The sequence below is a fragment of the Eulemur rufifrons genome, chromosome 2 (genome assembly GCF_041146395.1).
Source record: "Eulemur rufifrons isolate Redbay chromosome 2, OSU_ERuf_1, whole genome shotgun sequence".
NCBI lineage: Eukaryota > Metazoa > Chordata > Mammalia > Primates > Lemuridae > Eulemur > Eulemur rufifrons.
Genome location: NC_090984.1, coordinates 47,155,982 through 47,228,070, shown reverse-complemented (window position 1 = coordinate 47,228,070; position 72,089 = coordinate 47,155,982). Strand labels below are relative to the sequence as shown.

The 72,089-nt window shown below is 38.2% G+C and overlaps 2 protein-coding genes, 1 non-coding gene and 3 pseudogenes across 4 annotated transcripts; 5 read left to right on the top strand and 1 right to left on the bottom strand.

Annotated features, from left to right (window-relative positions):
• The first annotated feature begins 14,279 nt into the window (after positions 1-14,279).
• Positions 14,280-40,657, top strand: TRIM69 (tripartite motif containing 69). 2 transcript variants are annotated; one of them, XM_069460639.1, is made up of 7 exons: positions 14,280-14,468; positions 32,796-33,272; positions 34,472-34,567; positions 37,636-37,869; positions 38,653-38,675; positions 38,761-38,885; positions 40,061-40,657. In XM_069460639.1, the coding sequence occupies exons 2-7, from the start codon at positions 32,844-32,846 to the stop codon at positions 40,600-40,602; spliced, it is 1,449 nt and encodes a 482-aa protein (XP_069316740.1). In that variant the 5' UTR covers positions 14,280-14,468; positions 32,796-32,843; the 3' UTR covers positions 40,603-40,657. The 2 variants fall into 2 exon arrangements, with proteins under 2 accessions (XP_069316740.1, XP_069316748.1); XM_069460647.1 differs by lacking the exon at positions 32,796-33,272.
• On the top strand, positions 27,532-31,366 carry LOC138376351 (E3 ubiquitin-protein ligase makorin-1 pseudogene; annotated as a pseudogene).
• A 2,082-nt stretch (positions 40,658-42,739) lies between the features above and the next one.
• On the top strand, positions 42,740-42,860 carry LOC138381193 (small nucleolar RNA SNORA25). The gene has a single exon (XR_011233105.1). It is a non-coding gene; the product is annotated as a small nucleolar RNA SNORA25 (small nucleolar RNA).
• Positions 42,861-45,566: 2,706 nt separating this feature from the next.
• Positions 45,567-45,628, top strand: LOC138381084 (U6 spliceosomal RNA; annotated as a pseudogene).
• Positions 45,629-46,134: 506 nt separating this feature from the next.
• Positions 46,135-65,714, top strand: TERB2 (telomere repeat binding bouquet formation protein 2). The gene is made up of 7 exons (XM_069460667.1): positions 46,135-46,477; positions 46,592-46,673; positions 47,590-47,729; positions 50,465-50,526; positions 53,365-53,450; positions 63,044-63,132; positions 64,989-65,714. Exons 1-7 carry the CDS (start codon positions 46,414-46,416, stop codon positions 65,129-65,131), a joined length of 666 nt encoding a protein of 221 aa, XP_069316768.1. The 5' UTR covers positions 46,135-46,413; the 3' UTR covers positions 65,132-65,714.
• LOC138376374 (5-azacytidine-induced protein 2-like) lies at positions 56,774-57,478 on the bottom strand (annotated as a pseudogene).
• Positions 65,715-72,089: the final 6,375 nt, after the last annotated feature.

Below are 72,089 nucleotides of genomic sequence, written 5' to 3'. Positions count from 1 at the left end.
TAACTGTTGGACGGCCTGTACCTCGCCATCAACTTCCTTCAAGGCAGGGGAGATATCTCCCTGGTGATCAGGTATACATACACAGCATTCAGTATGTATGACTACACATGTACCCCCTTGGGTTGCAGTAAGAAGATCACGGGCCATGCAGTTTCAAAAAACCACTTTTCTCATCTGGGTGACATCACCCACTGGGAGGGTCAAGGCCTGCCTGGTTTGATTCAGGGCCCGAGCAGTATGCTCCACTACGGCATTCACTTCTATTTCTACCTTAATGTCTCCACCTACCCCCAGGAAAAAGGATGGCTACCGGGTAAAACCACCATGGAGTCCACTTCACCAGATGCCAATGGGAGAACACAGCATCCCAGTTATGTAGCTTCTTGGTAAAGGTGGGGAGGACCTTACCCGGGATGTATAGCCGCCCCCATGTGCATCTTCCTGTCCAACGAGCAGGAAGATAAAGCCACCCATGTCTTCCACATACCCACAAAAATCCTGGGGACAGTCCCCACCAAAGGTTTTCCACTCCACCAGTGGGAGGCGTTATTATTTCAAGTAATGTTTGCACAAAACTCTTTTGGGATCCATCCCATAGTGTGGTTTCTCAATCCCATTCTCTGTTCTATACATAGGGGCGTCACTTGGCGTAGTTCTACTTGTTTCCCTAATAGCCAACCCCAACTGTCCCAAATGGCATATCGCCAAATGGGATGTGGGTGCAACCCTGTGAACGGGGTTGTAGTCAGTGTCCTGGGGCCTTCATGTGGTCCAGAAAGTCTAGTTCTGCAGAGAAGCAGGGGTGATACTCTAGGGCAGGCTGCTGGAAGTTTCCACCAGGAACTCCATGCAGACCCAGCACTGAGAAATGTTTGTGACTTGAACATAAGTGTGAGCCCAGGAGGCGATGCTGTTAGCCTGGATTACCCTGGTTGGTGAGAAAGAGCAGACGGGACCACTAAGTGTAACTCACATGCTTCAGGCAGCAACAGGCTACCTGTCCATCCTGGGACAAGATTGTGGCTGGAATTGCCTTTTGTACTGGGCGATGGTATTACACAGTCTCACCTATAATAGGTTTGGCAGTTTCAGGTGCCAAGAAAAGGGGAAGCCGAGGAATTACTCAAAGGGCAAGAACTAAAGTGCCCATGAGGAGGGTGCCCTTTCCATGGTGGCCCGCCATGACTGTCACCGATTGCTGCTCAGGGGTGAGCATGGCAGGAGACACACTGGAAAGGTACCATAACCGATCCCCCCATGGGGCTAACAGACCAATCTGCTGGGGTTTGGGGCCTGTTAAACTCCATGACCATGTCCAGGTTTTTGTCTCTCCTTCCTTGAAGGGAGTTGGGGCTGGAAGCAGAACAGTTCCATCCTGAGTTACCTGGGGTCGCATCAACAGGTCTTTAAGCGACATCTGTCAATCAGATGGGGGTGGTCTGCTTGTAGGTTAAATAATGCAAGGGGGCAGGCCCACCGTCTCAGGCTGCTCATTTAGCGCCATACGGCCTAATCCAACCTCCCTGTCCAATGTCAGAGAGATGGGGGAAAAGTTCCACTTTTTAGCTTCCCCTTCAACAAACCACTGTATCACTCTATCACGCCAGTGGCCTGAGGTCGGTAGTGCACGTGAGCTATCCATTCAATGTCCATTTGGCATGCCCACTGTTGGACTTCATGTCCCATAAAATGACTACCCCAATCACTTTCTATAGTGAGGGGTTGCCCATATAGAGCAGTTAAATGTTCCAACGCCTTAATGGTAGATGTTTGGTCAGCCCGGGCCACTGGGTAGGCAAAAAGGAGGCCGGTAGCAGCATCAACCGCTGTGAAGGCATACACCACCATGTTAGACTGAGGCAGAGGACCAGCACAGTCAACTTGCCATCTCTCCAAAGGATGGTCTCCCCATTGGACATGTCCAGGAATGGTGGGGAGATGCCTATGATGTGGATACTGTTGGACTCATAGCTCACATTGGTGACAAGCTGTTCAAAAATCTGCCATAGGTATGTGTAGATTCCACCTCTGGTTCACTTGAACCATAGTCTTTACACTGGCATGGCCCAGACAATGGTGTAACCACAGGGCTTTGTCAGCCGGCAAGGGTGACTTGATCCATTGCACCCTTGCTGGGGTGTAGACCTCATCATTGCTGGGGCTGACTAGAGGTCTATGTCCTGCCTCAGCCTTCCAAGTAGCTAGGACTATAGCCACGCACCATCATGCCTAGCTAATTTTTTTTTTTTTTTTGTAGTTTTTGTAGAGATAGGGGTCTTGCTATGTTGTTCAGGATGGTCTCAAACTCCTGGCCTCAAGTGATCCTTCCACTTTGGCCTCCCAAAGTGCTGGGATTACAGGTGTGAGCCACCATGCTAGGCATAGCTTTTATTATTTGAGTACATGTTCGTTATTTTAAAAATATAATGTTTGTATAGGCAGAAAAAAACACTTGTTAATCCTTCCACCCAGACATAAATACTTATCAGTGTTCATTTTACTGTGGCTAGCTTTTCAGGAGATTTTTGGTGTATTATCTTTTCAACAGTAGTTATTGTTAAACAATAATTTATATTTCTTAATTTTGTCACTATCCCTAAGGAAAACATGTCACAAATGGAAACAATACAGAGAATTGGCAAATGTCTTTTCTAGTTTTTGTCAACAACCCCTTTCACAATATTTTTGAGCTGTTGCTTTTCACTTGTCTGTCTTATATTGTAAATCCTTGAAGTAAAATTCAAGATCTTTTTTTAATAAAATAAATATTTTGTTTGTGATGTAGCCATCAAGGTTTTAGGGGCAAAAATTAGCCTTATCTTTCTCTGGAGACTGAAAAAAATTGAAGACTAATGTTTGCGTCCTAGATATCTTAAAAAAAAATCAGAAAGTATCTGTGAGTACCTTCACTGGAAACCTTATACATAAAAGCTATTCTGATACTTGAGAGAGCTACAAGAAGGGCTGACAGGAAAAAAACCTAAATACAATAAAAAATAACAGGTGAGTATGTACCAAGCACTTCCTATGCACTAAACTTTACACATCTGCTCTCATTAGTTGGATGCAGTTATTCATCTTCTTCAGTCCTCCACAACACAGATGATTAAAAAGTCTAAGAAATTGAGAAGATATCTATATATCTTTGGTAAAATACACAGGCCCAAGTGAAACCCACTGTGTTGTATAGGCTTCCCCTCCCCCTTGGACCACTTCCTCTGTTTACTGTTTTCACTCAGAAAAGACAGAGAGGACTTTTGCTGCTTCACAAGGACACAGTGTCTTTTGAAATGATTTTCTAGTTATCTGTTATGGTTTGAATGTTTGTCCCCTCTGAATCTCATGTTGAAATTTAATCGTCAATGTAACAGTATTAAGAGGTAGGGCTTTTAAGGGTGACTGTCATGAGGGCTCTGGGTTAGTGGATTAATGGGTTATCACAGGAGTGCTTGGGTTATCATGAGAGCGCTTTAGTTATCACAAGAGTAGGCCTGTTATAAATGCCAGTTTGGCTTTCTCTCTGAGCCCCTCTTGCCTTGTGATGACTTTAGCCATGTTATGATGCAGCATGAGGCCCTCAAGAGAAGTTGACCAGATGTGGCTCCTCAACCTTTAACTTTCGAGCCTTCAGAACTGTAAAAAATAAATTTCTTTTCTTTATAAATTACCCAGTCTTTGATATTCTATTATAGCAACAGAAAACAGACTAAGACAGTATCCTTAGCTATCTGCAAGTCTGCATACCATTTTCATTATCTGAAGAGACAGTGAGTATCTCTGGAGTTCTTGCAGAAGCAAGCACTGAGCCAAGGATTTGGATGCAAGTGAGTTATTAAGAAAGGGCTCCCAGGAAAAAACAGTAAGGGAATGAGGGGCTGAAGGACAGGGAATGGGAAGAAGCCAGGTGAGAGTGTGATTTCAGAAGTTTCACACTCAGCCTACTTACACAGAGAGCTCTAGAACAAAGAACACACCTCAGAGTTTGTCCTGCCTTAACGCAAAGGAACCGGGCTTTGTTACTCCACATTGGTCTGTCTTTGGCTATACCGGGTTGTGGAATGGGGTGAAACATAAAACTCCCAGATACTTCCAGTGTCTGAGGGTAATTTGCAGGTTGAGGGTGGCCTGCAGGTGCTAGCTGTTAGCAGCAAAATATGAAAAACCTGAGGACTGGCTCACAGAATCAGATCCGGGTGAAGCATCAGTTCTACTGTGAGTTTCCTGTTAACGTTCTCTCCCGGGCCCATAACACATGCAATCCCAAACTCCTATTACAAGTTCAAAGCTTCTAAGGGGCTAGCATTAAAGTGTGAATGCCATTGGACTCAGACCTGAGTTTGAATCCTAATTCCACAAAAGGAATTGAAAAAGTCACATTACTGACTTGACTCTTTGTCACCAAAGCCACAAAATGGGATAATTATTCCTATATCATAAAATGTACTCACTGCACCATTTATTTACTCAATCATGTGTTCAATAAATATGGTGTGTTTACTCTATGCCAGGCATTATTCCATGGTTGTTCTGAGAAGCAGATGCAATGAGAAGGGCTATCTAGATGTAAGGCTCTAGGCAACTGCTTTTCCTTCCAGTAGTTCTTCATTTTCATAGCTCATTAGAGCAAATTACCACAGCAGGGAGATACAGGATGGGTATCTCTTATCTGAAAAGCCTGGGACCAGAAGTGTTTCAGATTTCTGATTTCTTCTGGATTTTGGAATTATTTGCATTATACTTACCAGTTGAACATCCCTAATCTGAAAATCCAAAATGCTTCAGTGAGCATTTTATTTATTTTTTCTTTCTTTCTTTATTTTATTTTTGAGACGGAGTCTCGCTCTTTTGCCCTGGCTAGAGTGCCGTGGCGTCAGCCTATCTCACAGCAACCTCAAACTCCTGGGCTTAAGCAATCCTTCTGTCTCAGCCTCCCGAGTAGCTGGGACTACAGGTATGTACCACCATGCCCGGCTAATTTTTTTCTATATATAGTTTTAGCTGTCCAAATAATTTCTTTCTATTTTTAGTAGAGACGGGGTCTGGCTCTTGCTCAGGCTGGTCTAGAATTACTGAGCTTAAACGATCTGCCCGCCTCAGCCTCCCAGAGTGCTAGGATTACAGGCGTGAGCCACCGCGCCCGGCGTCAATGAGCATTTTTTTTGAGCATCATGTTGACACTCGAAAAGTTTGAGATTTTGGAGCATTTTTATTTCAGCTTTTCAGATTAGGGATACTCAACCTGTACAAGGGAGAATTTGTCACTGAAGGGAGGAATCCCTTCCCTAAAGGGCTTTGGGTAAAAAGGTGGTCCTCACTCACTCTAAACAGTTCCTCCAAGGGCAGGCCTGCAGGCACAGCTCTTTTCCAGCAGCCTCAGGATTTCTGAGAATGACCTTCATTTTCAGAGAATTCAGGATATCTAATTGCATTCTCAGGAGCTTCTAGTCCTGCCTCTGCCAAAGTTCATCCTTATTAATCTCTCTTAACCTGTCCTGGTCTCAGTTTTCTTACCTCTAAAATGAAGGTTTTTCAGCCACTAACTAGTGATGGCACAGTAAGCAAGTCACCTGTGTAATTGAGACTTATCTGCCAGATTTCGAGGACAGGGACTCAGCATCCAAGCTCAGGATTGGCAGACTGAGGAGGGCACAGTCCCCAAGACTCCTGTGTAGATTAGACTTTTCAACTCCAATCATATCCAATATCCTCCTTTTTTCCAACACCCCCTTTTTATAAGAAATGTTTTGTGGTGTCTCTTTTACTAATACAGTTATGAAAGTCAAGTAATTTAGTATGTAAATGCTCTAGCTTGGTTTCACTGGCTGGTGTGAAGAAGTGCCAGGCATTTGCAACTGACCCGAGATCTCTGTGAACCAGTGACATTAAAGACAAAGGTACTCTATAGTGATAGCTTAGATTCAGATATGGTATTGGGGGCTCTGATGTGATTCTCTGAAATGGTGAAAATCTCTAGGTTAAATTCCAAAAACAAACAAAATCCAACATACATCTTCCTTTGAGTTGCCTGGTAGTTACATTCCTGGAAAATTCAGTGTATATGAGCCTGGGGTAGTAGATAGTCACTAAATATTCAAGAAATAAAATAGTTGAAAAATAAAACACGTTTTTACATGTGATTGTAAACCCAGATTATAAGCAGGTTTTTCATATATTAAATGTGTTTGTATGTAGGCCAGGACCTCTGGCCCTAAGCCTCTAGAAAAATACTCCAAGTGACCTCATCATTGGAACAACTAAAAATAACCCTGTTAATTTCCAAAGCACCCCATGGAGGGGCTACTGCCTCCACTGAGAATCACTTGTTTATAAAGAGTGGGAAGTTGCTGAGCTCATTACCGAGGGGGGTTGGGTAGGTGGTAAAAGCAACCCCGCCCTTCCCCTTTCTTGGAAATCACCAGGCTTCCCAGAAAGAGGAAACGTTGCACTGGGAAGTCCCCTCTTCTAACCTGAAACAGCGCTTTTCGCCCAGAGACCGGTGACGAGCTACCCTCGGCTCGGGTTTTGATTGGGCAGTTAAAAAGCTGTAAAAGCGAATTAAAACTGGCGGTGGGGTGGGGAAAGAACCCAGTGCTTTACGCAGTTCAGCTGGAGTTTGCACCGTGACGCGCCACTTCGAGACCTTGGCTCTGCTGGCTAGGTGCCGTGCGCAGCCTGGGCACGTCCGCTGTGAGTAGTACCCTCTCCCGCGCCGCCCCCTCCCTTTGCTTCTCTCTCCATTCAACTGCTCTCCCTGGCCTGTGGCCGCCCGTCCTACTTCCAGGTCTGGTGGAGCCGGGCACCCAGGTTCGGCTTGCCTGGGCCTCTGTCCGGGACCGAGAAGCCGCCGAGGGCCGGGAAAGTGGCGCTTCTCTCTTATCGCTGAATAACTGCCCCGGCAGGACTGGGCGGGACAGGACAAAATATCTAGGTCATTAATGGGCTGCTGGGTGCATGGGTGGAGCCGAGAGGTGTTGGGCACTGCTTTCCAGGGTTGCCCAGCTTCGAGGGCTCTCTTTCCCTGGACAGAGCGACAGTGATGGGGAGATGCAAGTGTGCATGGAGTTCAAGAGAAGTATTGCCTATTTAAGTAGGGCTGTGCGTGCGGTGGTGGAGCGCTGAGTACTGCGCCCTCCTTTGGGCTCCGCCCATTTTTCTCCCTAAATTCTAGAGCTTATGTCTAAATCCAGATCGAGTCACACTGTGTTTTGTAACACTTCTGTCAACTTATGTGTTTTATTGAGATATAATTCACAAACCATACAGTTAACACATCTAAAAGTATACGATCGAATGGGTATTAGTGTATTCACAGGGTTATGAAACCATCACCTCAATTTTAGAACAGTTTCATCACCCCAAAAGAAAACCTGTACCCATTAGTAGTCACTCCCCATTTCTCCCAAACCCGTTAGCCCTAGGAAACCACTAATTTGTCTCCATGGATTTGCCTGTTCTTGACATTTCAGATAAACAGAAACATACAATATGTGGTCTTTTGTGACTGACTTCTGTTTTCCAAGGTTATCCATATTATAGCAAGTATCGGCACTTCATTCCTTTTAATTACTGAATAATTCTTTACTGTATATATAAAGTTTTTATCCATTCATCACTTAATGGGCATTTGGGTTGTTTCCACTTTTTGGCTATTATGAATAATGTCATCAATATTCATAAGTTTTTGGTGTGGACATAAGTTTCCAATTCTCTTGTGTATATATCTAGGAGTGGGATTACTGGGTGTTATGGAAACTATATTTAACCTTTGAAGAATTGCCAGACTGTTTTCCAAAGCTGAATGTACCATTTTACATTCCCACAGGCAGTGCATGAGAGTTCCAATTTTTCTTCAACTTCACTAACACTTATATCTGTCTTTTTGATTATAGTGGGTGTGAAATGGTATCTCTTTATGGTTTTGATTTGTATTTCCCTAATGATTAATGATGCATTACTTTTAAATTACAAACTAATTTTTCAAGGGATTTATATGCTTTGATTTTGAAAACTTAAATAACTTCTAGATCATGTGCCCAAAGGTCTTAGAACCTAGACTAAACCAAGTCTCTCTATAGCTAATGCTCACACTTCATCCCCTCTTTCCTAGAACAGAATCTGGGCTAAAGTTCTTGAAAATGCCACTTGTTGCGTCTGTTAGAAAGAGAATCCTGAGCAAGATAAACCTGCAAGTAGGCTACATGGTTTATTTCTTACTTGCTATTAGAAACTCAAATGTGTAAGGAGCTTTTTGGTCTCTCCATTTTTACTTTGTAAAAAAAATTAGTGCAGCTTTGAGGTGCTCATAATGGCTCTTGGATGAAGTAGTGACCCTTCCTGGTGTTTAATGATGTTGTACTATTCTTCACTTAAGTGCCCCTTGGGTTCTTACTACCTCCTTCTCACTACTATCAGGGCATGGAATGGGGAGGGGCACTCAGTTTCAAGAGGAGCAGTTTTCTCCAAACTTTGTTAAAATGCATAGCTATCAAAAATTTTTGGTATGCATTTTCTATACATATCTCTATATATTTTATACACACATAGTACTATTATATATGCTACCATACAATCTTATTTTAAACATTACTAAAGCTTAATTTTTCTCTCATTTTTTTCCAGTTAAAAATTCAGATTAAGCTGTCTTAGAAGTGGTTCCCAGAAGATTCACCTCCTGTGTCAGCACAGCAGTTACGGAAGTGAAGACAGGACTGGAACCAGAATAAGAGCTCAAATATACTGGAAAATCTGATCTCTAAATTCTTATGTAAGTCAGAGAGTGACCAACAGTGGTGAGACATTGAGGACCTCAACATTTGCTATAAACTTTGCCACAGATCACTTCTCTGAAGACTGAATTCAAAAAAGCACAATGAATACTAGAATATGCTGTGGTAGCAAGGTCAATTCCAGACAAGGTTGAGAATTCCTTACAGCTGTGGAAAGAGGCCCACCTCCTGACATGGCCCTGCATACAGAAGTGATAGAACTTGGGGAAAGTGATGAAGTAATTGACCTCACCTGTGAATCTCAGGAACCTGTAGTGATTGACCTAACTTGTCATGACTCTGTTGTGATTACTGAACAAAGCGGCAGGCCAAGGGGAAACACAAGGTCACTCCAAGGCCAAACTGGTAGTTGTGTGGTAAACAGTGATGAGGAGGAGTTGGTGAGGGACAGAGATGTATATGTGACCAACAGTTCCCACCATAATGCCCTGGAAGAAGAAACTCTAAGTCACACACTACCTGGTTATATCTGGTGTCGAATTTGCATGGATGGGTACACAGAGATTGAAGTTACTAGGAGACACGTCTACTCTACAGAATGTGGCCACATCTTCTGTAGTCGGTGCCTCTGCACTTCTTTTAAATATACTAAAACTTGCCCAGTTTGTTTGAAAAAAATCAACTGTCGTCAGTACCATCGCATTTATATATGATATATGCCTTTTTGCTTAGGACAGACAGACTCTGTGGCTGGATTTTTTCATGTCCTTGTGCAGGAACTATGGGTTTTTGGGATCAAATGCTCTGAGCTTTAATAGCCTGATTTTTATGATTGTTATCTGGAGTATATAAAACTCTTTTATTTCTCCTATACTCTGAGATTGCTTTTTGTTTCTTTTGGTTTTATAATTCAGGGCTGGACTTTGGTAGCCATAGTGTGCCAGAGACGTGGTTGTCTCAAAGCAGTTTTCCCTTTCTTTCTCATAGTCATCAATTTTTAGTTGGCCACATGTGGGCATTTTAGACCATGTAAATAAGGGCAACAACCTAGAGATGGTGGAGCAAGTAGACAGAAAGAACTTGGGAGACTGACAACTTTGTAAACCAGAGCCACTATACATGTTTGGACTTTTAGAGAGAAATAAATTTTATTCTTGCTTAACCAACCATTATACTGAGTGTGTTGGGTTGACACGTAAAATTAGCCATCACACTGGGTCTTGTTTAGAGCATGGAACCATTATTTTAATAGTGGACCAGGAAGGGTGTTGTCTCTGGGTTTCTCTGGATTGCCTGATTCCACTGAGTGGAAGGAAGGTAGTCCTTTCTGAGTACTTCTTCAACCAGCAGGGTGAATTGGAATATACGGGCAGTTACCATGCCCTGTGAGGACTTGTAGCGGCCTGTGAGGCCAAAGCACGGAGTTGCCTGGGTACAGTAGCACCTAGAGTTGTGGTCCTGTGCTCTCTGACCTGCCAGGCAGACACTGAAGGGGTTGCCTTCACCCTGGCTTTACAGGTGTGCTTGCCGTCTACCACACTTGTAAGCTAATCAATAAGTTGGTATGCTTCTCTGTGAACAAACAACAGCCTTGCTAGGTCACAGGCCTTGAAAGTATGTTCCACTCCCCCACCATGCCAGCTCTTCTTTCTTTTGCAGAGAATCACATGACACAATTCAGCCTGCACTTTAGAATGGGATGGGGAGTAATTTCTGCAGTGCTCTCTCCCTTTCCCTAAAAATGAAACGTGCAGTAAAACTTGTTCCTTACTTACAGTGGTTGTAGCAGCATTATCTCCCCCATGTAGTCTCAGTTACGCCAGTGGTGCAGCACCTATCCTTGAGTCATGTCTGTGTACTCGCTGCATTCCTTGGAATGTTGCCCACACCCTAGACCTCAGTTGCTTGATTTGGTACAGGGTATGCAAGATAAATCTCGTATACACCCTTCAGTGGGTTCCTTTTTATGCTCTAAAATGAAATAAGGAAGAAGAAGAACATGAAAAAATTTCTAAATATTTATCTTCTTACATTTCAATAGATCATCTTGTGTATCCCAGTTTGGAGACTATTAATTGCTCTGTGACATAGCACAGTGTGTCACAAACTTGACTACTGACCAAAACACCTGAGGTGCCTAGTAAATATAAATTCTGCTTTTGCATGTATTGTCCATGTGATCATGATAAAGAACATACTCTCTCCAGTTTGCTGGCAGCCTTTGACCCTCCTATTATATTCTATGCAGTCCAATTACACGTTTAACTTAGCTTCCAAGCTCCTATGGATATTTGTGTTTTTAGTCTCTGTTTTAGGGGGAAAAAGGAGGGGGGATTCTGACTTTTTAAAAGGGTGATGTAAATTTCAAAGACAGCAAAATGCACTAATCTTGAATGTATAACTAGATGAATTTGGGCAAATATATATTAATACATTCATATGACCAACATCCCAATCAAAATATACAACAATTCCATCACCCTAGAAAGTTCCCTTATGCCTTCTTCTATTAGACAATTCTTATATCCCACAGACAATCACTATTCTGATTACTATCACCATAGATTTGTTTGGGGACACTGACTTTTGTTACTTCATTGTCTTACCCAACCATCAGAAAGGAAAGTTTGATAGGGATTTGGAGTATAAGCACAAAGAAGAGTTTATTTTAGTGGGAGTAGGACTATATTGTCTCTCTTAAGAATCGAGGCAAGAAGGTATTATAAAATCACACCTGCTATTTATTTAGCAATAGCTATGTTCCAGACACAGTACTAGGCACTTCATACATTATAGGCAGAAGAAAACATCTAGGCAAGAACAAGAACCCAACATCTAGGCAAGAATTGCTTCACAGGAAGCAATTATAAAATTGCTTTTTATGGATGAGCAACTAAAGTGATTTCTTGAGATGGAATCTACTCCTGGTAAAGGTGCTGCGAACAGGCTGAGTATGGTGGCTCACACCCGTAATCCTAGCACTCTGGGAGGATTGTTTCAGTTCAGGAGTTGGAGACCAGCCTAAGCAAGAGCAAGACCCTGTCTCTACTAAAAATAGAAAAATTAGCTGGGCGTCATGGCGCGTGCCTGTAGTCCTGACTACTCGAGAGGCTGAGGCAGGATGATCAGCTGAGCCCAGGAATTTGAGGTTGCAGTGAGCTATGATGATGCCACTGCACTCTATCCGGGGCAACAGAGTGAGACTCTGTCTCAAAAAAAAAAAAATGCTGTGAACATTATTGAAGTGACAACAAAGGATTTAGAATATTACAATATCAATCTAGTTGATAAAGCAGCAGCAGAGTTTGAGAGGATTGATTCCAATTTTGAAAGAAGTTCTACTATGGGCAAAATGCTAACAAACAGCATTGCATGCTATAGAGAAATCTTTTGTGAAAGGAAGAGTCAATTGACGTTGCAAACTCCATTGTCTTACTTTAAGAAATAGTCACAGCCACTCAACTTTTAGCAACCACCACCCTGATCAGTCAGCAGAAGTCAACGTTGAGGCAAGATCCTCCACCAGCAAAAAGATTATGACTTGCTGAAGGCTCAGATGATTGTTAGGATTTTTCAGCAATAAATTATTTTTTCATTAAGGTATGTACATTTTTTAGACACAATGCTATTGCACACTTAGTAGACTGCAGTATGGTGGAAACAATTTATATGCACTGGGAAACCAAAATGTGTAATTTTTTTTATTGTGACATTTGCTTTATTGCAGCAGTCTGGAACTGAACCCACAATAATCTTTGAGGTATGCCTGTATGTCTCTTTACGTATTTCAAGACAAAAAGTTGATTTGCCATACCAATGTTAGTTGCAATAACAATAACAACAGCTATTACCATTTTGGGGGTATTCACTATGTGCTCACTTTACATATATCATCTCCTTTAATCCTCACAACAATCTTATAAGGTAGATATCATCCCTATTTTGCACATGATAAAATTGAGATTTGGAAGATAAAAATAACTTTATGACTTTTTTCCTACTAATTATATTGTAAAACTTGATGTCTGTGCTTTCTTAGATATCACATCTACTCTGCCCCTCACTTTGTTTTTAAATGGTGAAATAAACGCCTGAAGTACCCCTTTGTGAAGCTTGGGATTTGGAATCAGAGGCTTCTAGAGGTAGAAGGGAGTCTTAGGAATTCACATTTTTAAAGGAGGATGTAATACGCAGAGGAGTTAAATGTCTTAGCTATGGTCACTCAGTGCTCTGGTGGGAGACAAGGCTTCCATCTTCTAGGCTAGTATTCTCAGTCTTTAACCTGGGCTAAGGTTCAAGAATGTGCAGATGCCAGGCTTTCGTATAATCATTTATACTAAGCATCATTAAGTATTTTAGCCAACAACAAAAATGAGATAAAACAAAATTAATTATTTTGGCTTCTAGTTTCTAAGTGATCAACAGCATCTCATAGCCATTTATTAGACAAAGAATTTGATCCAACAAATGCCATGTATGGTCAAGGTGAGCAAGACAGAGTAGTGTAGACATGTACAAAGACCTAGGGTGCTATAGAAATGTGTAAAACAGTGGTTCTCAGCTGAGGGGGTAATTCCAACCCCCAACCCCAGAAGATGTTGGCAATGTCTGGAGACATTTTTTTTCATGACTAGGGTGGCGGGTGCTACTGACATCTAGTGTGTAGAGGCCAGGGATGCTGCTAAACAACCTAAAATTCACAGGGCAGCCCCCCACAATAAAGACTTAGCTGATAGAAAATATCAGTAGTGTTAAGGTTGGAAACTCTGGTATAGAGCCAGAAATATTTTCTGGTCAAGGGAGTGGGTAAAGGAGGGGTGGTTACATAAGAGTTTGGTAAGGAGGTAATGAATGACTGGGGCGTGTGGGAAGAGAGACCCTCAGCAGAAGGGATAGCATGTGCAAAGCTGCAGAAGCATGACATATTTGGGCAATTCCAGACACTGGGGAAAGAGTTGTGGGTATTAAGGCTGAACAGCTAGGCAAAAACTAGACATTCAAGAAAATATATTGAGTTAGAGGAATCACTGTAGGAAAAAGTGGTTCTACGATGGCTGTTTATAGGTCACTCAGGAGCGCAGTGCTGGTATGTATCTCTGCAAGCTAAAACTGCAGAAGAAAGCTGTATGAAATAAGGCTTTTCTCATCCTGCTTCCTTAGAACCTGGGATTTTTCCAGGCCTGTGTCTCTTTCTCAGAAATAGAGTTGGGGCTATTTCAATGGAATGTGAGAGGTATACTAGCTCTCTATTAAAGCCACGCAGCTGGTGTCTTGATGCTGTAGATGGGGTCATAAGCAGGGGTGAGGTAGTGATTTCTCATGCGTTAGGCTTATAGGCTGATGATGGTGTTTATTTCCTCTCTCGTAGAGCAGCCTAGTCCAGAAATGAGGATCTGTGAACCTTAAGATTAGACTACCACCTCGAATCTAAATAAGCTGCCCTCTTCCCCTCCAAATAAAAAGTGTAGGCAGGTAAGTTATTCCAATCAGGGTTTCTCTTTTTCTTAAGCAAATAATGATCAAAGCAACTGACAAACTGTCACGGAATCTGCCAGATCTCAGTCTAGCCTTGCCCCTTCTCTCCAGTTCCTGAACTTTTCTTCCTTCCGTCATGCTCTGAGCCCATTTCTAGCAAACTAACCAGTCCCTGACTCCTGGTCTGCAGCCATCCTGGGCCTGCTGAGCTCTGATCCAAGTGTCCACTTCTGCCCTCTCATGGTCTGATGACTGAGCTTCACGGAGGTTAGTTACTTTTTTCTAACTTAGTAGGTTTTCTAGGCATAGTGTGAAAAACAGGATCAACGGGTATGGATTTGGGAGCACGAAAGGAAATTCATAAAGGGAAGTATTTAACTTTTGACAGCTTGTATCTGCTATACTCTCTCCAGACCTTGAAATAACTGAGAATTTAGATTAGAGAAGCTGGTAGGGAAGTAATGAAATCCACCAAAACATTTTGAGAAAAATTAAACTACATGCTATACAAAAATTCACCTTCCTTGTTAATTTAATCGTTTGATTAGTTTTAGATTAAAAAATTACTATGTGTAACTTGGTTTGCTCACATTTTATATTTAAAGCAGAGTTGATTCTCACAGGAGTTAAACATTTTTAATTAAATTCCTTCCCTTAAGAACTCTTCAGAGCTAAAATAAAGTTATATTCTTCTGAACTTAGTGTTTTCTTGATTGTCAGACAGACAAAAGAAAATGTTTATGTGCTACAAGAACACTGAAAAACTCACTAAAATTCATCAATAAGAAATTTTGACACATTGGCCTTTATATTCTGAGTTATCATCATTTCTGCCAGTTTCCACTTCTTATAAAATTTAATTTCATTATATGTATATTAATCATTAAGATCAGATTCTAATTTCTTCTATCATTCCTTTAGTTTTACTCTTACTCATTTCTGTTCTTAGCAGTTGAAGCAAACAGGGCTATCAGTATTTTGCTTATAATTTCTAGAGGAAAAAATAAACACTACTGCCTATACCAATTATATTCTTATTCCTTTAAGGCCAAATCAGTAAAAATAGACACTTTTCTATAATAGTAAAAAAAGTTATTTTTGTGATAGTGAGCTTCCCATTATTTTAAATATTCAGGCATGTGCCAGAAAGGAGTGAATTAAGTGACTTAAAATCTCTTTTAACTCTGAGAAGCTCTGAGAAGTCTGAAAGTTCAGAATCTTTCCTTCTTATGTGAAAATGGCATAACTTGTGAAGCAGAAATGTATCTTGCTCTTGTGTTTGATCTGGCTGTGCCATATGGTTTGTCTCTAGATGAATTGTATTTCTCTGCTCTTAAAGTTAATCCTTCAGAAAATCTGCCCATCAAAGTTTAAGAATTACTTTGGAACAATAAAGGCTGAAAAGCAATAAATAAACTTTCCTTAAATATTTTATTAACTATTATTTCGAAAATTTACAACCCAAAACTTCTCAGGAAAAAAAAATCTCTGGTAAAAATGAAATATTTCTTCTGCACATTTCCAAGGACTTCATAGCTCTAATCCTTGCCTTTTCTTTGCTCTTTGAGAATGTGCACAGTAAGTGGAAAGAGGAGACATGCTTTCTTAGAAAGTGATTCCTGCCAGTCAGGGCTTTACAAGGATGAGCATTGATTCCTGACTTCAGTTTCTCTCCTTCTGCCTTAAGGTCAGATTTTCCCTAAAAGGGCTGGCAGTGGATGTGATTTCCTAAGAGATTTCCAGGTACAAGAATTTCAGAATCTCCTTTGGTTTCCAATTGTATATGTCCCTCTAGAGCAGTGGGAAGTTATTCCAGATATTTTGCCTCACAAATTTGATCCATTTAATAATTTAATTACACAAAACATATTAATTGGCTCTCCGTTGACTCAGTGGTTAAGATAATAGGCTTTGGGGTCAGATAAGGAGTTCAAATATGTGACCCTGGCAAGATACTTAAACTCTTTAAGCTTCAGTTTCCTTAAAAATAGGGTAATAATACCTATTCTTGTAGAGTTCTCATGAAGATTAAATAAAATACTAAATATGAAGCCATTTGCACAGTGAATGCTCAGTGAATATTAGCTAATGTAATTAATCCCTTATTTAATAGCAGAGGATAAATTCTTGAAAATCAGGGTAATTGGCAAAACCTTAGCTGGCAAAATGAATTAGCCATAAAAAACCAATCAATAATATCATTTTTTATGAATTAACAATAAACAAACCAATCATATAATATAAACAATAACACTAAATATATTTTTCATATCATAAAGTTCACCCTTTTAAAGTGTACAATTCAGTGGTTTTTAGCATATTCACCAAGTTGTACAACCATCACCACTATCTAATTCCAGAACATTTTTATTAGCCCTAAGAGAAATCCCATAATTATCAGTTACTCCCCATTCCCCCTTGTCCCAGCACTGGCAACCACTGTATACTTTAAATATGTATTTAAAATACATGGAATAAAATTCCTAAATGATATCCACCTTCAAAAGACACTGCATTCACCAGGATTACAAACTGACTCTGGTAGGTATCCTTTTTCCTAGAACATCTTCAAGTGTCCAGGTTCTCCTACAATTTTATCTTATTCTATTTTTAAAGTTTTCAAGACATTGCATTTTAAGCCCTGATTGGCTTAAAATGCAATCTTTTTCTGTACTTTCATATTTCCTGATGGGTATATTTTTCTGGGTTTGGTCTTCTATGCACATATTGAGAGGGTGGAGAAGATACATATTTTTCTTTTCATTTCCACAGAATTGCCCACTCAGCCTAGTACAAAAAGTAAATTAATCTTATTTTTATCTTTTGGTTAAAATGAAACTTAAATGAATTATTAATATGCAAAAGGATGGTGAATTAAAAATTTTTAGTGTACAACATAGCCATAGGAAATAATACTAGAAATATGAATTTTCAATATGTTGCAGAAAATTCTGAATTCTGGGGCCCTTTTTTAAAAAAAAAAAAACTTTGATAAGCTATGAAGAACAACAGAAGATTTTGGAGGCAGAGAAGCATTAACAATTATTAATATTATTAACTAGACTTTGCAACTGATTAGATGATGAGGAAGGAAGAATAGAATAAAATAAAACTCACAGATGGGTGTCAAACCTGAAAGAGGGAGTGGTGGCTACATGATATGTGTAGGCCTGACCTTCAGCATGGACTATGGGAGTGACAGTTACTGCAAATAACTCAGATTTCAAAACTGGAAGATTGGTGGTGCAATCAATACAAATAGAGAAGTCAAGAGAGGCAACTGGCCGGGCGTGGTGGCTCACGCCTGTAATCCTAGCTCTCTGGGAGGCCGAGGTGGGCGGATCGTTTGAGCTCAGGAGTTCGAGACCAGCCTGAGCAAGAGCGAGACCTCATCTCTACTAAAGATAGAAAGAATTATATGGACAGCTAAAAATATATATAGAAAAAATTAGCCGGGCATGGTGGCGCATGCCTGTAGTCCCAGCTACTCGGGAGGCTGAGGCAGTAGGATCGTTTAAGCCCGGGAGTTTGAGGTTGCTGTGAGCTAGGCTGACGCCACGGCACTCACTCTAGCCTGGGCAACAAAGCGAGACTCTGTCTCAAAAAAAAAAAAAAAAAAAAGAGAGGCAACTGATTTAGGGAGAAATATAAACTCCGTTGCAGTCATGTTGATTTTCAAGGACCCAGTCTTGGGCTCAGAGATACAGATTTGGGAGATACCTTTATAGAGGTTGTATAAGAAGTCACAGAAATGAATGGCTCATTTGATAAGAAGAGATTATAGCTCTAGAAGACAGCTGAAGACAGACCACGGTGGTGATTTACACTTAAGAGAATGAGAAGAGGAATAGAAACCGGCCAAGGCATAGGAGTGATCAGATACAGGAAAACTAGGACAATATTGCATCACAAGGGTCAAAGGATAGATTAAATAAGTCAAGGAAGTTGGAGAGTATCATTAAATGAGTGTTTAGCAAACTCTGCCCCAGCGCTCTAAGAAAAAATTTCAACAGAGTGCTGGGGTAGAGGGTCCATTACAAGAACAGAGATTCAGAGAAGTTACCTTAAGCAAAGAGGTAACCTCACTTACTGTGAGGATAAACACTCATTCCTCTACCACATTTGTTGATCAAGGCATTATTATAGGTATAAGAATCCAGGAAGAGCCAAACGACAGTGCTGTGGTTAATATAAACAGCCATTTTCCATATTTGTTTCTCTCTATAAGTCTATAAGTCTTGTCCCTACCAACTAAGTGACTCCCTCGATCCTACATCTCTACATTTCCTCTGTCTTCTATTCAAAATTCATCTCCTTTACTCCATTTCCTTATGACTTTCCATGCCACGACCTTTCATGTCCCAAACACTACCTCATGGCAATCTTTAAGCTTTTGCTGCTGCTTTCAATTTCTGGATTCTCCCTTTGTTTCCAGATTCAAATTCACGAGAGGTTTTGCTTTGCCAGATCATCTTTTTGTATTAAGTTACATCTTGGATTGCTGGACAGTCTATGGAATGGGTTTGAAGCCCATCGGTGACCTGGGAGAGGGAGTGGAGGCCACATGATATGTGTAGGCCTGACCTTTAGCATGGACTGTGAGAGTGACAGTTACTGCAATTAAGATATCTAGTGGGTATTAGGAATTAGTCTTAGTTTAAAATTCAAGTGTGCAAAGAATAGCACATAATATCTTTTATAACACTGCTAAATATTGGCTTTGAGTCCTCATTCCTGTTGGCTGGAGAGAAATTCAATTTGTAATCTGTGAGGAAAGGCATCCATACTGATTACTGCTGAAAGTCCATTACCCAATCTTGCTAAGATGGTATATTGACACCCTTCTCTAAATATATAGATGTTGGATAAAGTGTCAAAAATAATTTAAGCTTTGGTTTTTAAGTGGTAGAATAAAAACAGTGATTTTCTTAGAAACTCATCCATCGTTAAGTCAAAACTATAAGGAAAATGAAAAATAGACTAACCATGGCAATGAAACTAGAGGCAACAAATAGCTTGGACTATAATCTATGAGAAAGTACTGTCAAATGTAGTGAAAGTCAAGCAGGAATGTGAAAGAGGATGCCTAGGGATGCAGATCTTACACAAAAGGAGAGTGACATAGTTCTCCAAAAAAATACCCCATCCTATGGGCCAAGACCCACAAGCTGTTGTACAGAACAATGAAAACAGGCAAGCAGACTTAAGCTGGAGCTTCCTTACACCCATTTGTCACAAAAATTTGAGAAATAGGGAAGGTGAAGTTGAACAAAGACAAATAAGCCATATTTGCAGCAAGCAGTCTGTTGGTGAGGTACAGTGAGGAGATAGACTCTTCGTTGTAAGAAACCCTGCAATGCTGATCATGAGGAAAAAAGAACTTATGCACACATTGTTTCATAAAGAAAATAGCCTCAAATATGATTCCACCTACGCCCTCATACAAGTCTCGTGCAAATAGCTGGTTCAGGAAGAACTCACCTCATTCAAAGATGTTTTCAAAAACATAGCTGAATGCGCTGGGTGCGGTGGTTCGAGCCCATAATCCCATAATCCCACTATTCTGGAGGCTGAGGGAGGAAGCCTTGAGCCCAGGAGTCTGTGGCTAGTCTGGGCAACATAGCAAGACCTTGTCTCCTAAAACAAAAACAAACAAAAAAAGACGTTTAAAGAAACAAGAAATAAATAGCACCTATAAAACAAGAATGGGAGAAATGTCCAGAGCAAAGCACAGAGAGCTATGAAAATATAAAAAAATTAAGAATAATGGAGACTAGAGTGAGAAGCTCTGAATGTCTGTCTGATAGTTTCAGAAAAGGAGGCTGCAGAGAATGGTGGAGAGGTAATATTAAAAGAGAAAATGGCTATATTAGGTCCAGACATGCAAGACCCAGGTTTTGCCTGGGTTTGGGGAGATAGGTATCAGGGATAAGGAACACAGGCTGTGTGGGAAACTATGAAGCAAATGGCTAGGGACTTAAGCAAAGTATTTGGGTATATAAAGGGTGATAATCCAGGGATGGGATGAGGACAACATAAATAGTTATCAGTGAGAATGGAATCTGATGATGAGGCAAAAGATTTTTAGCCATGCTTCCCTGGCTAGAATAAATCTGAATAAGAGAGAAACTAAGCCCATAAGTACAGGTAAATACAAACTTCTAATTGGGAATGGAGGGTTAAGAATGAGGAACAGAGCAGTTCTGGGTACTCAGATTCTCAAGATGACACACAGGAGATGGAGATAGCTCTGGCCTTTGGGATAGAATTCTTTGAATTCCCTGATCCTACCACTGACTTGAGTGTCAGAGCAAGTTCATATTCCTCTGAGCTCCAGTTTCCCCTCTCAGGAGCAGGAGAATAACCTCTGGACCAACCCTCCGGAATTTTGCCTCAGAATAAATCTTCTGTCAATATTTAAGTTTTTTGTCCTTCAGGGGGAGATGATATGCAAATTGAAAAATAGAAGCCAGGGGCTTCTAGTTGCACTTTGCCCTGGCCACAAATGTAGTGAAGGTCCAGATGTGGGCAGCTCATGGACAAAGCTTCTATGTTACTTATTTCTATGCCCTGGGAAGTATGGGCATAGATACAAAGCTGGCATCATTGAACGTTTACTTATACCATCACACCCTTAGGTATTGACATTGAAGCCACTTCTGGTGGCTAGTCATCAAGTAGTAGCACATCCTGAAGGCACTATAATATAACTTTCTGCAAAGCAGGATATTGTTGAGTCTAAAAATTCTGGCTCTGGAGTCAAATGGTTTCACTTTTTTAAACATTGAGGTATAATTAAAATAACATAAAATTAACCATTTTAAAATGTAGCATTTAGTACATCTACAATGTTGTGCAACCATCACGTCTGTCTAGTTCCAAAGCACTTTTGTCATTCCAAAAGGAAACCTTATATCATTGAGCAGTCACTCCCCATTTCTCCTTCCTCCCAGCCCTTGGTAACCCCTAATCTGCTTTCTGTCTCTGTGCATTCACCTATACCATATATTTCATATAAATGGCATCGTGTAATATGTGATCTTTTGTGTCTGGCTTCTTTCACTTAGCACAATGTTTTTGAGGTTCTTCCATGTTGTATCATGTATCAGAACTTCATTCTTTTTTATGGCTGAATAATCTTCCATTGTATGGATATGCCAAATTTTGTTTATCCATTCATCAGTTGATGGACATTTGGATTGTTTCCACCTGTGGCTACGGTGAATAGTGCTGCTTTTAACATTTGTGTACAAGTTTTTTTTTAAATACCTGTTTTCAATTTCACCTGGCAGTGGAATTATTAGGTCAAAAGGTAATTCTTTTTAACTTTTTGAGGAGCTGCTCAACTGTTTCCCACAGTGGCTGCACCATTTTACATGCTCATCAGCAATGAGTACAAGTGTCCTAATTTCTCCATATCCTCAGCAATACTTGTCATTTTCCATTTTGTAAAAATTATAGAAATACTAGTGGGTTTAAAGTGATATCTCATTGTGGTTTTGATTTGAATTTTCCTAATGACTAATGATATTGAATATGTTTTCATGTACTTGTTGGTCATTTGTCTACTTTCTGTGGGTAAATGTCTATTCAAGTCCTTTGTCCATTTTTAAATTGGGTTGTTTGTCCTTTTGTTGTTGAGTTGTAAGAGTTCTTTATATATTCTATATATAAAATATCTATCTCTAATTAAGATATATACTTGACGTTAATCAAGTATAGGATTTGCAAATATCTTCTTACATTCTGTGAGTTATCTTTTCATTCTCTTGTGAAAAGAAAACTAAAAATAGTTTGTTTTCTTATGATGTCTTTATCTGGCTTTAGGATTAGGATAAGCTATCCTCATAGCATGAGTTAGGAAGTGTTCCCTCCTATTTTTTGGAAGAGTTTGAGAAGGATTGGTATTAATTCTTTAAAATGTTGGGTAGAATTTATCAGTGAAGCCATCTGGTCCTGGGCTTTTTGTTGTTGTTGTTCTTGTTGGGAGGATTTTGATTACTACCTAATCTCTTTACTTGTTATAGGTCTGTTCACATTTTCTATTTCTTCTTGAGTCAGTTGTGGTAGTTGGTGTGTTTCTAGGAATTTTTTCATTTCATCTAGGTTACCCAATTTGTTGGCATAGAATAGTAGTTTCTTATAATGCTTTTTTATTTCTACAAGGCCTGTATTAATGCTCCCACTTTCATTTTTGATTTTAGTAATTTGAATCGTCCCTCTTTGGGTTTGTCAATTTTGTGGATTTTTTCCCCAAGAATCAACTTATTATTTCAATGATTCTATTGTTTTTCTATTCTCTATTTTGTTTATCTCCACTCTAATGTTTATTTCCTTCTTTTTACTAGCTTGGAATTTAGCTTGTACTTTTCTTTCTAGCTCTAGGGGAAATTTAGGTTATTGATTTGTGGTCTTTCTTCTTTTTAAATGTAGGTGTTTACAGCTATAACTTACCCTGTTAGCACTGTTTTCACTGCATCCCATAAATTTTGATGTGTTGTGTTTTTGCTTTTCTATTAGCATCTTCTAATTTCATTTGTAATTTCTTCTTGGATCCATTGGTTGTTTTTTTTTTAATTTCAGGAAATTATGGGAGTACAAACATTTTGGTTACATGTTATGACTTTGCCACATCCCAACCATGATTTGAGGCGTGCCCTTTCCCCCACTACAATGCTCACTGCATCCATTATTTGTGAGTTTACCCACCCCCAACCCCCCTACCCCCAAAGAATCTAACTACTGTGTGAACACCTTAGTGTTGATCAGTCAGTGCTAGTTTGATGGTGAGTACATGTGGTGCCTATTCTTCCATTCTTGTGATACCTCACTTCAGAGGATGGGCTCAAGCTCTATCCAGGAAAATATAAGAAGTGCTAGATCACCATCGTTGTATTCCATTGTATACATATACTATGTTTTATTAATCCATTCATGATTGAGGGGAATTGGGTTGTTTCCACATCCTTGCCATAGTGAATTGTGCTGCAATAAACATTTGAGTGCAGATGTCTTTATTATAGAATGACTTTTGTTCCTCTGGGTAGATACCTAATAGTGCTATTGCTGGATCAAATGGTAGTTCTACTTGTAGCTCTTTGGGGTATCTCCAAATACTTTTCCACAGAGGTTGCACTAATTTGCAGTCCCACCAGCAGTGTAAGAGTGTTCCTATCTCTCCACATCCTCGCCAGCATTTGTTGCTTTGGTATTTTTTGATAAAGGCCAATCTTTCTGGAGTTACGTGATATCTCATTGTGGTTTTGATTTGCATTTCCCTAATGATTAGAGATGTTGAGCATTTTTTTATATGTTTGCTGGCCATTATACTGTCTTCTTTTGAAAAGTTTCTGTTCATGTCCTTTGCCCATTTATTGATGGAGTTGTTTGATTTTTTCTTGTTGATTTTCTTGACTTCCAGATAGATTCTTGTTATCAGCCCTTTGTTGGATATGTAGAGAGCAAATATTTTCTCCCATTCCGTAGGTTGTCTGTTCACCCTAATGATAGTTCTTCTTGGACCCATTGGTTGTTTAAGAGTGTGTTGTTTAATTTTCACATATTTGTGAATTTTCCAGTTTTTCTTCTGTTACTGATTTCTAGTTTCATTCCATTGTAGTCAGAGAAGATGCTTTGTATGATTTTAATCTTTTAAAATGTACTGAGACTTGTTTTGTGACTTAATATATGGTCTATCCTGAAGAATGTTCCATGTGCACTTGAGAGGATTGTGTATTGTGCTATTGTTAGATGGAGTGTTCTATATATGTCTGTTAGGTCTAGTTGGCTTGTGGTGTTGTTCAATTCATTTATTTCTTTAATAATCTTCTGTCTAGTTGTTCTATCGATTATTGAAAAAGTGAGGTACTAAAATCTACAACTCTTATTGTAGAGCTATCTATTTCTATTTTCAATTCTGTTTTTGCTTTACATATTTGGGGCTCTGTTGTTAGGTATGTATATGTTTATAATTGTTATATCTTCTTGATGAATTGACCCTTTTATCATGTCCTTGATAATGTCCTTCTTTGTCACTTGTAACAATTTTATCTTACAGTCTATTTTGCCTGATATTAGTGTGGCCACTCCATCACTCTTTGGTAATTATTTGTATGAAATATCTTTCCATCTTTTCATTTTCAACTGATTTGTGTCCTTGGATCTAAGGTGAGTCTCCTGTAGACAGCATATAGTTGGATCATGTTCTTTTTATCCATTCTCCCAACCTCTCTTTTAATCAGAAGTTAATCCATTTTCATAAAATGTAATTACTGATAAAGAAAGACTTACCTATACCATTTTGTCATTTATTTTCTATATGTGCTATCTTTTTTGTTTCTAAATTCCTCCATTACTTCCTTCTTTTGTAGTTGATTTTTTTCCCAGTGTACCATTTTGATTCTCTTCTTTTTCTTTACATTGTTTGGTGTTTTTTTCTTAGTAATTATCTAGGGGGTTACAATTAACATATTAACTTTGTAACAATCAAGTGTGATTTAATGCCAACTTAGCTTTAACAGTAGAAAACAAAAAGTTCTACTATAAAAATTCTGCTCCTTTTCAGTTCTGTTTCCTCCTTATGTTGTTATTTTCACAAAATATATCTTTATACATTGTGTACCCATTAACACACATTTATAATTATTCCTTTATGCATTTGTCTTTTAAATCAAATGGGGTAAAAGGGGAGTCATAAACCAAAAACTGCAATAATATTGGTCTTTATATTAATATTTACCTATGTAGCCACCTTTACAATTGTTCTCTATTTCTTTATATGGTTTTAAGTTTCTTCCTAGTGTCCTTTCATTTCAGACTGAAGGACTACCTTTAGCATTTCTTCTAGAGCAGGCCTACTATCATTTCTTGTAGTGTAGGACTATTAGAAAATTTCCTGAGGTTTTGTTATATTTGGCAATGTCATGATTCCTCTTTCATTTTTGAAGGATGATTTTGATGGATATAGAATGGATATAGATGGATATAGAATTCTTGACAGTTTTTTCTTTCAACGGTTCAAATATGACATCTCACTGCTTTCTGGCCTTCATATTTTCTGAAAATAAATTGGCTGTTAATTTCATTGAGGATCATTCGTACATGGTGAGTCACTTCTTTCTTGCTGCTTTCAAGATTCTCTCTCTGTCACTTGACACTTTGACTATAATGTGTCTCATTGTGGATCTCTTTGAATTTATCCTGCTTGAAGTTTGTTAAACTCTTCAGATGTATAATTTCATCATATTTGGTAAGTTATCAGCCATTATTCTTCAAATATTCTTTCTATACCTTTCTCTTCTCCTCTCTTTCTGGGATTCTCCTTACGTACATGTTGGTATGTTTGATGGTGTCTCATAGGTCTCTTAGGCTCTGTTCATCTTTATTCATTCTTTTATATTTCTGCTCCTCAGTGAATTTTTTATTTCAGTTATTGTACTTTTCAGCCCCATATTTTCTTTTATTTCTTCTTTTCTTAAGATATGGGGTCTCATCCTGTCACTCATGCTGGAGTGCCATGGTGTAATCATAGATCACTGCAGCCCCCAGCTCCTGGGCTCAAGCAATCCTCCTAGCTCAGCCTCCTGAATAGCTAGGACTACAGGTGCATGCCAGCATGCCTGGCTAATCTGCAAATCTTTTATAGAGATAGGACCTTGCTGTGTTGCCCAGGCTGGTTTTGAACTCCTGGGCTCAGCTTCCCAAAGTGCTGGGATTACAGGCACAAGCCACCGTGCCTGGCCCAGCTCCATATTTCCTATTTGGTTTCTTTGTACAAGTTCTAACTTTTCATTGGTATTCTCTCTTTGCTGAGACATTGTTCTGGCTTCCTTTAGTTCTTTGAGCATGTTTAAGATGGTTGATTTAAAATCCTTTACTAATAGGTCCAATGTGTGGGCTTCCTTAGGGAAAATTTCTATCAATTTTTTTCCCTGTGAATGGGCCATACTTTCTTGTTTCTTTTAATGCCTTTTTGTTGAAAACTGGACATTTTAAATATTACAATGTGGCATCTCTGGAAATCATATTCTCTCCATTCCTAGAGTTAGTTGTTGTTGCTTGTTGTGGGTTGCTGTTGTTTGCTTGCTTAGTGACTTTTCTAAACTATTTGTATAAAGTCTTTGTCATATGTAGCCACTGAAACCTGTGTTCGATTAGTTCAGTGGTCAGCTAGTGTTTTGACAGAGCTTCCTCAAATGCCTGGAGCCAAGAATAAGAAATAAAAACAAAAAAGTACTCTTCCAATCTTTGCCAATTGGCTCTGTGTTGTGATGTTCCTTTAACACTTAGCCAGGCTATTTACAGCTCTGCCTTAACCTTTATTTTCTGCTCACCTGGGGCCTGATGGTCAGCCAGAGGTGAAAGCTCAGGGTCTTCTCAGGCTTTTTTTGAGCATGTGTCCATACCAGGACATGCTCATGGGCTTTTTGATTACCTGGTCTACGTGGGACCTTTTAAAAGCCCTTGTTCCGTAGTGTATTTCCTTTGCAACCTCTTCGTTCCCAGGCTTTTTGGTCTGTTGATTGCTTATTGCTATGGCTTAGATATTTGTTCCCCCAAACTGCACGTTGAAATTTGATCCTAACATTGGAGGTGGGGTCTAATGAAGAGGTGTTTGGGTCATGGGGGCAGATCCCTCATAAATGGCTTGGTGCTGTCCTTATGGTAATGAATGAGTTCTTGCTCTATTAGCTCCCAGGAGAACTGATTGTAAAAAAGAGCCTGACAGCTCACCCTCCTCTTGCTTCTGCTCCTGCCATATATTCTGCTCCTGCCATATAATCTCTGCACACACCAGCTCCTCTTTGTTTTCCACCATGAGTGGAAGCAGCCTGAGCCCTTGCCAGAAGCAGATGCTGGTGCCATGCTTCTTGTACACTTTGCAGAACCATGTGCCAAATAAACCTCTTTTCTTTATAAATTACCCAGACTCAAGTATTCTTGTATAGCAAACACAAATGGACTAAGACACTTTATCCTGACTTTCATTCCTTGACCCAAGCTGCTGTGACTAATACTTTTCCTTTTAAATGCTTTCAGTGAAAGCAGGCTGCACATACTTAATCCTCCTTTCAAAATCCCATAAAATTTATATGAAGAGAATAAATCTATAACTGTGTTAGAACACAGGAGACACAGCGAGGAAAGCAAGGCAAGGACGAATATATAAAATATAATTTGGGAGAGCGCACAGAGACGCGGCGCGGGGCGGGCGGGGACCGAGCGGGCGCCTCAGTCTCCCTCCCTCGCCTCGCCGCCTTCTCTCCGCTGACGGACCGGAACTATGTGATCACGGAAGTTCCGGGGCCATTGCTGTGTGGGATAAACAGTAATGGCGGAGGCTGCGGCTCCGGGAACGACAGCCATAACATCGGGAGCAGAAGCGGCAGCGGCGGCGATGGCAGCGGCCTCCCCAACCCCTCTCCCCACAGTCGCCGCCCCGTCTCCGGGGGCACGCATAAGGGGCGGCGGCAACGACCGCAGCGGCGGCGCCTGGACTAAACAGGTCACCTGCAGGTATTTTATACACCGGGTTTGTAAAGAAGGAGATAACTGTCGATACTCGCATGACCTCTCTGACAGTCCGCATGGTGTAGTGTGCACGTATTTTCAGCGAGGGTACTGTATTTACGGAGACCGCTGCAGATACGACCATAGCAAGACATTGAAACAGGAAAAAGCAACTGCGACAGAGCTAACTGCAAAATCATCTCCTGCTGCTTCCCCAAGGCTCCCTTCAGCAGTCGGGCCGCTTGCTGAAATGGATGCAGGCGAAGCAGAGTCAAGAAATTCAAACTTGGCAACTGTAGGACCAGGTTCAGAGGACTGGGTGAATGCTATCGAGTTTGTTCCTGGACAGCCCTACCGTGGCCGTACTACCCCTTTCTGCACTGACGCACTTCTGCAGGGCTCAGTGACCAAGAAAGAATCACAGAAAGAGCAAACCGCTGTGAAAACAAAGAAGCAGCTTTGCCCCTATGCTGCAGTGGGAGACTGCCGATATGGGGAGAACTGTGTGTATCTCCATGGATATTCATGTGATATGTGTGGGCTGCAGGTCCTACATCCAACGGATGCTGCCCAGAGATCACAACATATAAAATCTTGCATTGAGGCCCATGAGAAGGTCATGGAGCGCTCATTTGCTGTGCAGCGCAGCAAGGACAAGGTGTGTGGGATCTGCATGGAAGTGGTCTATGAGAAAGCCAACCCCAGTGAGCGCCGCTTCGGGATCCTTTCCAACTGCAACCACACCTACTGTCTCAAGTGTATTCGCAAGTGGAGGAATGCAAAGCAATTTGACAGCAAGATCATAAAGTCCTGCCCAGAATGCCGGATCACATCTAAGTTTGTCATTCCAAGTGAGTACTGGGTGGAGGACAAAGAAGAGAAGCAGAAGCTCATTCAGAAATACAAGGAGGTAATGAGCAACAAGGCGTGCAGGCATTTTGGTGAAAGACGTGGGAGCCTCCCATTTGGAGGGAACTATTTTTGCCAGCATGCGCACCCTGACGGCCGGAGAGAGGGGCCACAGAGACAGAAAGTGGGAGCATCAAGCAGATGCCGGGCCCAACGAATGAACCACTTCTGGAAGTTCATTGAGGAAATAGAGAACAGCAGTCACTTTGACAACAACGAAGAAGAGGTTGTCATCTTTGAGATGGCCGAGATGTCGCTTATGCTTTTGGCTACAAGTGGGGACAACGCACTGACAGACTCTGAAGATGAGTGGGACTTGTTTCTTGATGTGCTAGAAGATTTTTATGACTTGGATCTGTAGAACCCTTGCGTGGCGGGTGAACTGGGCTGCCGAGCCTGCTGTCCCCTGTGCTGGTGTGGCAGTGCCTGTGTTTCTCTTTTAGGCAAGCCTATCAACTCCAGGTTCTGTCGTAATAATTTTTACCCAGGGCCTGTCTTCTCAATCCCTCACCTTTCCCCAAGGAGTGTGTTGTTTTCTCTGTTTAAAAAGTTACAAAAATAAATCTTAGGCTGGGCATGGTGGCTCACGCCTATAATCCTAGCACTCTGGGAGGCTGAGGCAGGAAGATCGCTCGAGGTCAGGAGTTCCAGACCAGCCTGAGGAAGAGCGAGACCCTGTCTCTACTGAAAAATAGAAGGAAATTATCTGGACAACTAAAAATATATAGAAAAAATTAGCCCGGCATGGTGGCGCATGCCTGTAGTCCCAGCTACTCGGGAGGCTGAGGCAGAAGGATTGCTTGAGCCCAGGTGTTTGAAGTTGCTGTGAGCTAGGCTGACGCCAGGGCAAAAGAGCGAGACTCTATCTCAAAAATAAATAAATAAATCTTAAAGTTAGTTTTTTTGTAACACGACTTTAACTGTCAGACAGTTAGTGTAGGTTTGTTGCATCATCAACAAACCAGATTTGTTGGTTTCAATCTTGTTTTCAACCAGATTGTGTTTATGGACTTTTCACATTCACTTTGAGGACCACCCCCCAGGTTCAAAAGTAAAAGCACTGGCCATGCTTTGGGGTCTAAGAATAGGAGTGTCGGGTGAAGGGACCTGAGCTGGCAAGTAGCCTTCTGCTACAGACTGGGAGGTGGCTCCTTGGGGTTTCTGGTGAAATCTGCACATCTGTGTTTTTATACCTGTTCCCTACCCTGGAGTCCCCACCATGTACACTTGTTCTGTGGTTTTGATCTCTTGTTTAATTGCACGTAAGTAATCCTACTGGGTAACCAGAACCACTTGTGAATGTGTTGAGATTTCTACTGTGTTTTGCATGATAGGAAAATTGAGAAAGAATACATATAAAAGATACAGGGTCACAAAATCAATTCAGAATTGGAAGTTGACTCCCAAGGGCTGGTAGACTTGATGTGTGTGTGAGTGTGTGAGATAAGCTTCTCATCCCTGCATAGATGCAGTATTCTTAGCCTTAGTAGAAAAACATGGTTTAGTGGCTTCAGCTTTGTGTGGCAGATAGATCTTAAAGGACAAAGCAGTATACTGGTAGTTGTTAATATAGCAGTGCTAGCTCTGTCTGTCTATATATATAGAGAAATTGGGGTTAGCCATAGAAGTTAAAACTATCTGGTTATCCCATATAGTAACACAAACAGTTGTATTTAATATTCTACGATCTAGCCTTTCCAATCCAGGCACTTTTTGAAAAATCTTTGTCCTCATTTGAGGAGTCTTATTGTTGGGTTTTTGTGTTCGTTTTGGTGGGTATTTGCCTCATTCCACCCCTGAGCTTTGCAGGTTGACAGATGTGATTCAAAACTATGTTCTAAGGTATTTATTATAGTGGAATAGTTGGTTTGCAGCAATAAGTAATACTTTTCCACTAAAGGGGAGAGTTGGTAATTGATAAGATGAGCTAAAGTTCAGTTAGAAGAATTCCTTGATCAGAAATTTTACCTTTGCATTTTGTTGCTCTTTTTCCTGAAAATAACTTGGAGATGCTCCTGGTTTGTCCATCCACTGCTTTGATTCCTTGGATCCCACCTATTCTTTCACTTTAAGAAAAAAACAAATAATTGTTGCAGAGGTCTCTGTATTTTGCAGCTGCCCTTTTGTAAAGAAGCACTTTTCCCAAATAAAACAATTTAAAATATATATATAATTTGGGGGCCTGGTGCAGTGGCTCATGCCTATAATCCAAGCACTTTGGAAGGCCAAGGTGGGAGGATCACTTGAGGCCAGGAGTTCGAGACCAGCCTGGACAACATAGCAAGACCCCATTTCTATAAAAAAATTTCAAAATTAGCTGTGTATGATAGTGTGTGCCTGTAGTTCTAGCTACTTGGAAGGCTGAGGCAGGAGGATAAGTTAAGCCCAGGTACTTGAGGTTGCAGTGAGTTATGATCACACCACTATACTCTAGCTTAGGTGACAGAGTGAGACCCTGTCTCTAAAAAATTGTATATATATCTATGTGTGTGTATGTGTATGCACATAATTTTCTTTATATAAACATCAAATCAGGCAAAAAATAGTATATCTTTTAGGTATATATGTATTAAAAATATAAAGTGATGTTAGGAAATGATTAACACAAAATTCAGGATAGTGGTCATCTCAGGAATGGGGGGAAAGTCATATAGGTGGTAAGGAGCATGTGAAGAGCTTCTGGGATATCTGGCAAGGTTCTGTCTCTTTTCATGAGCACTTATCTATTAATAATTCAATAAGCTATATATTTCTTTTGTGCTGCTTTCTGTATTTGTGTTATACATAAAAATAAAAAGTTTAAAAAATAATTAAGAATTCTTGTTCAATAATAGATATCATTAACAAAGTGAAATAACAACCCACTGAGTAAAAATAGATATTTGTAATGCATGTATTTGATTAAAATTCATATCTAGAATATGAAGAATTTCTATGAATAAATAAAAAGACAGAAAACTCAACAATAAAATAGGTGCCTTGAGCAAGCGCTTCACAAAGGAGGAATGCAAACAGACAGTTAGCATATGAAAAATGGGCCCAATATCCATAGCTATCAGGCAAATGGAGATTAAAGCCACAATACTTCAACACATTCATAGCTTAAATGAATATACCTAAACTGAGTTTTGACAAGGATTTGGAACAATACTGGTGGCAGTATAAATTTATACAACTACTTAGGAAACATCTACTAAGCTGATATATGCCAATTCTATGATCTACTCCCAGGAATATACCCAAAAGAAATGTATACATATACTCACCAAAGGTCCTGTGCAAGAATTTCCTGGCAACACTGTTTATAATAGCCCCAACTGGTAACTACCCCAAAGACTATCAACAGTAGAATAAAGAAGTAAATTATAGCATGTTCATACAATGGAATATTATACAACGAGAATGACTGGACTACAATTATGTACAACAGTAGAGATAAATTTTACAAATGTCACATTAAATAAAAGAAGCAAGCAATAAAAGAGTTTATATTCCATGGTTGCATTTATATAAAGTTTTAAAACAGGCAAAATTAATGTATAGTGTTAGAAGTCAGGATAGGGATCAACCTTGGTGAGGGGAGGTGACATGAAGCAAGGACTTAGGAGCTTTTGGGAACGTGCTAATGTTCTGTTTCTTTATCAGTGCAATTATCATATAGATATGTTCATTTTATGAAAAGTCAATGAGCTACAGACTTATGATTTTGCATTTTTTCTGTATTTATATTTCTGAAATATGTTTTACAAAAAGGAGTAGGGGGAATCTTGGATGGTTGATGATATGCCACTGACTGAGGAATATTATTGATCTTCCAGTTCTTTGTACATGATTTCTAGAAAACAAAATAAAGGTAATAACCAGTAGAGCAGAAGTTGAAAGTAAAGCTTTCAACTAATACATGGAAATAGTAGATAAAAAGAGGGAAGTAAAACAAAATACATTTCTTTGGTTGAATACTCTTTCTTCCTCTGCCTTGGTTCTCTATTAAAGTTTAAATAGTGTCATAAACTATGATGTTAGCACTGAATTTGTTGGATCACTTTCAAAGGAGAGATTATGGTGCTTTTACTCTAGTTGCACCAATTCTCAGCTCCTTTAGGAATGGAGCCCACCATTTCGGAGTGCTGAAATGGACAAGAAAGAGAAACTCATTTTAGCTGTTCTTTTCCAAAGGTATCCTCCAACCTCTCCTCCAACACTGAACCAGGCAACTATGTTAAAATGAATGATTCAGTCACCCACATACCCTCCAAAGTGGTGATACAAGATATTACTATGGAGCTACACTGTCCACTGTGCCATGATTGGTTCCGAGATCCACTGATGTTAAGCTGTGGCCACAACTTCTGCCAAGCCTGTATCCAAAATTTTTGGAAGCAGCAAGCAAAGGAAACATTCTGTCCTGAGTGTAAGATGCTATGTCAATATAGCAACTGTACATTCAACCTTGTACTCGAGAAGCTGGTAGAGAAGATTAAGAAGGTACCCCTACTCAAGGGCCATCCACAGTGCCCAGAGCATGGAGAGAATCTGAAACTGTTCAGTAAGCCAGATGGGAAATTGATCTGCTTTCAATGCAAAGATGCTCGGTTGTCTGCGGGACAGTCTAAGGAGTTCCTGCAAATCTCTGATGCTGTCCGCTTCTTCACGGTGGGTGAGCCCTGGGCCTTGAGCAATCTCTTAGGAAAACTTGGAAAAATCTTTTGTAGGATTTCTTCTCTTTTCCAACCCTATCCCTTTATTCAAATAATGATTAGAAACCTCAGACTACTCAGAAAATACAACATATTTTGCAGTTATTTCTCTAGAGTTGCTGCTTATAGGAAAGGAACAGTGGAAGAGCTCTGGCCTACTCCCTCAACCTAATATTTACCTAACTCTGCCATGACAGCACTCTACTAAACACTGTGTAGCATATGGGCATGTAAGATATTGATCTTGTCATAAAAGTTTCAAAATTTGGTCAAGTTTAAAATGAAGAAAATAGCAGAATCAATAAAAGTCTAGGCCGGGCGCGGTGGCTCACGCCTGTAATCCTAGCACTCTGGGAGGCCGAGGCGGGTGGATAGCTCGAGGTCAGGAGTTCGAGACCAGCCTGAGCCAGAGCCAGACCCCGTCTCTACTAAAAATAGAAAGAAATTATCTGGCCAACTAAAATATATAGAAAAAATGAGCCGGGCATGGTGGCGCATGCCTGTAGTCCCAGCTACTCAGGAGGCTGAGGCAGTAGGATCGCTTAAGCCCAGGAGTTTGAGGTTGCTGTGAGCTAGGCTGACGCCACGGCACTCACTCTAGCCTGGGCAACAGAGCGAGACTCTGTCTCAAAAAAAAAAAATAAAATAAAAAAAAAAAAGTCTAATACTGAGAGTTAAATTTTGTTACATTTGTAATTCATAAGTGTTTACAATTTCTGAGAAGAATGGAGAAAGCTGAAATAGTTAGAGGATGTACAGTGATGAACAGTTAGAGGATGTACAGAGAAAGGACTTGGACTGGGAAATCATTTGGATTGGGAAGGGTAGAAGGAAGAAACAAGTGTTCTAGGTGAGAACAACCTAAGTAAAAGTACAGATGTTGAGAACAGTGTAACTAGAGTAGAGAACATATAGAGTTCTATTACCTTCTTCAAACTTCTATAGCTAGCTAATAAGAGGGCAAAACTAAGTTTTCTGATGCTTGTAATTTTCTTCACAATTCTTAAAAGGTACAGGAACAATGATACAGGGAAAGGGAAAGATTTTTGCAGCAAGAGCTTGCTTTATTCTGGCACACTGAAGCTTTGAGGAGATGTCCTTTATGGCCCTTTATCTCCCAAGTTGATGTGGGTTAATTCTATTTGATATTTCTAGGAGGAGCTTGCCATCCAACAGGGTCAACTGGAGACAATCCTGAGGGAGCTTCAGTCCCTGAAGAACATGCAGAAGGATGCTATTGCTGATTTCAAGGTGAGAAGCAGGGTAGAGGGGTTATGAGAACAAACTGGAATACACCCTCCAGCTATGAGGGTGCAGAGGTGCCTATACATATATTATAAATACATTAAATGGCACTTGGGCTATAGAATTGGAAAACTGACTGTAGGGTGGAAAGACATATGGTGGTGGGGTAGGTTCCTAATAGTTGATCAATAGAGCAGATTGACCTTTCCTCTAATATGTTGATCCTTTTGACCGTTCAATCCCTAGGTGATTGTTGTGGTTTGAAATTTGTCTGGTCTTTCTGTTTATCTCTGGAAAAGTAAGGAATTTACCAGAAAATATACTAAAGATTTCTATGTCCAAAGAAATGCCTTTCTTTCCTTTGGGGTTATAACTAGGCATCTCTGGACCAAAGTCTCTCAGGTTGCTGGCTTTCTCCATCTGATTTGATCTTTCTTAGCTGCCCCCAAACTAAATAAAGCTATTGCATTTACATAAAGCTATTACATTTCATAGGAGCTCTAGGACAACATTAATGGTTAGAGATTTGGCAAAATCAGTACCTAGGTTGGGGATGCAAAATTGGGAGTTCTATTTCTTCATTAATTATTTCATGGAGGAGAGCCTTCTCTGGCATTTGGCATCTGGAAGAAGAAATTTGTAGACTCAGGAAAAGAAGAAGGACAGATAGTAATGATGTCTTCAGATAATCTTGTTTCTGTTATAAGAGTTCCTAATTCAGCTATTAAGGTCAATAGAATCTTGACTATTAGAGTCCACATTCATTCATTCAATAAATATTTATTGAGTGGGTCAGGCATTATACTACTAGATGCTGGGGGTGGGAGACAGATGTTAATTAAACAATCCTACCAATAACAATAAAATAACAACTGTGATAAGTACTATAAATGACAATACAAGGTATTATGAGAGCATATAAATGGAGAAGATAATCTAGACTGGGGGAATGGAGTGCTCTGAAGAGTCACTTATTAAAAATTGATTACTGAAGGATAAATAACTTAGCCAAGTGAACTGGGTGAAGGGAATAGAAAGGAGTTGGCCTGGAAAAGAATGTTCTAGGAAGAAATAAGAACATATGGAAAAGTCCTGAGACAGGAAGTTAGTTGGTATGTTAAAAAGAGAAAAGTACAATAAAGCTGGAGCATGCTAAGCAAGAATGATATTGGTGAGGCAGAAATGGGCCCAATCATGTAGGCCCTTGTGTAGATAATGTTAAGAATTTTGAACTTCAACCTGTGAATAATGAGAAGCCATTAAAGGCTTTTAAATAGGACTTGTTTAGAATGGACATGGCGTTTCATCATCTCATTTTGAAAATATCACTCTGGCGGCTGTGTGGAGAATGGATTGGAGAGAAGCAATGGCAAGGACAATGGTTAGAAGTCTACTGCAGTGGTCCCAGAGAATGATGATGGTGGCTTGGTTTAGTGAGGCAGTGGAGATACAGAGAAATAAATTGCTTGAGCATATGCTTTGAAGGTAAGAATTTACCTGGATGTGGTGACTGATTAAATGTGAAGGGTGAGTGGAGATGTCAAATAGGCAGTTGTATATAGGAATCTGGAGCTCAGAAGTTGGCTGAAGCTGGAGATAAGAAGTCAGCATTATATATGGACAATGAAAATAAGTTTCCCGAGAAAAAAAAGATAAAAACTAAAAAGAAAACTATTAAAATTAAAAAAAAAAAAAAGAAGTCAGCGTTGGATGGTATTTAAAGCCATAGGAGGAAAGGATATTGCTTAGAAAGAAACTGTAGAATTAGAAGAGGAAAGAGCCCAGGACAGAATATCAAGTAAGTCTAAGACTCAGAGCTTGGTTAGAGGAAGTAGAACTAACAAATAAGACTAAGAAATAGTGGTGAGAAAGGTAAAAGGTAAACTGAAAAAGTGTGAGCTAGAGGAGAAGGAGTTAAGACTATTTTAAGTGTCCAATAATAGGCTGGGCACGGAGGCTCATGCCTGTAATCCTAGCATTCTGGGAGGCTGAGGTAGGAGGATCGCTTGAGCTCAGGAGTTCAAGACCAGCCTGAGTATGAGCAAGATGCTGTCTCTACAAAAAAATAGAAAAACTAAATTACCTGCATGTGGTGGTACATGCCTGTAGTCCCGGCTACTCGGGAGGCTGAGACAGGAGGATTATTTGAGCCTAGTTTGAGTTTGAGGTTGCACTGAGCTATGATGACCCAACTGCATTTTATCCAGGATGACAGAGCAAGACTCTGTCTCCACAAAAAAAGAAAGTGCAATAATAATTATGGACCATAAAATCTAAGCTTGATAAGAGGGGACATGAAGATAGAAGATAGAAGTTTATAAATAGAAACAGAGGGGTCAATGAATAGGAGGTTTCAATGAGATGCAATAATTGTAGTAGGGTACCTGAGTGAACCTAGAACACAAAAAGTTATTCTGGAGATGATGCAATTCCTGGGGAGAATAAAATCCTAGGTGTGACTATGAGAATGAGCAGATATAGGTAGAAATCACAAGAAATGAGAATGAAGAGGATGAGGAACAGAAGTCAGTATGACAAATGGTTCACCCATAAGGATGGTGAGGTTACCCAAGAAAAGAGCTACATTATCCATTTCAGTGCTTTCGAAACTGCTCATCTCCTGCTGCTTCTTCATTGTCCTGGTAGCAGGAATGGCACCCACCTGCTCCAGTTCTGATTTCTAGATAAGGACAGTTCTTCCAGTCTAACAGTACCACTTGGTAGATATTGGCTTACCAATATAGGGGGGTATTATTATTCATTCTAGAATGTTTTATTACCTCCATGGTCTTATTTATATGGCACTGGTTACCACCTCAGTATTGCAGTAGGAACCTAGAGACCATTTTCGACTATTTCCTCCTGAACTCTGAACTATTAAACGAATTGGGAAAGAGGGAATAAGTTTCCCACAGGGCTTAATTTAGTGTGGTTGAATGATGATATTCAGCAGCCATTTGTATGCATTTTTCTGTGATGATATTTCCTAAGCAAGTGAGTGTTGGTGGTGTGGGCCCATATCCCCAAGTACTAGTCTTGGTAATAACCGTGGTGATAATCATGGAGGTTTCCAGGAAAACAAGCTACATCTGCAGCAACATGTATCCTTGGAGTTTCTAAAGCTGCATCAGTTCCTGCACAACAAAGAAAAGGACATTTTAAATGAGCTTCGGGAAGAGGGGAAAGCCTTGAATGAAGAGATGGAGCTGAATATGAACAAACTTCAGGAGCAGGGTCTCCTAGCCAAGGACTTGTTGGTGAACATTCAGACACGGATGGAACAGCAGAACTCCTTCGACTTTCTCAAAGTGAGACTCCATACCAATATGATTATGGGTATACTTAGTGGGGGAAGAGGTCTGGAAAGGATACAGAAATGGCTTTTCACTGCCAGGGAAAAAAACAAAACAAAACTGCTATAGTGCTTTTAAGATTTTCTGGGAGAAAAACAGGAGGCTACTTTAGCTTTATGCTCAGCAGAAAGCTTTACTTTCATCCTTCTAGAAAACAAGATAATAAAAATCTCAATAATAATAAGCATTAATATTTTAATATTTTTCCATAAAGAACTTTGAAGCTTTATTTCTCAAAAATAAAAATGTTGTAGCCTGAGTTATACCTTTGACCGGCTCTCAGCAATCATTAAATTGACCTGTCTGAAAAGCTGTTTGCCAATCTTTGCTATCTGAAGCTTCACTTCTAAAGAAGCATTGGTTACCACTTCAGCATTCAGAAGCTTAATTGGCTAGAGAAAGGAAAAGCAGGCTTAGGACTGGAATGTCTACTGTGTTTTTCTTCTGAGACATTTGAAAGTATAGGTAAAAATAGCTTAACCTTAATTATTATCTTATTAGCTTCTCTCTTGTTCCCTCTAAAAGAGAACTATAGAAAATGAGAACAAGGTAAGGCCAGTTTATCCTGGGTTAGATCAGGGATGCAGATTAGAAAAGGCATATGAAGGATGAAAGAAGTTGGTAGAGATGGACTGGGGACTATCTGCACAAATTCTAGTGATGGCCAGTATTACCAAAGAAATTTATGGAGTTGATGAACAGGCATCTGACATCTCTATTTCTCCTTTCCTCTTCTAGGACATCACAACTTTGTTGGATAGGTAAGTGTTTCCCTATGGTATTCTTCATGTCCTTCCTTCAGTCCCTGGAGGATGTCTAAGGATAAATGATTTATGTCCACTCCAGCTTGGAGCAAGGAATGAGGTCATTGGCACCCAGAGAACTCATCTCCAGAAAGCTGAACCTGGGCCAGTTCAAAGGTCCCATCCAGTACATGAAGTGGAGGGAAATGCAGTCCACTGTCTCTCCAGGTATCAGTATCAGTGGGTAATAACTATTGGTTCCTGGGGCTCTTAATCTGTTTCATCTGTGGAACCTCTTCTGTAGTCCTAATTAGTACTTTAGAGTCTAGGATGGGGAAAGGGTAAAGCTTAGCTAGAAGGAGGCTAGTTGGTATACCTGAATTTCTTCTGGTGCCACGACCTAAGAATTTATAACTTTGTACTAGTAAATAGATAAGAGTTTTTATATCAGAATTACTCCTCAGCCTATGATTTTGTCTGACTGTTCTATCAAATGTGGCAGTAGACAAAATTTTACTCTGTTTTGCTAAATCAGCTATATAAATCTATGGGGCTTCTATGCCCTAAAGGAGGTTTCTGTACATACTCCTTTGTATATACATGGGGTCTTTACAGGCCCTCCTGTGCTTGATGTTCATATCATAGAGTATAGCATATTAGGAGATTGTTTAGATCTTCAGTGCTTCAGAAGAAAAACAACAATTTTAATAAATGTACCTGATAAGGACATTAAGTTTTTATGTTCCTGGCCAGAGGCGGTGGCTTATGCCTGTAATCCTACCACGCTGGGAGGCCGAAGTGGAACGATTGCTTGAGCTCAGGAGTTGGAGACCAGCTTGAGCAAGAGTGAGACCCCATCTCTATTAAAAATAGAAAAAATTATCTGGGCATGGTGTTGCATGCCTGTAGTCCCAGCTACTTGGGAGGCTGAGGCAGGAGGATCGCTTGAGCCCAGGAGTTTGGGGTTGCTGTGAGCTAGGCTGACGCCACGGCACTGTAGTCTGGGCAACAGAGTGAGACTCTGTCTCAAAACCTCCCCCCCAAAAACAAAGATCACAAAGTACAACCCTGATTTTATAATTATTAGGTTCAACTGACATAAAATTAGATTGCTATGAAAGTTTCTAAAGTACAGATTTACATTATTTGCATTGATTTATTTAATAGAGCATAAATTACTTCAGAGTAAAGCCTGATTTTTACCCTAACTATAAAAAATGTCTAGAATACAGCAACATGGGTACCCAAACAACAAAAAGTATATAAGTAATTGCTTGCCTAAGAGTATATAGTGTACGGGGAAATCAAGCACTGGTGTCTCTGTAAATAACTGTCTTTTACTATGGGAATTTGCATTCACCCCCTTTTCTCCCATGCCCTACTTTCTCTTACTTTCTTACTAGGCTTATCTCCACTAACTCTGGACCCTAAAACAGCTCACCCAAATTTGGTGCTCTCCAAAAACCGAACCAGTGTGTGGCATGGTGACGTTAAGCAGGTATTGCCCGATGATCCAGAAAGGTTTGACTCAAGTGTGGCTGTGCTGGGCTCAAAAGGATTCACATCCGGAAAGTGGTATTGGGAAGTAGAAGTAGCAAAGAAGACAAAATGGACCCTCGGAGTTGTCAGAGAATCCATTATTCGGAAGGGCAGCTGTCCTCTAACTCCTGAGCAAGGATTCTGGCTTTTAAGACTAAGGAATCAAACTGATCTAAAGGCTCTGGATTTGCCTTCTTGTAGTCTAAAACTGATGGACAAACTCAACAGGGTGGGCATATACCTGGATTATGAAGGAGGGCAAGTGTCCTTCTACAATGCTAAAACCATGATCCACATTTATACCTTCAGTAGCACTTTCACAGAGAAACTTTATCCCTACTTCTGCCCCTGTCTTAACGATGGTGGAGAGAATAAAGAACCATTGCACATCTTACATCCACAGTAATTAGTTATACTATTGTATAAATTCAGAGTGATATTAAAGAAGTATTGAAATAATTTACCAGTCTCACTGGATTCTCTTCCCAATTTATGGGAACTCTGGAATAATGAAGAGAAGATTCATAAATCAAATTCCATTCTCAGTATCCTAAATGGATTTTGCTGGAGCCTTTCAAGATTTCATTCTACTTTCCTGGGGTCTTCTATGACAGAAAAGCCACTCTCCTGAGAGTAATCATCATGCTATTGTTACTGGAGCAAACTACAACTTAAGTTTGTGATGCTTGGGAACCCTTTTCAAATGAGCCCAGAAATTCGATCATGCTGTCATTACTCTCCAGCATAGTAACTCTTGGTAGATGAATTTTCAGATGTGTACTCTTCTTCCTATTTAATTATCTTTTGATGTAAATTTTCATCTCTTATTTCTTTTCTAGAATTTGTTACTGTAATTTTAAAAACCTGCTCAGAAGCTTAAAGAAAAGTGTAAGAAATGGTCTGGGCTAGTTTATAATCTTGTTTTGAATTTTCTCAAGATACTTCTAGTCTAGGAAATCTCTGACTCTTTCTCTTCCTTTCTCAGTTCCTTTTTCCTGCTTTATCTAACTATAGGAGCCCTTGTTTTTCTATATTCAAGTACAGTTAAGTATTTCCATCTACTTTTGATTATGTCCTCTTTCATCATTCCTGCCTCTAATTTAAGTAGTAGTATTTTTCATCTTGTTCTCTCCAATGTACTCATCCTTCAGCCTGTTCCTTCTTTCTAAATCTAAAGTTCTTAACATCATTGATCTCAGCAGTACTCTTGATGAACTGTCTCTATTTCTTTTCCTTGGAAGGCCCCATCTAAATGGGCTTCATTCTCTATAGCTGACAATTTTGGGGAGACTTTTTAGGGCCTTCAGCATTGGCCCTTTAAAATTACAATTAGCAGAGGTTTTTTTGGCAGGGCAAAAGCTCACTGTCCCATCTGTCATAATGTGAAAAACAATGCATATACAACAGATAATGTAGCACTGTCATATACAACATGCATACATTTATAACTGCTGATTTGGAGAAACAGCCATGACATGATTAAAGCTACATTTTAAAAATTACTTCGTTTTTTAATGAATTAACTTCAATTAGAATGTAGTAAAGACCTGGAACATTTTTGTGCCTGGAACCTTGCTTGATGTTTTGAAAGGTATAAAAGAAGACTAAAAAGAAAAAAGGAAGGCATGTCAATAGAAACATAATCTAACTAAAAATTTAGTCACTTCTAAGGTACAAATGACAGCTAAAATATGTTATTCATTTTTCTTTTCTTTCTTCTTCTTCTTTTTTTTTCTGTCTCAAAAAAAAAAAAAAAAAATCAGATGCCTGGACCCCACCCAAGACCAATTAAATAAAAATCTCTAGCAGGTGGGGCCCAGGAAGTTGTAGTTTCTAAAAGCTTTCAGATAATTCTAATGTGTGGCTGGGGCAGAGAACTACTGAACCAAAGGAACATATTTTCTTCTTTTATCTTTTTGTTTTATAATAAGTCAAATTTACAAAAAAGTTGCACATTTGTATAATGAACTCCCATATACTCTCTACCTAGGTTCACCAATTATTAACATTTTGCCACATTTTCTTGGTCTTTCTCCCCCCAGATCAAATCCATATGATTGTATGTGTGTATTATTATTATTAATGTTGTTTTTGCTGAACCACTTCAGATTAAGTTGCAGGAATTATAATCCTTGTCCATAAACACATCAGCAAATATCTCCTGAGAACCAGGTATTCTCTTATATAATCACAGTACTAAATTATAAAATTCAGAAAATTTAACATTGACATAATACTTCTAGCTAATATACATTCTATATTCAATAAGTAAATATTTCTAATGGTGGGGTTTTAGGCACTGTGGTAAAGAGTTTTAAGTAGTATGACAAAGAGTTTGGGGAACAGAGGAGAACCTAGTTACTACCTCTTAGAATTCTAGATAATTAATATCTAAAATCTGTCTTACTACAAAGTACAGAGAAAGGAAGGTCAATATTCATCAGAATAGTATGTGAAAATCCTAAGGAAAAGTTGTGATTAAATTGGGGATAGTGAAAGATGAGTAGGAATGGATATAAATTCTAATCTAAATTTGGAAAAATTGGTCATTTCAAAGAAGGCCCATGGAGTTGTGAAACCAAGAGCTCTTAACACTGTGACCAGATATTGTAGTTCTCTATAGAATGATGTAACACTAAACAGTTTTCCTGAGGAGAGGTACAAGACTTAGCCATTAAAAAAAAAAGAAAGAAAAATTTGGAAAAAAAATCTTCTCAAAAATGAATATTTTTGGGCTGGGCGAGGTGGCTCACGCCTGTAATCCTAGCACTCTGGGAGGCTGAGGTGGGTGGATCGCTCAAGGTCAGGAGTTTGAGACCAGCCTGAGCAAGAGCGAGACCCCCGTCTCTACTAAAAATAGAAAGAAATGATCTGACCAACTAAAAATATATATAGAAAAAATTAGCCGGGCATGGTGGCGCATACCTGTAGTCCCAGCTACTCGGGAGGCTGAGGCAGTAGGATCGCTTAAGCCCAGGAGTTTGAGGTTGCTGTGAGCAAGGCTGACGCCACGGCACTCACTCTAGCCCGGGCAACAAAGCGAGACTCTGTCTCAAAAAAAAAAAAGAATATTTTTATGGTGATGGTTGCATAATTACATAAACTAAAACTGTATACTTAAAATGGGCAAATTTTACAGGATGTAAATTGTACCATAATAAAGTTTTTTTTTAAAAAAAGGAAAGAAATTAATTTTTTATTCAGATGACCAAGGGAATGATGACAGATCACAGGTGTGCACATACATATTTTCCACTATCTGTAAGCATCCACCTTAATATTTTCTCTGACATACCACCTCAGCTCTCCAGTATTTGTCTTAATATGGATGACACAAAATTATTTTCCCACAGTTTTCTCAGGTAAGTGGTTATTCTGTACTGAATAATTTGAACAATCCCTCTACATAGAACTCAGAATATAGCTTAAGGCATAAATCCTTCTAATGAATATGAATTACAAAACACCAATATGGAACATTCTTGCTAGAAATAGACCCTGAATGGTATTCACAAGAAGCATGAGTGGAGCTATCTTATATATTGTCTCTCAGGTGACAAGAGATGAGACTAATTGCAACAAAAACATCCCATATGACATAGAGGGTAAAGGAGGCCCCGGTCAATGTGTTAGCATTTACTGATGTGAGATCCTTAAAAGGAGAATGTCTTGAACGTTTCTTGGACTAAATGAATTTTTAGAATAGCTGTGGTAATGTCATTGCACAGTTTTATAATAACATAGCTGAGATACTGAAGAAGAAAAAAATAGTAAAACTGGATTACCAGGTATTTCCAAAGAAAGAGATACTCTAGATAACTTATCAGGTGGATAAAGATGGTTCATTCAAGGTCAAATATTTGTTTAACTACTTTCCATAAAATTCTGCTAAGGTGATATGCTTTCTTGCTTATTTTGAAAAATTAAATTACAAAATACACATAGAATAGTGTAGGTAATATACATGTGCAGTGTTTTTAGGGAGTGACACAAAAAAAACCAAACACTCATTAATTGACCACCTAACTTTGGAAATAGAATAGTAACAAAATCTTTGAAGGTCCTTGTGTGCCTCTTCCAGCCCTTAAGTAATCATCATTCTGTATTTTGTTTCTAACTTTTTTCTTTTTAAAAATAATTCATAGGTATGTTTTTCCAACAAATGTACTATTTAGTTTTTTCTATACTACATATGTATACCTACAAATGTAGTTTCATTCTGCCTCTTTTTAAACTTTAAATGAATGGCATCATGTATGTCTTCCCTGGCATTTAAAAAACTCTAAAATTATGTTGTATTCCATTGTAATTCCAAATTGTTGTACAAAAATACAATTTACATATCTAATCTACTGTTAATATTATAGATAAGTAGTTTCTAGTTTTTTTTCTTTTGCTATTGTTGCCATAAATATTCTTGTATATGTGTACCAGTTTATATGTGCATGGAAGCAAGAGTTTCTCTAGGTATATATACATGATAAATGCTGGGTCATACGGTGTACACATCTTTAATTTAGTGATGCTGATGTTAGTCAAAACGACTACGCAGATTTACATTTCTCCTAGTTGTGGGAGTTCCCATTAATTTATGTCTTTGCCAACTCAATTTTTACCAATAAGGTGGGTACATAATAGTATCTCTTTGTGGTTTTGTCTCTCAGGTTTTGTCTTACATTTCTCTAGTTACTACTGTGGTTGAGCATCCTTTCATAAGTTTATTGGTAATTTATAGTTCCTCTGCTATGAAAACCTATCCACATGTTTGCCCATTTTTCTATTGGGTTGTTCGTCTCTTTGTTTTTGATTCACAGGGTTACTTTAGTCCAGATACCAATCCCATGTCAGTTATTTGTCCTATAGGTATCTTTCCCTCATTTTTGACTTGTGTTTTCACTCTAATTATGGTGACGGCCGGGCGCGGTGGCTCACGCCTGTAATCCTAGCACTCTGGGAAGCCGAGGCGGGAGGATCCCTCGAAGTCAGGAGTTCCAGACCAGCCTGAGCAAGAACGAGACCCCGTCTCTACTAAAAATAGAAAGAAATTATATGGACAACTAAAACTATATAGAAAACATTAGCCGGGCATGGTGGCGCATGCCTGTAGTCCCAGCTACTCAGGAGGCTGAGGCAGGAGGATCGCTAGAGCCCAGGAGTTTGAGGTTGCTGTGAGCTAGGCTGACGCCACGGCACTCTAGCCTGGGAAACAGAGTGAGACTCTGTCAAAAAAAAAAAAAAAAAGTATATTAAAAAAAAGGAAAGAAAAAAAGAAGTTAAAACCAAGGAAAGTGGAAGGAAATTATAAAGAGCTAAAATTAATGACATAGAAAAGAAATATATAAGCAGAGTACCAAATCAGAAGTTTGTTCTTAAGATTAGCATGGCCCCTGCGCAAGGATGACACGCAAATTCGTGAAGCGTTCCATATTTAAAATAAAAAAAAAATTTAAAAAAAAAAAAAAAAAAGAAGTTTGTTCTTTAGAAAAAGATAATAAAATTGACAGGCCTCAGATGATACCAGGCAATAAAAAGTGAGAAGGCTCAAAAAATCAGTGTCAGAAATGAAAAAAGAACCATGACTAGAGAGCCTACAGACATTAAAAAAAGATAAAAAGATTTTGTGGACTTTATACCAATAACTTTGAAATTTTAGATTAAAAGGACCCAACACCAAACAAATCTAATCTAACACAACTGATGTAAGAGGAGAGAAACTGTAAAAGAAAAATATAACACTTTTGAGAAAAATGGAAACCTGAACACTGGTAGTATTTGACTATATTAAAGAGGTATCTTATAAGTGCTATAATGGTATCATAGTTGTGTTTTTTAAACAGTCCTCAAATGTTTCATTTTGAAACATTTATAGATGAAATGACAAAATGAGTTTTGCTTTAAAATAATACCTGATGCCACAGAATCTGTACATATGCTTGTGCAACACAGCAGAATAACTTTGTTAATACTTAGGCTTTCAAACTCACCAGCTCCAGCGACTCTCCTTCCTCTATCAGGAGAAAGCTGGGAGGCCTCAAACCATCCCGAAGAATGGGTCCTCGCAGCGAGGTAGCGACCACCCCTCTTCCAAGTGCCTCAGGCCTTTCCCGCCCCCATTGCTCTTGGGGACCAATCATGGAGCTCGGCTTCGGACCTGGGACCAATCAGCGACCTCAGCTCTGGACCCTCCCCTGCCCGGCCTCGCGGACTAGGTGGCGCCATGTTTCAAGGGCAGCGCGGGTGGTTCAGCGGCAGCGTCAGCCCGGACCTGAGGCAGTTCTGGGGTAGGAAGCTGAGCCGAAGGGGTGGGTGCGGTGGCAAGGGCAGCATCGCTTCTCCTTCTGGTGCCTCGGTTCCAGGGTGCCTGGTGGTCTCACCCTGTGCTCTTGCCTCCACAGTGGCCGAAGGGGGGACCATCAGTGACCCGCGGGCTGCCGACTTCTTGTTCAGCTGTGATGCCTCGCACCCAGACACGCTGAGGTACCGGAGGGCCACTGGCCATTGCCTCTTGGGTCATGCTCAGCTCGGAGTTGGGGATGGAAATTGCAACCCATTAATAAATATTGGTGATAGGGTGAGACCAGAAACGAACACGGTTTCAGTCCTAGGTGTGGGAGAAAAATAGATAACCTTACCCCTTTCGTTTCCGCCGCAGTGGCATGGCCTTCCGCTTGGTCCTCAGGTCCCTTCCCGAATTCCAGGTGTGTGCTTCCAGCTGTCTCTCCCGCCCCTCCACGTGGCACCTCGAAGGCCCCTCATACTCGATGTCTAAACCAAATCTCTTGGTTACCCCTCCTACCTGCACCAGGTCCTGTGTTCTCCAAACTTAAAACCTTCCAAGTCTCTTTTAATAACATCTACCCTTTCAGTCAGTGCCCACATAACTGAATCCCCCTAATTGTTCTCCATCCTCACTGCCATTATCTTAGTAGCACCTTGATCACCTCTTCCCCAGCACGACCGCCCTCCCTCCTGCTCTTCCTCCTATCTCCACCTCTGGGAAAGATGTTGCCTTCTATATGTGAAGGCTGCATGCCTACTCCCTCCCTCAGAATTAATTGATCCCTCTTCATAAACAGTGACTATGGATAAACTCATAGGCTACTGGCTCACAATCTACTCTTGCTGTGCAGTAAACAGTACTGTTTTAGGTCAAGTTTCCTAATTCATTTAATCCTTAACGAAGTCTCTAAAGCTGAGATTTGCCTAGGTTTAGGCCCCAAAACTAATATCTCAAGCCATATATTCTTACTTCCTTGCCAGAAAAAAAGGATCAGCATGAATGTATGCTTCCATGTAACCAACCCCTACTTCCAGTCATTTATTCATTCTTTTGAAAGGTTAAATACATTCTTCTTTATTTCATAACCTAAAAGATTTCCTTTCTTTCTCCTAGAATATATCAGAGCCTTGATTACATAGAAGATAATGCTACAGTTTTTCACGCCTACTATCTCTCTGCAGTAGCTAATGCTGAAATGAAAAACTCGGTGGCTTTAGGTCATTTCATTCTTCCTCCTGCATGCCTGCAAAAAGGTTAGCAAGGATCATTCAACCATTCCCGTTTGGACAGCCAAATTCAACTTTACTGATCTTTGTTCTCAATCAGAGATTTTTGAGTTTTGTTATCTATCTAATATAAGTGGGAAAAGCATGGAATTTGGGTCAGATTGCTTTAGGTGTATATCCTGGCTTTGTTTAACCGTTCATTCACACATTCATTGAGCTCCTGTGTGCCGTGTTTCAACCCAGGTGCTGGGGATTGATTCAGTGGTGAATAAGACAGATGCACATCTTGCCCTTACAGTGCTCACAGGCTAGGATCCAGCATTACTAGTTTTGCCATCTTTAGTAAGTTACTTAACTTCTCCCAAGTTGTTCTGAGGATAAAATGAAATAATACATTAAGGTGTCTGACATGTGAGTATTTAATAAATGTGTTCTTTGATAGCTTTGAATTTTTTTTATTTTTAAATTGTTTTCTTCTGATATTTAAAGATTGGTTATGATAATAAACTGATATATTTGTTTTTTTCTTTATATGTTTGAAAGTACTTTCACATTAACTTTTTCAGCAACACTTTGAAGTAGGAAGGGCAAGTAAATAAAGAAACTGCTTCTGAGATTGGCTTTTGCTTTTCCCTGCTCGGAATGTGCTTTCTCCTATCCTGTTCTTCTGTCGAAAGCCTACGTATCTTTTCTCGGCTAACTTTAAATATCCCATTTTTGTAAGTTATACATTAATTTTCGATGTTTAGCTGGTTTATTCAGTAGGTACATGTCTATCTCCAGAAGACAGACTGAAGCTGAGTACAAATTCCCAGTGAGGAGAGTATTAAAAACAAAGCAAAACAAAAAACTTGGAAAATTATTTCCATTAAAAAATCCTTTAGAAACTCCAGATGCTGGGTGCAGTGGCATACCTGTGTAGTCTCAGCTACTTGGAGGGCTGAGGCAGGAGATTGCTTGAGCCTGGGAGTTTGAGTCCAGCCTGGGCACCATAATGAAACATGTATCAAAAATTTTAATTTTTTTTTAAAGAAAGAAACTCCAGAGATTGTGTTTCTTCCAAAGTTGATGTCCTGGTGAGACCTAGTTATAACTTATAACACTAAGTTTTTCTCAGTGGTTATCCAAATAAATTAAAGACTGGATGGGAGAATTGATTTATTAAAAAACTATTTGTGCCAATCAGTGAATACTTACCTTCAATGAGTTTACATTATAGAATGACTGTCTCATCTGATTTTAAATTATGACTCCTATTCTGTCTTTGAGTTTAGCATTTTATATTAACATGTATTTAAATTTTAAAAAATCTATTTTAAATGAAAATATTTTCCTTTTCTTTTTTTTTTTTTTTGAGACAGAGTCTCACTCCATCGCCTGGGCCAAAGTGCTGTGACGTCAGCCTAGCTCACAGCAACCTCAAACTCCTGGGCTCAAGTGATCCTTCTGCCTCAGTCTCCTTAGTAGCTGGGACTACAGGCATGAACCACGGGCTAATTTCTTCTATATAGCACCATGCCGGGCTAATTTTTTCTATTTTTAGTAGAGACACATTCTCGCTCTTGTTCAGGCTGGTCTTGAACTCCTGACCTCAAGCAATCCTGCCTCAGCCTTCCAGAGTGCTAGGATTACAGGTGTGAGCCACCAGGCCCAGCCATATTTTCCTTTAAAAAAAAATAAAAACTGTACTTTTAAAAAAAATCTACCTAGAGCAATATTGTCTAGTAGAAGTGTAAGACAAATGTGAGCCACATATGAATTTTAAATTTTCTCATAGCCACATTAAAAAGAATAAAAAATAACTGGGCAATGTGGTACATACCTATAATCCCAGCTACTTGGGAGGCTGAGGTGGGAGGATCCCTTGAACCCAGGAGTTGGAGACTGTACTGCACATGCTTATGAATAGCCACTGCCACTGCACTCCAGCCTGGGGAGCATAGTGAGAACCCCTCTCTAAAAAAAAAAAAAAAATTAGGTAAAATTAATTTTATGAGTATATTTTATTTAGCCTACTATATTCAAAATATTGTTATTTCACTATATAATCAATATAAAAATTATTGAGATATTTTACATTTTTTTGTACTAAGTCCTCAACATCCAGTATTTATTTTATACTGACAGCACATCTTAACTAGGACTAACCACACATTTTCAAGTGCTCAGTACCCACATGTAGCTAGTGACTACCATATTGGACAGGAAAGATCTAGAGTAATATTACATTTTTTGTCAAAAACTTTTGAGATCATTGAGTTAGAATGATGACATAGTCCTTTGACATGCTGAGCATTGAAGAATTTCTGCACTACCATGCCTACCAGACTTACTGTTCATCCACCCTTCTTTTAGCAAAGTAAATTAATTCTTTAGGACCTCTGTTCAGCAATTTTATACTTTCTATTTTGACTGAACAATTATTTTCTTTATTAATGCTTGTCCCAATAGAGACATATCTAATGAAGATATATATGTGTGTGTGTGTGTGTGTGTGTGTGTGTATATTCCAGCAGGAAAAGTCTACAATGATGATTATCATAATGTATTGGAATCATCTGGGGAGTCTGTTAGAAATGAAATTCCTGAGCTCCTCCTCAATGATCTGATTCAATAGGAATCTCTATTTTAACAAGTATCTTAGGTGATTTTGAGGCAAATGCAGTAACATTGGCCTAGAAATTTGAGACCTTAAGGGTAATTCAGAAGATTCTACAAAGTTACTTTTAAAAAATAGTATTGGATTTGTTTTTCTCAAACAGAAATAAGAAGAAAAATTGGTAGTTTTATTTGGGAACAAGACCAACATTTTCTGACAGAAAAGGTAAGAGTAAATTAAGGTACTTGGTTAGAATCTCCAGTTCCGAAATTTTCTGAATGCAACGTAATATTAAAAATGTTTACTTGTGACATGTTAGTACGAATGAGCCAGATTAAGGAATTTAAAGAGCATGCTTTTATTGAGTATTATTTGGTTTGACATGATTTTTATAGTAGTACATTCGTAAAATTTAGATATTGTATAAATAAAATTGTTCACATAAGAAACTTGAAAATTTGCTTCTGTCGGTAATATTAAGGGAGTAACAGGTGCATGGTATTTATCAGTTCATTACTACCAGTGTAGCCTGATTAATTTCTGTGCCCTGCCATTTGTTAAATGTTTTGAATGATACCCCTCAATGAATGTGTCGAGTACTAGAAATTGGCTGTTTTATAGCTTTTGCCATCCTGCCTCTAATTTACCTAGACTTTTGACTTACTTCAAAATCTTTATGCAATACCCACATTTGGGATAATTTGAGCATTATAAGAATAATGACAGTAATGGATTATAATACATTAAGTAAAAAAGAACCTATAAGTCCATAGTGGTATTCCAAAAGCAGAAAGAAAGAAAAAAAGGAAAGACAGAAGGAAAAAGAAAGGAAAGCAGGAAGGAAGAAAAGAAGACAAAGGTAGGATAAGGAAAATTTTTATTTACAGAAGAATAGCAGCCAATAAATATAGAAAAGATGGTAGAAAATCTCAATTTTACAACCCCCAATATAATAACTGGTTTAGGCAAAGGTTATTAGTGGATTACATATTAATTAATATGCAATCAGGTTACATATTAATTCAAAGATAGGCCAGGCATGGTGACTCATGCCTGTAATCCTAGGAGGCCGAGGTGGGAGTATCGCTTGAGCCCAGGAGTTCAAGAGCAGCCTGGGCAATAGCAAGACCCGGTCGCTACAAAAAAATAGAAAAATTAGCCGGACGTGGTGGCACCCGCCCATAGTTCCAGCTACTCAGGAAGCTGAGGCAGGAGGATTACTGAAGCCCAGGAATTGGAGGCTGCTCAGTGGCACTGAGCTATGATCGTGCCACTGCACTCTACCCCAGGAAACGGAGGGAGACCTTGTCTCAAAAAAAGAAAAAAATTACAAATGTAAGCATTGTACCTTTACAATGGAGAGATCTGACAGATACTACCTTAACCAACTGATCAAATTTAGTGTCACCAATATTGGAACATCTCATTATGTTCACTCTGATGTGATATCATAAGTGCACAATATTTATCTGTGTAGTATTCTTTCCAAAAGCTTTAAACTGAATCCAATTATGACTTAACAATCAGACAAATACAGAATATGGACCATACCACAAGACAGCTAACTGGCCTGGACTCAAACAGTCAATGCCATAAAAAACAAAAAAGGGAAAAGGACTGTTCTAGATTAAGAGACATAACCACCAAATGTGATGTATGAACCTTGATTAGATTCTGTATTTTTTTTAACAAAAAAGGTATAAAAGGCATTTTGAGGGCAATTGGTAAAATTTAATAAGGACTATATATTTGGTATTATTGAATTCAGTTTAATTTTCTTAACTATGGTAATGGTAAAGATAAAAGAATGTATTTTTTATATAAAATGCATGCTAGGTAATAACGAGTGGAAATGTCATGATATCTGTGTTTTCAAATGCTCCAGCAAAAATAAAAAGAGACAGAGAGGGGACATTCAAGGTGGTGAAAATGTTAACACTTTGTGAATCTAGGTGAAAGGTATATAGTATTTATTGTACTATTTAAGTTTTTGGTAAGTTTGAAATTTTTCACAATAGAAAGTTAGGGGGAAAATCTTTAAAATATGTCCAAAGCCAACCAATTAGCTTATGCATTGTGTATTCCTTTCATTAATTTGTTTTTTCTTCCCAAAGCATCATCATCTGAAAATAATAGTTCTCTCAGCAGTATTTTTGGCTAAGAGGTAATAAATAGTATGTTGCATCAGGGACCAAAGTATCTAATCCTTGACTTGTTACAGTATTTCCAGAGACATGAGTGGTGATGGAATGGTTACTATTTGATGATAATTATTGAATATACCAGAACTTTAGAGCTTAAAGGGTTTTTTAACATTATTAATTATTCAGTTTTATAGATGAGAAAATGGAGTAAAGAGAAGGTAAAGACCTACCTTAGTTCACACAGTCAGATATTAGCAAAGTGGAAACAAATTTTCTCAGCTCCAACCCAATCCAATGTTTTTTCTACTAAAAAATTAGTATAACATGCTTGTATTGACTATTAACTCTAGAAATTATTATATAATAAGTTTTTCAATTCTTTCAAAATATTTATTTATATTGAATATTAGCCAATTATAATAAAGTAACCATAGAATATATAAGTGGGAGGTATTTCATCAAATGGCAATAAGGGTGAATCTGGGGAGCATTATTATTATTTGCGGTAAATTTATAACCTAAATATGAAAATTTCCTAATGGTATATGTAATGTGGTAAAAGTAATATGTAAAATATGGTAAAAGAAATATGACCACATTAAAGAAAATTTCAAAAATTGAAAAGAGAATAAAATCAGTCAAAGGTTTACTTATCCAACACAACCACATCTGGTATTTAAAAAATTCTTGTCTTCTTTCTTTATGTCTCTCTACAAATATATATTAATGGTAAAGTGTATATGTACAAAATTTTGTAAGTTTTCTTCACCAAACTAGATTGAATGGACCTAAATGTATAAATATTTTTATGACTCTATGTATGTATTGCCAGATTACTTTTTTCCTTTTTTTAAAACATTACTGATTAGATCATTGGTGTTCTGATTTTTAAAAATGTGGTTTCTTTTGCTATCCACAGCATCATGAAGTAACACCAAATGAAATAAAAATCCTTAGGGAAAACAGTGAACTAGCAACAGAGCACAAAAAAGAATTACCCAAAAGGTATTGAATTCATGTACTTCATTGATATTTAATTCAACGTAGACATCTTTGAGCACTGATTGTGTGCTTATCTCATTTAATTTTCACAATCTTCCTATGAGATTGATATTATTATCACCATTCCTACTTTACATAAAAAGAGATCTAAGATTAGAAAGATTAAGTCATTTTCCCAAAGTCATAGAAACTTATTAAGTTGGGGAGAAGCAGGATTTAATCTGGGTCAGTCTAATTCCAGAGCTCATGCATTTAACTGCTATGCTATACTAATCCCTGCAGAAAGAAAACAAGGATTTTATGTATGTTATAATGGTGAAATTATTTTTTAAATATATTTTTTAAATTGGAGGAAAATATACTAAATATTAGCAGTAATTTTATTAGGATTGAGAGTTGTGAGTAATTTCCCCCCTCCTTTCCAAATTGTTTGTAACTTTGGTTTAAGAAATTTAATCTAAAAAGACAAACAAACATGGACTTGCCGTTATGTGAGGGCCGATCTACGAGAGGCCTCCTCATTGCAAACTTTTACCTGATCAAGTCCTAGTTCCATATTTTCCAATTCAGTGCTTTTCAAATATTCATAGGAAACATTGGTTATTCAAAAATCTGTGTTTCCTCATGCCGAGCCTGTGGCTGGAGTAGCCCCAAAAGTGGCAGCAGAATTTTCACAAGGGTGTGCCACAAATCATTTCAAGATGGGGCCAGTTGGGATTCTAAAGAAAGAACCACTATACATCAGGGTGATCAGTCTAAAGCATTTATTAGGAGAACTTATAAATGCTACAGCAGTCCTCAAAATGGACAGCTAGAGAAAAGGAGTGTTCTATTTAGGTATGTGCAAGGCCTGGAGGTCATGGTATGGAGTTTATATGACAGTTTAAGGAATTTGGCTCAGGGCTGGGGCCAGTTTCTTTCAGTGTTTTGGGCAACAACCTAGGTACCTTTATCAGTGCCCAGGAATGTTTAAGGTCCCAGTTTGGGTTCAAGCCTGCTGGGAAAAACCTACAACTGGCTAGGTCACAGAATAGTGAAGGCACTCTGTGATTTTTGGTTAGGACACAGAAAGAAAATATAGGGACTTGGGGAACCCTACAGTCTGGTATTTAGCTGCTGAAATAAGAATGATCAAATAGTAGTTATCTTTTTTCAATATAAACATTAATGATTTAACTTAAATAATTTTTCCAGTTTTAAGTCTTTCTCTCATGAAGGATAATTTCCTTAATATGCAAAGAGGTCTTACAAATCTGGGAAAAATATGTCCAATCCAGTAACAACAACAAAAATGGACAAAGGGTATGAATAAATCCTAAGTAGGTGTTTGCCTAGAGCCTTTTCTTTGTGTAACCACCAGAGGGTGCAGTGTGAACATAGATAAAATACACTCTCTCCCTACCTGCTGAAGCACTTCTTTTGTTGGCATACTACTAGTGCCATTGGGTGGTGAACTATTATTGAGCATGTGCTACATATAAGACACTGTAGGCTTAGCAGTTTACAGTATTTCATTTGATTCTCACAGCCTCTGAGATAAACACTATTAGCCTCATTTTATAATCAAAGAAACAGCTTCAGAGAGCTAAATAATTTACTCAGTATTATTCAAGGAATGGAGCTTACTTTGAAATCAAGTTTAGCTGTTGTGGAGTCCAAACATTTAGTCACTATACTATTTTATCTTCCCAATATGTTCCCCAAATCTTCTGAAAATTGCATGAATTTTTGTTTATTTTTCTTGTTTTTAATTATTTTATTATAAATGTAATGTATGCAAATTTGTCAAAATGGAAAATACAGAAAAGAATAAAGAAAATTTAAGTTATAGCAACCCTACCACTCAGAGATAACCACCATTGACAATAGTACACTTCTCACCAATTTTATACAAATACATGCATTTAATAGAGTTGAGATCATACTGCATATTTAGTCTGTCTCTTGATTTTCCATTTAACATTCCATAAGCATTTCCCCATGTAGAAAAACCATATTTGATATTATAATGCATAATGTCTACATATAGTATTTCATCTTATTGTTTGTTTAACCATCTTTTAAAATTTATTTTGTTGACAATGTTACTCTTAAGACATCTTTATGAACATCATTTAAAAATAAATCTTGGCCGGGCGCGGTGGCTCACGCCTGTAATCCTAGCACTCTGGGAGGCCGAGGCGGGTGGATCGCTCGAGGTCAGGAGTTCGAGACCAGCCTGAGCAAGAGTGAGACCCCGTCTCTACTAAAAATAGAAAGAAATTATATGGACAACTAAAATATATATATATACAAAAAATTAGCCGGGCATGGTGGCGCATGCCTGTAGTCCCAGCTACTCGGGAGGCTGAGGCAGTAGGATCGCTTAAGCCCAGGAGTTTGAGGTTGCTGTGAGCTAGACTGACGCCACGGCACTCACTCTAGCCCGGGCAACAGAGTGAGACTCTGTCTCAAAAAACAAACAAACAAAAAAAAAAATAAATAAAAATAAATAAAAATAAATCTTGTTCTACTTTTTTGATAAATTTCTTCATGTAAATTCTCAGATGTGGTATTTATGGTATAAAAAGATAGGATTTTTTTCTTTTTTAAACACCTTAAGTTTATTTATTAATTAGTACAGTATCTAATTCCTAAAATATGGAGCTGGAGGGTGCTCTTTCATACTGGAAAATCAACTACATATTATCATGTAGTTCAAATGTATATACTGAAGAGCTCTACAAAACTTTAATCAAAATCCACTTTCAGTTTGTTAAATAATTTCTTGGGAGAACCACTGAGAGAGGTGGTGCCCTCATGATTAAATCATGAATCTCTTCAGAATTGATTCTGAAGGAATTTGATTATGTTGATCCAAGTAATACAGTGGTGGCAGATTGAGTAAAGGCAAAAGTTTTACTTTTAGTTTCCCCAAATGCTGTCTAACTTGATTCAGGAGGGCTTGATTATATCCAAGAATTTTCTTCTAGAGAATTTCTGCCATGGTGTTGGGTTCCTGAAAGTTTGTATCATCATTAGGAATGGATCTCTCATTATCTGTCCATGATTGGAGGATTTGCTTTCTCTGATAAAACCTTTACATCTCCTGGTAAAGGGGAAGATATAGTTTAAGAAAGAGCTTTGCTATTAGCTTTGGTGGGAAAAAAAAAAAAAGCTTTGCTATTTGGTGAAAGTGGGAGATGTTTTCTATATTGTAGTAAAATTCATCAAGTGCAATTTTATGCTGTCTTTCCCAGGGTCTTCGGTGCATTCTTCTGGAGGGCAGGCTTTCTTGATTGGAGTTGAGGTTTTCAGTTTTCTTAGTAGTTCAGCTTGTACTTGAGTCACCAGATGTAAATTAGACATTTTTCTCTTCAGTTCCTAGTATGCATGCTGCATATTATCACTTGAAATGCTTAGTCTCTGGAGATCTCTGCTCTTCAGATTGTCTTCCTGATACGGATCTGTTTTCTTGGCATTTTATAGTTCTCTTTTGAAAATGCTGTATTCTGTCCTCATTAGTTCCAGCTCTTGTTCCAAACCATTGATCTTCAGGTCACAGCTCAACTTTTCCACCTCCCAGTTTGATGAAGGTGTATTTAAATTCCTCATCACCTGCTGAGTTTCACTTCCGTCCTTAGCTGGAGTTCTACTTCCTTAGTTTGTAGCTGTTCATTCAGTACTTTCAAAGATTCAGAGTTGTCTTTATTCATTTTATCCAATTTGCTTTTCAAATTATCTCTATCAATGCAAACTTCTCAATACACATGATAGGCTTTATTTACTTGTTCTTATCTCACAGAACTTGTTTCTTCATCTAATCAGGCTCCTATAAGCTTTCCTTCCAAAATTTTTATTTTTTTCTTTAACAAAGAGCTCTCTTTCTCTGAATCCTTATGTCATTTTTTGATGTCTTCATATGCAGTGACAAGGGCAAAATGGGAAGCACCAGACTCATCTCCTAAATATCTTGAAATTGAAGTCACTGTATCTCTCCTACTGGCTTTTTCATGATTCAGAATGCAGATAACTTCTACCAGTACATCCATGACAGCCTGAAGCCAGGCTACGTGGGGCCACGCCTGAGTTTCCAACCCTAGTGTTTGTAGACAGACCAAAAGCAAACCAGGTCTCCCGGGGTCACCATGGGCTTCCGGTTTCCTGAAGACACTGCTATTTCTCCAGCGAAGGCAGCAGCTCCAGGGAATCCCATTTCTCCTGCCTTGGCTCAAAATATGAATATTTTAAAAGGCCATGATGCATGTTGCTGGTTGGTTCCCACAAAAGTACAAATTTAAACTAACACCAGTGTTGGTCTCACCACATCCTCACCAGTATACTGAGTATTAATAGGAAGTCTTTGCTAATAGATGAAAAATGACATTTTGTTTTAATTTGCATTTTTCTTTGATTACTAATATGTTTGAACCTTTTTGCATTTGTTTATTAGCATTTTGTATTTCCTTTTCTGGGCTTATTTGTTTTTATCCTTTGTCCATTTTTCTATTGGAGCAGCTTACTGTTTTTCTTATCAAGTTGTCTGACATCTTTATTTAATAGCTATGTTATCCTTTTGCCAATTTGTCAAATTATATTCTCGGCTTGTTTTCTGCCTTGTACTTTTTGGTAGATATATGTTTTTAATTTTTACATCATTAAATTAGTCGTTTTTCTTTATAACTTCTTCTATTGATTCTGTTCAGAAAAGTCCTTTCGCAGAGATCAAATGGGTTTTAAATCCTGTAGATATTTATTTTGATGTATGCTGTGAGGTGAAGATCTAAATTTATTTTTGTTTTGCAAATAAATTTCCACCAGTTTTTTGAAGAATAAATCTGTTTCCTACTGATGTGTAATTTCCCTTTGCCATATTTTTTCTGCCCAACATGATCTGTCATTTTTTGCATACGTTAATCTGTGAATCTATTTTTATATCAATGTAATATTCTTTTAAATTATATAACTTTATTTATAACCCTAAATTCACTGCTCTTCTTTAAAATACTTTCCATAGCTATTTATGCCTACTTATTATTTTCCTATTTTGAAATTTTAATTATTTTTAATAGGTAATGTAGTCACATGGTTCAAAATCCAAGATATATAAAAGGGGATACCATGAAAATATACTAGCTGCCAGAGAACAAATTCCTTTCCCATTGACAGCCAACGTTATCAGTTGTACACTTATTAGCAAGTTAATCTAAATATTCTTTCTTTTCTACTTTTTTTCCCCACAAATAGTAATACCCTATAAATACTAAATACTATTCTGCACCTTGCCTTTTTCTACTCAATAATTTATCTAGGAGATTATTCCATATTGCTACATAAAGAGGTTTTTCATTTTTGTATTGTCTAATATTCCATTATATGTGTAGAAATTCACCATAATTTATTTAACTAGTTCCCTATTCTAATGGACTTTTAGGTAATTTCTTTGTTTCTTCCTTTCTTTCTTTCTTTCCTCCTTTCTTTCTTTTTCTTTTTTTTTTAAGAGATGGAGTCTGGCTCTGTCACTCAGGCTGGAATATAGTGACACAATCATAACTCACTACAGCCTCTAACTCATGAGCTCAAGCAATCCTCCTGCCTCAGCCTCCTAAGTAGCTTTGACTACAGTCATGTGCCATCATGCCCAGCTAATTTTTCTTTTTTGTTGTAGAGATGGGATCTTGCTATGTTGCCCAGGCTGGTCTTGAATTCCTGGCCTCAAGTGATCCTCCTACCTTGGCCTCCCAAAGTGCTGGAATTATAGGCATGAGCCACCACTCTCAGCTCTAATTTCTAATTTGCTATTAAAAACAATGCTTCAGTTGGAGACCAGCTTGGGCAGCATAGCGAGACCCTGTCTATACAAAAATATTAAAAAATTAGCCTGGTGTGGTGGTGTGTACCTGTAGTCCCAGCTACTTAGGAGGCTGAGGTGGGAGGAAAGCTTGAGTCCAAGAGTTCAAGACCATCATGGGCAACATAGTGGACCCCCATCCCAAATAGACAAACAAAACAAACAAAAAAACCCCAAATAGTGCTTCAGTGAATAATCTTATAAATCATTTTGCATGTATCCAAGTGTCTATAGAGTAATCTCTTAGATGGGGAATTACTAGGTCAAAGGTATGTATACTCTTTGATAGCTCTTGTCAAATTGCCCTCAATAGAGGTTAAACCACTTTACACTCCTACTGGTTATATATACAAGTGACTTTTTTTTTTTTTTTTTTTTTTTTTTTTGAGACAGAGTCTTGCTCTGTTGCCCGGGCTAGAGTGCCATGGCATCAGCCCAGCTCACAGCAACCTCAAACTTCTAGGCTTAAGCAATCCTTCTGCCTTAGCCTCCTGAGTAGCTGGGACTACAGGCATGTGCCTCCATGCCCGGCTAATTTTTTCTATATATGTTTTTAGTTGTCCAGATAATTTCTTTCTATTTTTAGTAGAGATGGGGTCTTGCTCTTGCTCAGGCTGATCTCAAACTCCTGACCCCGAGCGATCCACCCGCCTCGGCCTCCCAGAGTGCTAGGATTATAGGCGTCAGCCACCACGCCCGTCCTATACAAGTGACTTTTCCAGGCTAGGGTAATGAACCATTCAGGTTTGCTTGGGATTGTCCCAGTGTGAGCACCGAAAAGCCCCATGTTCCAAGAAACCCTTCCATCTAGTGTAAACTGTGATGGTTAGTCACGTTACTTTTCCCTATACCTTCTCTAACAGTGTGCTACCAAATGTTTTGATCTTTGTTATTCTTATAGGTAGAAAATAGTATTTCACTCTAGTTTCTTTGTATTGCTATTATTATGAGTGAGATTGAACATCTTTTCACTTCTGTAAGAATCACTTGTGTGTCCTTTTCTGTCAACTGTTCATATTCTTTGCACAGTTTTCTATTAACTGAGTTTTTTGTTTGGTTGTTTTTTTGTTTGTTGGTTAGGAGCCCTTTATGCTTTAAGGGAATTAGTTCTTTGTGAAACAAATTACTATTATTTCTTAGCTTATTGTTTGCCTTCAAATATGTTGGGTTTTGCTGTATAGAAAGCTTTTATTCTGTATATTCATACTTATTAATATTTTCTTGGTTTTGTGTCATACTTAGGAAAGTATTCCCATGCTAAGATTTTCTTTTTTTGCCATGGTTTCTTCTTAATTATTTCTTTATTTGTACATTTAATTCTTTGGGACATTTGGAATCTATTTTGGTGGGGATCCACCTTTTTTTCCCAGACTGCCACCTGCTGTGGCTACTGATTGAATAAATTCATCTTTCTTTCCTACTGTCTTGAAATGCCACCTTTATTGTACATTAAATCCTTGTATGTGTTTGGGTCTATTTCTGGACTTCATATTTTATTGCATTCATTATCGTGCCAGTGCCATTCTAATTATTTACAGTATAATTTAATACTTAGAGCTAGTTCCTCTTCCTTACTCTTTTTCAAAATTTTTTGGCTATTTTTTCTGGTTTATTTTTCTATCTGAATTTGAGAACCAACTTACTCATATTCCCCCAAAAATCCTGTAATTATTTTTAGTGGCATTATAAAAAAGTGTATAGATTAATTTAGGGAGAATATCTGTGATGCTGAATCCTCATATCTGAAAAAAAATTTGTTTTTTTTTCACTTGTTCAAATTTTCTTTTGTGATCCTCAAGGAGTATTTTATTTTCTTCATATAAATCTTATACTTTTTTCATTAAGATTATTCCTAGGTATTTATTTTTTCATTCTATTACAATTTTAGTCTTATCTGCTGTTAGATCTTCTAACATTGTTTTTCAGGTGAATTTTATAATTTTTTTTTGTAAGCTCTAAAAATTCCTTTGGGATTTTATTGAGAATTGTGATAAATTTGAGAAGAATTGATGTCTTTATAATTTGCAATATTTCTATCCAGGAAAATGCTTTTTGCTTTTCAATTTTTTTTTTTTTTAATGGGGTGAGGGACTGTGAGGAGAGGTGTTCAGTTGCCTTGTTTGTTTTGTTGAGACAGAATCTCACTCTGTTGCCCTGGGTAGAGTGCAGTGGTGTCATTGTAGCTCACTGCAACCTCCAACTCCTTGGCTCTAAGTGATCCTCCTGCCTCAGCCTCTGGTGGGGGAGGGGGGCATAGCTGGGACTACAGGTGTGGGCTGGAACACCCAGCTGGGTTTTTTCCCCCCACTCTGTTTCTTTTTAGTAGAGATGATGGGGTCTCACTTTTGCTCAGGCTAGTCTCGAACTCCTGAGCACAAACAATCTTCCTGCCTCGGCCTCCAGAGTGCCAGGATTACAGGTGTGAGCCACCATGCCTGGCCTGTTTTTCATTGTTTATTTTCTATAGCTCAGTAAAATTTCCTATATTTTTACATATAGGAAATTACATACAAATTTCTTATCATGATTTATCTAGATTTTCTTATCTAGATTTTTGTGTGTTTTATTGCTATTGTTAATTGGATCATTTTTTCAATTTTATTTTTTATTAGTTAGTGCTGGTATTGCAGGAAAGTTATTGATTTGAGGCTATTTGCCTTATATCTACCCTTTTGGAATTCTTTGAGGTTCGAAGAATATTCCAGTTGATTCTCTTGGCTCTTGACATTGTGTAAACATATCATTTGTTAATAATGAAAATATTGCTTCTTCCTTTTCACTAGATATCTCTTCCTTTTCTTTTCTTTCCTCTATCTCTTATTGTTTGGGCAGAATATTTAGAGCCATGATAAATAATAGTAATGATAATGGTTATCCTTGTTTAGTCCCTGACTTTTTCAGGAACACTATTTTGCTTTATTTGTAGAATCTCATCCTAACTGAGGTATAGTTTTTTTTTTTTTGGAAGAGTTTAAGTGAAATCCAATTTTTAAAAAAATTGAAAATGAAGCCTTTGTTGCCAGTGTTTTTTTAAATTTTTAGAAAAATAATAAATTTAGGGATGACTCCAATTTTTTATTGTTGAGATTTTTATTTTTATATGATTTTGTTATTGATTGCTTATATGTGGTCTAAGCATTATTTGGCACAATTAGAAAATAGAATCTTTTAGTTGAAAACTTTTTAGCTTTCTAAAAATTAGAATATAATTAATTACATTATACAATCATGCTAAGCATAATTTACCTTTTTTTCTTTTAACTCAGAAGTAACTTCAAATCTTATCATACATCATGGTTTTCTCAGACATCATTTTTTATTTGTTATGCTAAAGTATGGAAGTAATAGTTAATAGAGTCCTAATTATTTGAACACTGAATAACAAAAATGCTGTGATCATTTACAATAGAGTCTACTATGCTTTTCTTTTGGCATATTTAAGATTACATTATATGTATATTTTATCTAATTGTAAAGTATCATTGAATTATTGTGCTTTCAAGGATATTGAAAAAAAGACCCAGGCCTCTATACACTCAATAAATATTTGTTTTGTGAAGTGGCCAAGAAAACCAAAAATATCTGTATGGGACTTTATATTACTTAGAAGCACAAAAGAAGTTCACAATTAACATTTTCACCCAATAAGACTGAAGTCTGATCAAAGAGCAATTAAATTACTATATATATAAGTTCTCATTTGTAAAACAAGTCCAAAAAAACCCCCCAAATATAAATGTGACTTTCTGTATGTTTCATTTTACAGGACAGAAAAGCATTTTATAAGGACTTCAGTTGTAGAAAAGCAGATGTACTTCCCTCTTCAGAATTATCCAGTGAACAACATGGTAACAGGTAATTTAAAATAAAATTTAGAGTAAACTCAGGTAGGGAAGAAACAAGGGAATATTGTGTAGCATAAAGCTGTTGCTGTACTTCAAACACCTAGCAAGTAGAGCCCCCTGTATTAAATATGGTAATGGATGGGACATTATTCATATATTGAATAAATTAACTTGCTGAATTGACCCAAGAAGATGCCTTAATATTTTCTGTGCTAAAACAGTGATCTCTAGGTAGGGTGAACACACGTCCTTATTTACATGAGACAGTTCTGGTTTATGCCTGTTGTCCTGGCATTAGTTTTTACTCTCAAATGTCCCAATTTGGAAGATAAATTATATGGACAACCCCAATCATAATTTCCTGTGAGAATCTAATGAAACATAGGCTCCTTTCCCTCGTATACACACATACAAACATGACATGCAAATTTTACACATAATTTAAAGAGGCTCATAGATGCCCAGAAGCCTATTCATGGATTACCCAGGTGTCCATAAACTCCATATTTGGATTTCCTACCCTAGGAGACCAGTGAGAGAGTAATGATAGATGGTTCTAGTTAATTCTGAGGCCCACCAATATGCCTGCCTTCCTCCCAGCTTGGTTGATATGGCAATGTCCTTTCAGTGAATTCTTCTTTTGTTTAAACTAATTTAAATGAGTTTCTTGTCAGTTTCAGCCTTAACTCCTAACTATTACAAAACTGCCACAATAATCCATTTCTGATGCTAGTAAATGTCCTATACTTCTTACAGGAATATTTTTATGAATGTAGTAATTTTTTTATTCCTATCCTCACATGTCTTTAGAAACTTCACACAGTGTGTATGTGCAGTTAACTAAACATTACTATACTACTTTTCTGTACTAGTTTATTTTACACAGATATCTAACCATTAGACAAAGATTATGAATTCATATTGAGTGTAGTAATAGTGCTCCGAGATATCCTGTAAATGACTATGATTAAAATATCTTTAAAGATACTAATCAATTTCATATGGTTGGAGTCATAATTTCTTAACTGTGAATTATTTATTTTTAAAAACGATCAAACTATATTCATAGATATCCTGTTGATCTTGATGGTAGTGGTGTTCTAAATTCAATCCTTAAGCTCTACGAGAATTTTTTTCATACAGTATTTACTTTTAAATTAGATTTTAATTTTAGTATAAACCACAAACACTTACTTCACACATAAAATATAATTATTCAAATGGCAAGCAATTGCTATCAAGTTAATATTACTTAGTCATTGAGACTTTAAGCTCTCTCCATTCTAGGTAGGTTTTTTTTTTTGATATTCATATCTATTTCAGATTATTAATGGCATCAAAATTACTCACACCCATAACCTTTGTTGACTGAGCAGTAATATCAATTTTCCTTTTTTTTTTTTTTAATTAAAAGAATGTTATCTCAGTGTTAGCAGTGCGGGAAAGTGTTGCCTGCTGTAACAGGGAAGAGGAGCTGTTTGTGCTGTTAGTAGCTAGTTGGATAGATAGTTCTAAGACAGATCACCCTCTAAGCCAAACTCATTTTCCAGTTATTTTGGTCTAGGTACTTTTATGTTCCAGCTCCAACTTGGACATCACAATCTCAGTAGTCAAAGTGGCTAATTCAAGTATCTATGTTTTAAAAGGTAGTAGGAAGTTGTGGGGAGGGGGATAGGAGGGTGTTCCCTGATAATTACCAGATTTCATGGAGAATCTTTTCACTGGTATTATTTCTTCTTTTTACTTCTTTTCTAAAAACATTCTTTAGAAGTCTTAACTCTAATAAATCAAAGACACTGAAAGCAGATAGTATGATAGGGTTTCAAATATATATATATGTGTATATATATATTATTTATTTTGCAGGTTATATATCAATTGATGCCATGAAGAAATTCCTTGGGGAACTACATGACTTCATTCCTGGAAGCTCAGGATATTTAGCATACCATGTTCAAAATGAAATTAACATCTCTGCTATAAAAAACAAATTGAAGAGGAAATATTAAGTTAAATTATAAATATCTGGGCATTTATTTTCTATAAAATATTACCAGAGATGTGCGTAATTTAAAATGTTCCCCTTTGGAACTCAGGGATGGGGAAATGGGGAAAAATTCTTCTCTTTCTCAAAATGTGTCTTGAGAAAATCAGAATCATTTTGGCTCTGTACTGTGACATTAGGGCTGGATTTTTTCCCCTAGCTTGTTATATTACATTCACAAATTCTGAGCGCATAGTTGTTATGGAGTAATTGTTATTGAAACATGCTTCATAAGAAGTTGCAATCTCTTTGTCTCTCTTTCTGTTTCTCTCCCTCTCTCTCTCTATCTCACCCCCTCTCCCCCTTTCTGTCAAATGCTCTTTTGGTTTTAACATTCTAGTAATTCTATTTTTTTCTAGGTTCAATACTGTGAATGCTAAGGTTTATGATTCTGGTCATCTTATTTTGATTTAAAAAATTAGAATGCTATAGTTGAGTTCTGATTACTGCTTCTGACTTGAAACATATGGAGTAAAACATTGTAGTAATTCATATTTCATGTTGGATGGTTTCTGATAATAAATGTATCAGAAGTGATTTAATATAAACAGACTATGAGTGTTATATTATCTGAGATGAACCTGCAAGTCACCTTAGAATCATAGTGCTGGAAAGGACCTTAGAGAACACAGACCCTGAGAAGGTGTCTTGGCTAGAGTGACTAATAAGAGGCCAAACCAGAACTGGAACACAACCCTCTTGATTTTCCAGGCTAGTGCTTCCCTACTCTCCCACAGTGGTATATGCTGTAGACTCTGTGTCAGGTATAATAGGACTACAGATCTGCAAAGCAGACCCCAAAATAAGCCAACGTGCTTGTCTTTTAAATAAGCTGAAATAGTATTGAAATGTAGTGATTTCAAGAAGGCAACTTGTTATCTTCATATGGCCATGCTATATAGAGTCTGGTCCATTAATTACATTTTGGAGACTTGTAAATGACATGTTATTTGTGAAGCTATCATCTTGTTAGAACTGTGCTTCCTCCTAGGAAGTGCATACCAGATGTAGAATTATCCAAAGAAAATGCACACTTTTTTTAGTGCTTGGATCATTTGGGTATATGTGGGCCCTAGCCCTGGTCTTCTCCCATGACTCAAATTCCGTAATACAAAATTTTAACACAACTCTTGGCATCAGCATTTTAGAGTTATATTTTTCCCATTTGGTAACTTTTCCTTGTTTATATTCATATCTGTGGGTAAGCCCTTCTGAACTTGTAATTTTTTTAAAACCTAAATGTTAATTATCTTTTCCTGAAATGTACTTTTCCTGAACACTTTATTTTACATACATGCCATTGATTGTTTCTTATATAGAAATCAAGCCTGTCTGTAGATCTTAAATTAATTATTAAGAGGATTAAGTAAATTTACACCAAGTTGTATACATTGGGATTTCTTGGAGGACAGTATCCAATATGTTTCTGACATATGTATTATGCATGTGTTAGCATAGTAAATAGAAACTATAAAAAAATACTCTGTTTCCCAAACAAAAGTGCTTATATTTTTAGATATATATAGAAAAAGCCAAATTTAATACATATCCTTGAAATACTACCAGAAGCAATAAAATCAGTGATAACATAAGCCTTTCAGGAATTAGAAGCATATGAAGAAAAAATAAGCAAAGATGAACTATTTGTTATGTTAAGTTTATCTTTGTTAAGTTGTCTTAATGGGAATTGAAAAGCAGTATGATTTTAGTTATTGGTCATTTAATCTCTTTTTATTTGCTTTACTGTGTCTGATGGGTATTGCCTGTGGCTCTTACCTTATAAAAAATATTCCCCCAACCTTTAGAACTTTTGATTATTTCTCTGCCATGTTGCAATTGTGTCTCCTCTTATGCTTTCAACTATTAAGCATAACTATTTCTTATACTGTTTTATTTAGTGTATAGTTCTTGTTTTATTTTATTTCCTTCATCCTTTGTGTACAGATTATTTTTCTTTCCAGCTTTTGGTAGGGTTTTGTGTAATTAGATAATTACGAGTCATTGGCCGAGTCTGCTAGCTATTTCTAAATGTCTGTTTCCCTTTTTTCCATGATAATATAGAACCCCTAATTCTATCTGGGCAAAAGCTACCAAAAATAAGGATTATATTCTCAGTATCACTTGAAATTAAGTTATGGCTATGTCACAATGTTTTGGCCAATGGATGTACAGCAGAAATGGCATCTAGGAACTTTTCTTAAAGACATTTGGCATGTACTCTTTGTCTCCCTTCCTTTTCATCTCCACTTTGTCTTCTTTTAGCCTGTTGCTTGGCATGGAGCTGTGATAGCTACCATTTTGAACCATAAGAACCATACCCTAGATTTGCCAAAGCAGCAGACTGAAGGAAGCCTGAGATCCTGAGGACATTGGGGAAAAATTTGCCATCCCAGCCTTGGATCACCTGCCTACTTCTAGACTTTTATATGACAAAGAAATAAACTTCTGTTTTGTTTAAGCCACTCTATTTTCTGTCTATTATTTTCAAACGAATCATAATTGAGGCTTAAGGGTAAGCTATTGACTTTTTTCTATAGGAGAGAATTGTGTGGGCAATGCCAGTTATTTGCAGGTTGTATGGACCTAAAGGTGCCAGATGAAACAAAGGCTTCCATAATATACATTGATAAGCCCTGTAAAGGTTGTCTCATTCATTCATTCATTTATTCATTCAACCAACATTTATTGATGACTAAGTGTTAAACCCATAGCTTTTATTTCCCCTTTCCTGTAAAGAGAGATGACAGGGAATAAGAACCTGCCATTAAAACATTGTAATCTAGTTGGGGAGTTTGAAACATAAACAATTGATTGTAAGACAAAGTGAAGTAGGTGTTATAATAACATAGGCCAAATTCTGTGAGAGCAGTAGTCCTTGATTTCACGAAAGGAGAGGAGAGGGATATTGGGAAAAGATAAGGATGGTTCAGAAGAGTAACTTTGTTTTTATCCAATGGATTCATAGCATCATCATGACAACAAGGTCCCTAAAAGGAGAAAATCCTGTCATTTGCAACAATACAGATGAACTTGGAAGACATATGCTAAGCCAAATAAACCAGGCACAGAAAGACAAATACAGCATGATCTCGCTTGTGGAATCTAATAAAGTTGAACTCATAGAAATAGAGAGCAGAACAATGGTTACCAGAGGCTGGGGCTCAGGGGTATTCAGGGAGGGAATAGGAAGTTGTTGATCCTGGGTTACAAAGTTTCAAAAACACAGGAGGAATAGGTTTTCAGATTTACTGCACATTATAGGGTGACTATAGTCAATAATAATGTATTATATATTTCAAAATAACTAAGAGAGTAAATTTCAAATGTCTCACCACAAAAAGTGATAGGTAAATGAGGTAATGGATATGTTAATAGGCTTAACTTAATCATGCCATGTTGCATACATATATCAAAACATCACATTGTACCCCCTGAGTGTATATAAGCATGATTTGGCCAAAAAAAAAAGGCCCCTGAACTTGTCTGGCCCACCCCTCAAATCCCTGGTGCCATTCTGCACCTGGGAGAAGGGGGACATAGAGTGGGAAAGAGGTGCTTTCTCATACAAGTGCTATCTCATACAGTATAGTAGCAAGCTGTAGCTATCAGGCACTTGAAATGTGGCTAGTCTGCACTGAGGTGTATATAAGTGTAAGATACACGCTGGATTGTGAAAACTTAGTACAAGAAAAGAATAATTTTTATATTTGATTACATGTTAGAACAATGCTTTGGATATAATAAGTTAAATAAAATATATTATTGAAACTAATTTCGCCTGTTTCTTTTTTACTTTTTAATGTGGCTACTTGACAATTTAAAATTAGATACAGGGCTCACATACAACTGGCCCTCTTTATCTATGGGTTCCACATCCGTGGATTCAACCAACTTCACATCAAAAATATTTGGAAACAAAACAAAATAATTAAAAAATACAATTTTTAAAATACAGTATAACCACTATTTACGTAGCATTTATATTATATTAGGTAGTATAAATAATCTAGAGATGATTTAAAGCACATGGGGGGAAAAATAAAGTATATGGGGGGATGTGTGTAGTTTATATGAAAATACTACAACATTTTATATAAGGGACTTGAGCATCTGTGGATTTTGGTATCTGAAGGAGGTCCTGGAACCAATCTTCCAAAGTTACCAAGGGACGACTGTGCTTCTTTTGGACAGCACTATTCTAAAGGCTGTTCCCCAGGTTCAGGTAGCCTAGAAAATTTAGGGGAAACAGACAGATCTTAATAGTGAGTCAGGACCCAGGCCCAGTGGTATTCACCAGTCCTGACCTGGATCCAAACTCCCAGGGACTTCAGAAGTGCTATAGTTATCACTTGGGTCTGGGCTGTGGCAGAGTCAGGTCACAGATAGGAAATTTAGTTCTTTCCCTTCTGTGTTTCCCTGTGACTCAGGCCACAGGGACAAATGTGGCAGGGTGTTGGTTTGTTTTCTCTGTTTCTTTCAAGCAGCTTCCCTGAAGACACAAATAGCTTTGGAATGGCAAAGATAAGGGGCCAATCTGGTGTAGTCTTCCATAATAGCAACTAAGCTTTTCATCATTAGGCCGTAAGCATATTGCTTGCTTAGGTGACTTATTATATACAGAAGAAGGCAGCAATGTAATGAATGAAACAAGATGCTATGCTGCTGGCTTTTGAGATGGAGGAGGGATAATGGTGAGCACCTGTAGTCCCAGCCACTCCGGAGGCTGAGGTGGGAGGATTGCTTGAGCCCAGGAACTTGGGACCAGCCTCAGCAACACAGTGAGACCCTAATTTTTTAAAAAAATCTTTTTTAAATAAAACAAAGAAGGAGGAACAATGAAAGAAATTGCCACCAAAGAATGCGGCTCTACATGCTGGAAAAGAAAAAGAAATATTCTCCCTAAGGCCTCTGGAGGGAGCTCTACCTTCAGACACTTTGATTTTGGCCCAGTGAAACTGAGTGCAGACTTAAGACCTCCAGAACTGCATGAGAATGAATGTGTATTATTTTAAGCCACCAGGTTTATAGTAATTTGTTACAGCAGCCATAGGAAACTAATATAATCAAGGCTCCCCTTGTATTATTTCATCTAACTCTCACTTTTTCTCATCTCCTCATTGATAGTGAGGAGGTGTATTCAGGGATCTATTTACTGGCCACACCACACACCACACCCTGTACCCACATGTGCAGAACCTCTCTGACCCTCTTTATTCTGGGTCAGGGAAGGATCTCAAGAGCCTTATGCCACAGCTTTCCTCTAAACCACTCCTCCACCAATCCCATAATCCAGGGCCCAGAGTGAAAGAAGTTGCAACAGGGGAAAAAATGATGATATTTTTATTGACTTGTTTTGTAAATCTGGATGTTTATATTAGGTTAGGACAAAGTGCCACCTTGAAAGCTAGCAGTGTAGCATACTGTTTCTCTGTCATGCTTCTGCCTTCTGTAGTAAAATCTTCCACCTCCCTCTTATAAGGACACTTGTGACTACATTTAGGGTCCACCCAGATAATTCAGGATAATCTCCCCATCTCGAGATGCTTGACTTAATCACATCTGCAAGGACACTTTTTGTCATATAAGGTAACATTTATAGGTTCCAGAGATTAGCATCTGGATATCTTTGAGGGCCATTATCAGTTGGCATAAAGTAAATGCTTAAGAAACTAGCTACTGATGGCCGGGCGCGGTGGCTCACGCCTGTAATCCTAGCACTCTGGGAGGCCGAGGTGGGCGGATCATTTGAGCTCAGGAGTTCGAGACCAGCCTGAGCAAGAGCGAGACCCCATCTCTACTAAAAATAGAAAGAAATTATATGGACAGCTAAAAATATATATATAGAAAAAATTAGCCGGGCATGGTGGTGCATGCCTGTAGTCCCAGCTACTTGGGAGGCTGAGACAGGAGGATCGCTTGAGCTCAGGAGTTTGAGGTTGCTGTGAGCTAGGCTGACGCCACGGCACTCGCTCTAGCCTGGGCAACAGAGTGAGACTCTGTCTCAAAAAAAAAAAAAAAAAAGAAAAAAAAAGAAACTAGCTACTGTTATTACCATGCTAAGCTAAGCATTTCATATGTGCTCATTAATCCTCACTATAACCCTGTGAGGTAGATAGAGCCTATAGTTATCCCAGTCTTACAGAGAAGAAACACTTAAGCTTAGAGAGCTTAAGTAGTTGCCTAAATCAGATAGTAAGCAGAGTTCCAACCCAACAGACTAACTCCAGAGCTCGTGCTCTTAGCCTTTATACAGGCTGGCTTTGGGGAACATCTATGACTATGCTTGCTTTAATGGTGATGTTCATCCTACCTTTCTATTGGAATCATTTGGGGTGCTGTATGTATTCTTCGGGAAGGAGAGGTCCTTTTCCCTAGAGTGCCATCTCTTTCAGGACAGGGAATCTGTCATGCACTCTATCTTGTGGTTTGGTTCTCTGCACATACTGAAAATGAAATTAATGTTGACTTTTAACTGCCAAAGCTGGAGAGCATAAGTATAAATAAGTGTAAAGAATACTCATCAAACAGAACAAGATCTACCTCCTTACTTGGCCAACTCCTAGAGGCTAACATGGTAGGAGGGGTGAGTTGAAAGGGAGAAGTTTAGTTTTTACATTCTAAAGGTCAGCTGGTCTATTGGTCCAGGAAAGGTAGAGATTAAAACAACAGTCCTTCAGAAAAAAACATCTCACTTTATTCCCTGAATAATAAGTAGTGTTTTGTTCATGCATGTACTAGTCTTTCTGGCATGAAAGGACTATGGTTAAACTCAGCATATTATGGGAATGGACAGGAGATGGACACCATTTTAACAGGACAAAGTATAACCAGGAAATGAACTATGAAGAAAGAGATCTCCACAGGGTCAAAGTGGTAAGTATTCTGAATGATGTTGGGGAAAAGTGTAGTGTGAAAGACAAGGA

What these genes read in the sequence shown, in the direction of transcription:
- TERB2 (XM_069460667.1), top strand. Translation starts at nt 46,414, where the DNA reads ATGTTTCAAGGGCAGCGCGGGTGGTTCAGCGGCAGCGTCAGCCCGGAC. An exon ending in GGACCTGAGGCAGTTCTGGG is followed by an intron (nt 46,478 to 46,591) that starts GTAGGAAGCTGA and finishes TTGCCTCCACAG; the next exon opens with TGGCCGAAGGGGGGACCATC. An exon ending in TCGCACCCAGACACGCTGAG is followed by an intron (nt 46,674 to 47,589) that starts GTACCGGAGGGC and finishes TCTTTCTCCTAG; the next exon opens with AATATATCAGAGCCTTGATT.
- TRIM69 (XM_069460639.1), top strand. Translation starts at nt 32,844, where the DNA reads ATGAATGATTCAGTCACCCACATACCCTCCAAAGTGGTGATACAAGAT. An exon ending in ATGCTATTGCTGATTTCAAG is followed by an intron (nt 34,568 to 37,635) that starts GTGAGAAGCAGG and finishes GGAGGTTTCCAG; the next exon opens with GAAAACAAGCTACATCTGCA. An exon ending in GCAGTCCACTGTCTCTCCAG is followed by an intron (nt 38,886 to 40,060) that starts GTATCAGTATCA and finishes CTTTCTTACTAG; the next exon opens with GCTTATCTCCACTAACTCTG.